This window comes from Lolium rigidum, chromosome 7 (assembly GCF_022539505.1).
Source record: "Lolium rigidum isolate FL_2022 chromosome 7, APGP_CSIRO_Lrig_0.1, whole genome shotgun sequence".
Taxonomy (NCBI): domain Eukaryota; kingdom Viridiplantae; phylum Streptophyta; class Magnoliopsida; order Poales; family Poaceae; genus Lolium; species Lolium rigidum.
Genome location: NC_061514.1, coordinates 273,209,638 through 273,281,726, shown reverse-complemented (window position 1 = coordinate 273,281,726; position 72,089 = coordinate 273,209,638). Strand labels below are relative to the sequence as shown.

Sequence of the window (72,089 nt, the reverse complement as noted above, 5' to 3'; positions counted from 1 at the left end):
AGGTCAATGACTTTGATTGTAATGCTTTATGTGATCTTGGTGCAAGTATTTCTGTTATGCCAAAGAAAATTTATAATATGCTTGACTTGCCACCATTGAAAAATTGTTATTTGGATGTTAATCTTGCTGATCATTCTACAAAGAAACCTTTGGGGAAAGTTGATAATGTTCGCATTACCGTTAACAATAACCTTGTCCCCGTTGATTTTGTTGTCTTGGATATTGAATGCAATGCATCTTGTCCCATTATATTGGGAAGACCTTTTCTTCGAATCTGTTGGTGCTATCATTGATATGAAGGAAGGTAATATTAAATATCAATTTCCTCTCAAGAAAGGTATGGAACACTTCCCTACAAAGAGAATGAAGTTACCTTTTGATTCTATTATTAGAACAAATTATGATGTTGACACTTCGTCTCTTGATAATACTTGATATACACTTTCTGCGCCTAGCTGAAACGCGTTAAAGAAAAACGGTTATGGGAGACAACCCATGTTTTTACTACAGTACCTCTATTTTTATTTTGTGTCTTGGAAGTTGTTTACTACTGTAGCAACCTCTCCTTATCTTAGTTTAGTGTTTTGTTGTGCCAAGTAAAGTCATTGATAGAAAAGTTCATACTAGATTTGGATTACTGCGCAGAAACAGATTTCTTTGTTGTCACGAATCTGGGCAAAATTCTATGTAGGTAACACAGAAAATTATGCCAATTTACATGAGTGATCCTCAGATATGTACGCAACTTTCATTCAATTTGAGAATTTTCATTTGAGCAAGTCTGGTGCCTCAATAAAATTCGTCAATACGAACTGTTCTGTTTTTGACAGATTCTGCCTTTTATTTCGCATTGCCAGTTTTGTTATGTTCGATGGATATTTTGATTCCGTTGACTTTAAGTAGCTTTGTGCAATGTCCAGAAGTGTTAAGAATGATTATGTCACCTCTGAACATGTATATTTTGATTGTGCACTAACCCTCTAATGAGTTGTTCTAAGTTTGGTGTGGAGGAAGTTTTCAAGGATCAAGAGAGGGAGATGATACAACATGATCAAGGAGAGTGAAAGCTCTAAGCTTGGGGATGCCCCGGTGGTTCACCCCTGCATATATCAAGAAGACTCAAGCGTCTAAGCTTGGGGATGCCCAAGGCATCCCCTTCTTCATCGACAACATTATCAGGTTCCTCCCCTAAAACTATATTTTTATTCCATCACATCTTATGTGCTTTGCTTGGAGCGTCGGTTTGTTTTTGTTTTTGTTTTGTTTGAATAAAATGGATCCTAGCATTCTTTGTGTGGGAGAGAGACACGCTCCGCTGTTGCATATAGACATGTATGTCCTTAGGTTCTACTCATAATATTCATGGCGAAGTTTCTTCTTCGTTAAATTGTTATATGGTTGGCATTGGAAAATGATACATGTAGTAATTGCTATAATGTCTTGGATAATGTGATACTTGTCAATTGTTGTTCTCATGTTTAAGCTCTTGCATCATATGCTTTGCACATATTAATGAAGAAATACATAGAGCATGCTAAAATTTGGTTTGCATATTTGGTCTCTCTAAAGTCTAGATAATTTCTAGTATTGAGTTTGAACAACAAGGAAGACGGTGTAGAGTCTTATAATGTTTTCAATATGTCTTTTATGTAAGTTTTGTTGCTACCGCTTCATCCTTGTGTTTGTTTCAAATAGCCTTGCTAGCCTAAACCTTGTATCGAGAGGGAATACTTCTCATGCATCCAACTACTTGAGCCAACCACTATGCCATTTGTGTCCACCATACCTACCTACTACATGGTATTTCTCCGCCATTCCAAAGTAAATTGCTTGAGTGCTACCATTAAATTTCCATTCTTCACCTTTACAATATATAGCTCATGGGACAAATAGCTTAAAAACTAGGGATTTCTATTTTCGTGCCCCTGGCTCCTTAGTTGTGCTCAGTTTTCCCCAGCACCTTAGTTTTTCCTCAGTTTTCCCCAAAACCTTGTCTGAAACCTGCAGAAGGAGCTCGGACGGAAGGAATCCCGCTAGTTGACGTTGGTTGGTGCTGGCAAGTGGGGCCGCTGTTGGTGCCCCGCAGTGGACACGTTTTCACTTATCCAGATCATCGTGGGACCCACAACTTGTCCACGTTAAGTGCGCCGGACCCACAGCTTACCCGGGTGACCGTTGCAAAATGGGAGCCCGAGCCAGCCCCGCGCCCGTGCCCGTGCCATTGCTTCCCCTTTATTTCCCCGCGCCCCATTGTTCTTCTTCTCCGCCGGCCGGCAGCCCTTCTCCGGCAGAGCGGGTGATGTCTAGTTTCTCTTCGACCTCCCGTTCTTCATGGCCGCAGTATGGACCCGTGCCTTTGACAAGATGCCCCGACTGCCCACGCCGGGAGCCTCGCAAGCGGTCGATCACGCAAGACTGGACGAGAACGGCAACCGTGGACGTGAGTTCGTTGCATGCGAGAGCTTGCCATATAGAGAGGGGGATAAGGTTAGATCTCGCTCCAATTTCTCTGTTTTCTCTCGATTTTCTTGTTATTCCTTCGAATTTGGGATTTAGGGTTCACGTTGTTGTTTTCAGATCTTGAAGAAATGCAGGCATTTCGAGTGGATCGATGTGTACGTTCAGAGGCTTCAGTTGCAAGAATCAATTGGCGCTATTGGGGGCGCAATTTGGGAGGGGGGGACTTGCTGTAGAGAATGCGGCGGAGAGAGGAGCCGTTCCGATTATGCCTAATGCTCCCAATGCAGAACTGGTGGAAGTGAAGGGAGAACTGAAGAAAATGAACAAGCTATTAAGGCAGCTGATCGAGTTGAAGAAGCAAGCTAACTCGATGGCTGGTTTTTTGTTGTTGTATAATTACGATCGGATTCTTATCATTGCTCACCGTGCGCTAGAAGTTGTCTACAAGGGATACCTTACAAATCCATTATTCAGTTACATGTACTTGTAGTTGTTTTCAAAGTTAGTGTGTGCATTCACCGAAATTACCAACTATATTCCCTAAAAGAAAAGGAAAGCTAAAGATAGTTGATAATTGTTAGAGGGGTGACAAATAATGCAATCACCGAAATCCGCAAATATGTATGCCTCGTGTTTATACCAAAATTATACCACTTTTAGGCCGTTTCAAAATACCAATACCATATCCCAAACTATATTCCCTAAAAGAAAAGGACAGCTAAAGATAGTTGATAATTGTTAGAGGGATGACAAATGATGCAATCACCGAAATTCGCAAATATGTATGCCTCATGTTTATAAAAAAATTATACCACTTTTAGGCCGTTTCAAAATGGGATCCCTTTCAAAATAGGGTCCCTTCAAAATACCAATACAATATCCCAAACTATATTCCCTAAAAGAAAAGGATAGCTAAAGATAGTTGATAATTGTTAGAGGGGTGACAAATAATGCAATCACCGAAATCCGCAAATATGTATGCCTCATGTTTATAACAAAATTATACCACTTTTAGGCCGTTTCAAAATACCAATACTATATCCCAAACTATATTCCCTAAAAGAACATGACAGCTAAAGATAGTTGATAGCAATCACCGAAATCCGCAAATATGTATGCCTCATGTTTATTACAAAATTATACCACTTTTAGGCCGTTTCAAAATACCAATACTATATCCCAAACTATATTCCCTAAAAGAAAAGGACAGCTAAAGATAGTTGATAATTGTTAGAGGGGTGACAAATAATGCAATCACCGAAATCCGCAAATATGTATGCCTCATGTTTATACCAATACTATATCCCAAACTATATTAAGTGGCAAACTCGTTATTGCACATAAATAGAGGGGTGGGCATTCTCCACCGACAGAGAGAGAGGGGTGGCCACGAAGAGAGAGAGAGAGAGAGAGAGAGAGAGAGAGAGAGAGAGAGGTTGCCACGAAGAGACGGATAGGGGTATACTGCCCGTTAGATCAGTGGATCAACGGTTCGTGGAGTCGATCCGTGTGACAACGGCTCAACCAATCAGGATAAGTTTGGGCTTCTCGGAGCATTTGTGACAATACTTGAGGGCAAAACTGAGTAGTACTAAGAATCCAAGGGCACATAAATAGTAAATAGACTAAGGGATTCAAACAAAAGAATTACAAAATGAAAAATGTGTGTTTTGTACAATATAATTCATATTGGGCTACATCAAATTATTTGCAATTCAAATATACATGAGTGTGACAATTATGGCATCATTTAGACAAACTATGTTTTGGGAAAGATGTTTTGCAAAGGGGTTTGGGTGGAAAACCAATCATCTTCATAGCTACACTAGTGATTCTGAGAAGTGGCAATTTGTGGTAAAAATTGATTTATATATGTTTGTTAAGGTTTTCTAGGTGGCAGGTTGCGTAGGAAGACTCCATGAGTAGTTGCCACTATGTTTTTATTTTTTTGGATTTTTTGCGCATGAAATGACTCAATTAGCTATGTTAATCTCATTTCTTGACTCTCCGTTGACCAGCTACTTGAGGGTAAAACCGAGTATATTGCACTTGCCGGTCTAAGTCCTCGAGGGGAAAACCGAGTACGAGATAAAATTTCTGTATAAGGCCTGAGGTTATAACTGAGTACACCAAACGTCCAAGGGTTAGACTCGTGTAGCGGTGCATGCTGCAGCCGTGCATAGCGGACGCGTGTTGCGGTACACGCCACCTTCGTCTTTATAGAGCCCCTCTTTCTCTCCTTCGACGCACGTTCTCACTGGCTCACTGCAACCGCCTCTCCTGTCCCATCATCTTCTCCACAACCGAAGAAAAACCCCGAAGAAAACCGCCGGCGATGGAGAAGAATGAGATGCCCATTGTCGGCACATCAGCCGCCGCCCCCGTCCGGGCCCCCGTCGCTGCTTCCAACGTAGCAGCCGGCGCATCGGCCGCCGCCCCGTCCGGGCCCCCGTCGCTGCTTCCAACGTAGCGGCCGGCGGATCGGCCGCCGCCCCGTCCGGGCCCCTGTCCCTCGCTTCCAACGTAGCAGCCGGCGGATCGGCCGCCGCCCCCGTCCGAGCCCCTCGTCGCTCGCTTCCAACGTAGCAGCCGGCGCATCGGCCGCCGCCACCGTCCAGTCCCCCGTCGCTTGGGACCCGTACGAACCAGTGCAATACGACGCGCCGGAGAACCCCTACGACACCAGCATTGTCGACAACGAGCTGGAGGTAACCCTTTGTTCCCTTGTTCTTATCTCATTTCAATCATTTTGTGTTAGATCTAGCGTTATTACGGTTCGTCTGTTCCTAGTTCAATCCTTTTGTGTTAGATCTTGCGTTATTACTGTTCGTCTGTTCCTAGTTCGATCCTTTTGTGTTAGATCTTGCGTTATTAGTGTTTGTGATTTGCTTTTGTTTAAGATTTGTGCCGATGTTGATGAATATTTGGGCATAAATTGATTCAGGGTTTGGTTAGTAAACAATTGGTGTGTACAAATTTGTTGTGCATGATCTTTGGTTTGCTGACTCAAATCCTGGATATAAGTGTGTCCAATGTAACTGAGGCTACCTCTTTTTTCGAGCCCATATTATCATGCATGATTTTTGTTCACTCTCGTTCCATCATCGTTGCAATTGACTCCGTTTTTTGCACGATCTTTGGTGCTACGTGACAGGTGCGAGAGCAGCGACGTCGACAGCCGATGACGAGTCCTTCCACACCAAGACTCGTCACGTCCTCGAGAGGCTGCAGTCCGGCCATTACGATGGCCCCTTTGCTCGAGGCATTTACAAGTGCCCCTTCGCAACAGGAAGCTCCGCGCCACCGACTTCAACTCCCTGGTGAACCATGCTGAATCCATTGGCGGATGTGGCGCTAGAGTTGGAAGGACCGTGAACGTGCATGCGTACATGGCCAAACACAAAGCACTTGGGATTCACCTGCGCAACCTCCAAGCGAGTCACACGCGCTACCTGGAGGCGTTGAACGTGCCTACTCGCACTCTTCGTATGTGATCTGCTCTATGTGTAGAGCAGCTTAAATTCATGTAAAATGTAGCTTATGTTGGATCTATCGGTACTACTTTTTGATCTGTCCTGAATATATCTATGCTATGTTGGTTGCTCGTATGCGACTTATCCTATATTTTCTCTCCGGATTTGTGCCCTAGATTTCCTACCTGATTGGGTAAAAACGAAGGCATAAAGAAATGAATGGCGTTAAAAAACGAAGGACAAGCTGCTCTAGATTTGCTACCAATTTGGGCTATCAAATATGAATGAGATCGAGCGAGAGAGAGGAAAAAGGTACATTGAAAACTGCTAATCCGGGCGAAAGAGACGAAACCACTCGTGCTCCCGTCCCGGACCCACACGGCTCCACACGCTACGGCCCCACAAACATGGTCTCGTCCTGTCCCACGCGGTCCCTTCCTACCAACCCCACACGACGCGGTCCCACACGACGCGACCCCACAAACGACACGACCCCACTCGTCAGCACGGAACGGTCAACTTAACGGATTCCTTCCGTCCGAGCTCCTTCTGTGGGTTCAGACAAGGGCTTGGGGAAAACTGAGGAAAAACTAAGGAGCTGGGGAAAACTGAGTACAACTAAGGACCCGAGGGCACGAAAATAGAAATCCCTTGAATTTTTACCAATGAGTTTCTTCTTCCTTTCCGGTTTTGTTCTTTTCGGTTTGTTCTCACACTTGTTTTCGCAAAATTTTGTCTAGGGCTCTTTCCAGAATCGCAGGTGCGCGCCGAGGCCGCAGTCAGCAAGCTTCGGGTCGAACAGGTGGTGGATGCCAATCTCCCTTGGACTGCAAAGGACCACCTCACTGCGTTGTTCTTCGGGATTACTCATATGCGCGCAGTTGACCGTACCCTTGGCTTGCTGCCAAGCGCTGCCACAGCCGTGTACAAGTGCCTCTGGCCTCGTGAAGTTGTTCCGAAAACGGCCGATCTCGTTGCTGAGCGCCTCATCCACGAAGCTAGCCGGCGGCTAAGTGAGTGGCACCACTCCTCCGCTCGTGTTGGAGCTAACATTGCATTACGCTTTGCCTGCTCTTGGTATGAAGGCCTGGATCTGAACGCACTGCACAGCATGCGGGACGACGCTCCTACCAACAAGGATCCAGCGCTGGGTGCCGCTCGCCGTGCCAGGGCTTACGAGATCGCCAGCTATGCCACCACCAGCGACTTCATCCCTCCTCCAGCTAACCTCAAGGAGGTCTTCAGCGACACCGAAGAGGAGGAGGAAGAAGAAGAAACCGGTGAGGGCAACGTTGAGGCCGAGGCGAACGCTCCAGAAGGTCCTGCTGCTGGTGCTCCAGAACCAGCTGCTGCCGCCCCAGAGACGCAAGCCCCTGTGAACCCTGAACCAGCTTCTGAGGACTCCGCTCCTCTCTACCAGACCCCCTGATCTTGTGGTTGCTTTGAAACAATGTTCGTTAAATTCGCCCCCGGTATGCCGGGGTGGAGGATGTAACTCAACACTTAAGTCCTTTTGGTTGTGCTACTCTTATTTAACCGGTAGACCGTTAAACTCATATATTAAGCTGGTATTTACGTTATTGAGATCTCTTTGGTTTGTCTTGGTTTGCTTTGATCTTCCTCGTGAAGATTCCGGATTTGTTTCCGCATCCAATCTGATGCACACTTGGTTCTTTTGCTTTGGCTCTGCCTACCTCTTTTGGTTGTTTGGCGTATGAGACTCAAAGTTCTTTGGTCAAGCAAGCATTCTCTTGAACTTAGAAATAATTCGAAATATTTCACAAAAAACCGGTATAACCGGGGTTGGTTAAACTTTTCTTCAGATTGCTTGTTTTCAGTTTCTTTTCATTTTTCACGTGCTTAGAACCTTCCGGTTTATCTTGCTAGCCATGAATCCGGGTTTCGGACAACAGCAAAGTCGAAGACTCCTTTATGTTTAGCATGTTACTAAACCGGAAAAGAAATTGTCAAACAATCAAACCGGTGTACATAAAAAATAAACATATTACATGCAATTCCGGTAGAGGCAGTCCCCGAGATTCATTCGAGGTGCCGGCGTCTTTTATTCATAGCAAATAAGGTACAAAAAGGAACTCCTTACATAACATCTTCAGGAATAGAAAGGGAACAGCAAAGCTATGTTCCACGGGCGCTTGGTTTCATCTCCGGACCTGCCCTTCTTTCCTTCCTTCCATTCCTGTGCATCGATTAGGTAATAGGCATCATTGTGCAGAGCCTTGCTCACAATGAAAGGTCCTTCCCATGGAGACGAGAGTTTGTGCCGCCCCTCAGTGCGCTGCACTAGGCGTAGTACTAGGTCCCCTTCCCGGAACACTCTTGGATTAACCTTCCGGTTATGACAGCGTCTGAGGTTTTGCTGGTATATGGCCGATCTTGCCAAAGCCAGCTCTCTTTGTTCCTCGAGCAAGTCCACATCATTTTCTCGGGCCTCTTTTACCTCTTCTTCGGTATAGAGCTGAACCCGTGGTGATTCATGGATAATGTTGGTTGGTATGACCGCTTCTGCTTCGTATACCATGAAGAACGGTGTGTATCCGGTAGTCCGGTTTGGCGTGGTTCTTATGCTCCACAGCACAGATGGTAGTTCATCAAGCCAACATCCTGGTGTTTTCTCAAGTGGCTCGATAAGCCTCGGTTTGATACTGGAAAGCACAAGTGCATTGATTCTTTCCACTTGGCCATTGCCTTGTGGGTGTGCCACGGAACACAAATCCAACCGGATATTGTTATCTTCACAGAATGCCTTAAACTCTCCTTGACCAAAGTTTGTTCCGTTGTCAGTTATGATACTATGCAGGTATCCATACCACAAAATCACATCTTTCAAGAACTTCACCGCAGTGTGCCCACCGCACTTTGCAATTGGCTTAACTTCCAGCCACTTGGTAAACTTATCCACCATCACTAGGATGTGGGTCATATTTCCTCTTGCCGTTTTGAATGGGCCAACCATGTCCATGCACCAAACAGCGAATGGCCAGGTTATTGGTGTTGTTTTTAAACCGGATGTTGGGGTATGATTTTTCTTGGCGTACCTCTGGCACCCGTTGCATTTTCGGACTATGTCCTCAGCATCTTACAAAGCAGTGGGCCAGTAGAACCTATGCCGGAACACTTTTGCCACCAGTGCTCTGGATGAAGCATGGTGTCCGCATTCTCCTTGGTGAATTTCCAGGAGCATCTATTTTCCTTCCTCCGGTTCCACACATCTCTGGAGGACACCGTAACGCTTCGCTTGTACATTTCTCCATTGATGATGGTATAGGCCTTGGACCTTCTCTGAATCCTCCTTGATTCTACCTCATCCGTCGGTAAGCCACCGTTGATCAGGAATTCCTTAATAGGTTTAACCCAAGTTGGTGCTTCCCGAACCAGAAAAACTGGCACATCAATCTCCATGTAATCTATCATCATGGTTTCCTCCAGTTTAGATCCCGAAGCCCCCGGGTTAGCTGAAGCAGTCCCCGGGTTTCCTTCGCCAATGTCCATTGGCACAATGTGTGACTCCGGTACAAAAATCGATTCGGACTCCGGCCTTGGTTTGATTGATGGTGTCCTCAAGTGAGCCAAGGCTATTCCGGGAGGAATTTCTTGCCTGGACGAGCCCAGCTTGGAGAGCGCATCCGCAGCTTCATTATCTGCCCGCGGCACATGGTGAAACTCACACCCCTCGAAGAATCCGGCAATCTTTTGCACATGAAACCGGTATGAGGCCATGTTGGCATATTTTGCATCCCAATCTCCGGAGCACTGCTGTACTACTAGATCCGAATCACCGCAGCAAATGATCCGGTGTACACCAATTTATTTTGCAACTTTGAGCCCATGAACTAGAGCTTCGTATTCAGCGACGTTGTTCGATGCCCTGAAGTGTACTTGCAGAACATACCGGAGGTGATCTCCCTTTGGTGAGGTGAGAACCACACCGGCACCCAGATCTTCCTTGAGTTTGGATCCATCAAAGTGCATCTTCCAGTATTCTATTTTTGCTCCGGTGGCTTGTACTGCATCTCCGCCCAATCAACCAGGAAATCTGCCAAAGCTTGTGATTTTATGGCATCCCTTCTCTCGTACGCCGGTATGTAAGGTGACAGCTGAATTGCCCATTTGGCAATCCTGCCGCTAGCGTCTTTGTTGCACATGATGTCCGAAATGGGTGCCTCGCTTACCACTTTCATTGGGTGCTCCTCAAAATAATGCTTGAGTTTTGTAGCGGCCATGAACACGCTGTAAGTCATTTTCTAGAAGTGTGGGTAGTTTTGCTTCGAGAGGGAGAGCACCTCGCTAAGGTAGTATACCGGCCTCTGCACGGTTTTTCCTTCCTCTTCTCTTTCTACCACAACCACAACACTCACAACCCGGTTTGTTGTAGCTATGTAAAGCAGCATGGGTTCCCTTTCCAAAGGCGAAGCCAATACCAGTGCAGTGGCTAGCATCTTTTTCATCCCTTTGAATGCAGCGTCTGCATGAGGGGTCCAGACGAAGGTATCGGATTTTTTCATTAGGGCATAGAGCAGCAAAGCCTTTTCTCCCAACCTGCTTATGAGCCGGCTTAGCGACGCCAAGCTTCCGGTAAACTTTTGCACATATTTGTGACTAGTTGGAGGAGAGAGAAGAGGAGAGAGAATGTAAGTGGGCTCTTATGCAAGAGCTAGTTCTAGCACGTGCTCCTAGGCAAGGTGTGTGAATGAAAGGTGCGCCATCAATTGAAAAAGTAGTACATTGTTATAGCTAACTATTGTACTTGTTGGCTACATATTGACTATAGATAACATGTCATCTTGCTTATAGCCAACAATCGGCTATACTATTGGAATTGCTCTTAGAGCAATTCCAATAGTGTAGCCAACTGCTGGCTATAAGCCAATTGCCATGTCATCTATAGCCAACTTAGAGCCAACATATACAATAGTGAGATATAAAAATGTAGTACTTTATCAATGTATGACCCACCATTCACTCTCACAAAGTGCCTAGGAGCCCGTGCTAGAGCTGGCTCTTGCATAAGAGCCCACTCTCCTTCTCTCTCCTCCTCTCTCTCCTCCAACTAAGCAATAATATACTATTTTAATCCTTATAGCCAGCTGACTAGGACTTATTGTACTTGCTCTTAGACTAGTCACAATGCATAGTATCATATAGTAGTATCATGCATATGATACTACTACATGTTACTATCTCCACAATGCATGGTATCATATACTAGTATCATAGTCTCCATATATTAATTGTTTTGTAGAATCTCAATGCAAATATATGTACAAGATTTACTTAACATTAATTTTTCTAGTAGTATGTGCTATGATACAGTATCTACCTATGATAATAGTATACCATCTCTCTCATCCTTAATTGCACTACCACATCAGCATTTTGCATGCATGGAATGCATGATACTACCTATAATACTTCCATTATGGGTAGTCTTAGAGCATCTCCAGTCGCGTCCCCCAAACCGTCCCCCAAAGCGATTTGGGGCGCGCCGGACAGAAAAAGCGTTCCAGCCGCGTCCCCCAAAGCCCTTTTTTGTCCGGCGCGCCCCTATATGGTGTCCGGCACCCCGAGCCCGTCCCCGTCCCACGGGGACGCACCGGGGACGCCGGACACAACGAAAAGCGAGGCGGGGAGTGGCGGGGCCGACCCGTCGGCGGCACAATTAATTTAAACCTAACCGTCGCCTACCTCGCGACGGAAGTTGTCGGCGCGCAGCCGACGGTGCAGCTTCCCGCAGAGGGCGCAGCCGACGCGTCCCGTCGCGCCTAGCTCCGCGTGCCGGCGTTAATGAGCGCCACCGCTCCTCCGCCTCCTCCGGCCTATAAAAAGGGGCGCCTCTCATCGTCCCTCTCACACACAAACCCTAGCGCCTCTCTCCCAAACCCTAGCCGCCACCATCTCTCAACAAGACTCGACGCTATGTCCGGTAGAGGCGGAGGCCGACCTCGCGGCCGCGGCCGTGGTCGTGGTCGTGGTCGTGGCCGCGGCACGGCCGAACGCTCGCCGTCGCTCCCACGCCGTCGTCTTCATCGTCGAAGATGGACGTGGAGCCGGACGTCCCGTTCGAGTTCGTCCACGTCCTCAAGGGCGACCCGCGCGGCATCCGCAGGCTCGCCGGACTCCTTCGCCGAGTACGTCGGCGGCGTACGCCCGCGCACGATGCATCCGCAGGAGCATTCGTGCGGCCATCGCCGCTGGATCGTCAAGGCGATCTACGACGCGCGCGGCAAGATGTACCTCAACATCGGCCGGGAGAAATTCGCGCGCCACCACGGCCTCGAAGCCGGCTTCATCCTCGTGTTCTCCTACTTCGGCAACGAGGGACATGAGCGTCAAGGTCTTCGACGAGAGGCGCCGCCTCCGGGACTACCACGTCGACAGGGACGACGACGAGCACCGACGAGGAGGACGACCGAATGAGTGTTGTTTCTTCGCAGCCGAATACGTGCACGGAGGTTTCCGCTCGTTCGCCTCATCGGTAGAACCAACAAGGGCACCATCCTCCCGCCGGATTTTCCGGCTTAGGTGATCGAGTGTGCCCTCGAGTGTTCTTTCTTAGCAGCGAACACACGAAACCTTCGATGCACGGCCTAGTTAGGTTTAGTTTCTTTGCAATATTTTATATTTGTGTCCACCATGGTTCAAACTATGTATTAGTTTGTGGAAAACCATGTTCCAAATCGTGTTTTCGTGTAAACCACGTTCCAAATTATGTATTAGTTTGTGGAAATTGAAATAAAAATGCCAGAAAAATTATTTTAAATGTTTGGGGGCGGCGTTTGGGAGACGCGGCTGGGAGCGACGTCCCCAAACGCGGCACGAACGAACACGTCCCCAAACGCTCGATCCGGCGCGGTTGGTGACGGCTCGTGACGCTGACTGGAGATGCTCTTAGTACTTCAGATCGTGTGCCAGCCTACCAGCCTACACGCACCGGTGCCATGTGGCCGCTGTACTGAACGGATCGCGGGAATCGCGGGACTCGGTGGCATGTGGCCTGGCCGGGTCGGCCGATGTAAAGCATTTTCTGGAGTGCCCTTGTAAACTGTGAAGTTTTGACTGTGTTCGACCTCTTGAGTACATCTGAATCTGAAAGTAAACCGTTATCGCGCATACTTAATTACTTATCATCTCTTTCCGACCCTTCTATACATTTATATGCAACCCCCAGCTGCTAGGTGCATCCAGTCTCATCTTCCTGCGCCTCTTTTATGGTTGACAGTTGAGTTCTCGCATAACTTCGAGGTCAGTGCTCCCGTTCTTTGCTGAATACTGTTGGATAGATGAGCCAGCAGCCTTTGGTTTTACAGTTTGTATGCCTTCGTTTGATTGAATTCTATCTTGATGTTTTAAGATCTAGTAATATTTAGGTGGAATACTAATTATTACTCCCCCGATTCATATCGGAGGGAGTAGTTTGATTGGATTGGATCAATATTAACAGATGTACAGAGCTATATAGCGCCACCATATGAACAGATGTACATAGCTGCACAGATGTAGAGATCTAAAATTTAGATTGGATTTGATGTTTTCTGAGCTGCTGTAACTCTTTGTTGATTACTTCTGGAACGATGAACCAGCCATCGAGCATCCCTGTGATATCCTCTTTCGTCCCGTTGGTCTTCTCCTCTGAACCCCATCTCGTCCCCTTCCCCTCCGATCTCTTTCCTGGAAAAGAATACTGACCTGGGTCGTACGCTCCGGATGCTGGACCAATTGACTGACAAGTAGCAAACGAATCTCAAAACGGCGGCCCACTTATCCTAATTTCCATTACCAAATCGCTAAATCCCATTCCCTTATCTATTATCGCACGCATGCTGAAAGATGGAACTTCTGGACGCCGCCGAAATTTGCGTGCTCGCTATATCGAACAACCACCGCCGGTCTCTGGTGTCCCCGGGATTTCACGGACGCGCTCGTCGGCAGATCCACCGGCGCTCACCGCGCTTCCCCGGTGTCCATGGCCACGCTCGTCGGCGGCGTCCACGACCAGGCTTTTCGGTGCCCAGGCGGTGCAACTCCCTCGCTCGCTGCGTCGCGAACCACCGGCGCTATCCTCCTCAACCCGTCGCTCGCGGCACGGCGAGTGGACCGTACTATCTGCTTCCTCAAGTTGGCTGTGGCCAAGATGCTAGTCGATGGTGCTGGATCTTCCTCGCTGCATCTTAGCACACTGGGACTGGACTGCTTAGTTCGCTGGGTGCACAGTCAGAACAGTACAATCAGGCACAATTTTCCTCAATCTTGCATTTAGTCAGGAAGACACAATTTCCGCGCCACACATCGAGCAGGAGAATTCCGGCGGAGAGGAGAGGCCGCAGGCATACGACGACACCACCACGGAGAAGGGAACGGGGTTAGCACTTAGCAGTCGTTAGAGCATGTCTAACACGCTCCGTATTTCGCCGCCCGGTGTAACGCTCGTCGTTAGAGCATGTCTAACACGCTCCGTATTTCGCCGCCCGGTATAACGCTCGCATTTCGTCCCGTATCGAAAAACTGCTAACGGAAGCGCCATTCCGTCTAGCAGACCCCGTATTTCGCTCCGTATTTTCAAAAATAAAAACCTCGGGAAGTTCATTTTCATTGATCATACTACGGATCATACATACATTCCGATCATACTACGGATCATACTACATCTAACCTACATCTACTCGTCAAAGATGACGTAGGGGATGAAGGCGATGGAGGCCGCCTCCTCCTGCGCCTCCCGCGCCTCGAACTCCCGGACGGCGGCGATGGCCGCCGCCTCCTCCTCTGCCTCCGCCCGAGCTTTCTCGGCGGCATCCGCCTCGGATTCGGCCACCGCACACCGGAAGGCCGCCTCCTCCTCTGCCGCCTCCTCTTCCTCCTCGCCGCCTCCGCTTCCTCCGCCGCCGGTGCTGCCGATGGCCACCGCCCATGCCGCCTTGGACGCGCGGTCGCGCTGCCACTCGGAGAGCCACTTCTCGAAGGCTTCGCCGCTCATCGGCTTGAGCGGTGGGTCTTGCCGGTACCACCGCCCACCCGCGGCGTACTCCCGGAGCGAATCCGGCACGTACAACGCGCCGGCGTACCGGCACGCCGCACGGCGGCTCCCGGCGGCGGATCTCTTGCACTTGAGCCGCCACGCCTCCTCCACGGTGTCCGGCGAGCGGGATCGCTTCGATCCGCTCGCCGGCGAGGCGGTACTACGGCGGCGGGAGTCCATGCAGGTGGTGGCGGGTGGAATGCGGCGCGGGGGAGCAGGAGGAGGAGGTGGCGGCGCACGGCGGAGCTAGGGTTGCGAGTGAGGGGTTAACCCCTCACTCGCACCTGCGCCCAGTATAAGTACGGGGCGACGGGGCCGATTTCCTGGGCCTCGTATTCCGCCAAAACGGGCCGGCTCGAATACGGGGCCTGTTAGACGCCCAAAATCGCGCATGCCCCGTATCCCGCCGGAATTTTACGGGGTGGGCGGGTTAGACATGCTCTTAGACTAGCCAAAATGAAAGTATTATAATTAATATCATAGTACATGCCATATTGATAAAAATCGAGTAAATGACAAAAAACTACCACAATTGTGCCGGTCGTGACACAGAACTACCAAATGGGTAGCGTTTGTCACATGACTACCATTTTTGGGGCATGTTCGTGACGAAAAACACTGATTTCGTTATTTAGATGCGTTAAACCGTTTTTTGACTATTCGGGCCCACCTGTCAGGACTACGTGACAGGTGAAAACCTAACTGCTATTTAATTTTGCAAAAACAACCTCAAAGTATATTTTTTTATCACACACAGATCCAATTTCCAAATAGAAGAAAATAAGAAATAGAAATTGCCATATATTATAAAATTAAAACACAAGACAAAGAAAAACTAATGTGGCACAACAACTAATGTGGAGAGATGTGAGAGTGGTATCATAGTATGTAAAACTAGAAAATTTAGTGATAAATACATCATGTACACAGAATATTAAATATGAAGAAACTATGATACCACCTCGTGGTACTATGCATTGTAGATTAGGTATCACAAACTGGCATCATATGCATGATACTAGTGTATGCTAATTTTCATTATGACTAGTTTTAAAAGGATCAGGAGGCTAAGGTGGGCCAGACGGCTTTAAGATTCGTACTACAACGCTAGATGTAGCTTCTTCGTTCAACTTTATCTCTTTTTCTTCTCTCTTGATTTTCTTCTCCAATAAAGACTATCCTGGATTTTCATGGGCCCACCAATTAGTGGCTAGATGGGAGAATTAACATCTCATTTCCTCATGTGCAATGTTCAAAATAACCCTTGGTCATAACCCAACCGGGTAGTAGGCTCTTTAGTAGGCTCTTGCACCTATTTAAGCCATTTGAAAGGTTTTAATATGCATATGCTCACATCACACGAGGAAACCCAACATTTTTGGCCCCCATGCCGATGGAGGCGACTACGGTTCAGCACCGCAAGAGCCGGCACTCCACAGCTCCGGTGATTTTCACTGCACTCTCACGCCGTCATTTCCCATTCGAGGGTCGGGATCGAGAGAGGGTCGATGTCTTTCGATGGCCGGGTCAGGATCCAGTTCGATGGCTACTGATCCCTAGTAAGTGTACCAAATATTGCAAGGAGAAGAACAATACCAAGCATCCCACCGTAGTCCGCCCGCTCGCCGTGTGTGCAATCTCCGTCCCACCGCTAGTGCGTACTTTTTTTTTAGATCAAAGGCAACTTTATTGCCCAGCTTTAACTTAATAAAGCCAAGGTAACACAAAAGGTTTAAGGATTACAACTATGCTGCGGCATACAGCTTCGCCAAAGAGTAGCATAAGGAACTAAAACTCAAAAGGGGTGGAACGAAGGCGGCGCCCGTCGCCGGATCCAGCAAGTCGAGTGGTGAGGCGCAAAGTCCAGCAAGGCCATCAGTCTCTAGGCTTCATGGATGCGTACAGCTCCCTTAGCTCTCGCTCCATCCAGCTTAGGCCTTCGCTTTCCCTCGTCCTTGAACTTGGGCCTCCAAAGCTGCAAGAATATGATAGTTTTAAAAATAATGTCAGCAGGGTGTGAGATCACTTTTCTCTCAATCGTTAACTTGTTGCGCGTCGTCCAAAGGGCCCACGATTGAGCAAGAAAAAGTGCCCAAAGGATATGACGGGTATAACCCGAAAAGCTAGCAAGAATAGCGTGGAATTGTGGGAAATTAGCGGGTCTCCGGCTACACCCTAGTAATCGGCGGAGCACCGCCCAAGCAAATAGAGCGGTGGAGCAGGTGAAGAAAATGTGTGAAGCGTCCTCCGGCTCGCCACACGTGGCACACCCTCCCCGAGACGGGCCATGACGGGTAGCGATTTGCAAGTTGGAGGGAGTTTATCCAAGGCCAGTTGCCATGAGAAAATTTTGATCTTAAGCGGCACCTTGGCCTCCCACATGTCTTTGAAGTGCGCAACCGTCGATCCTTGAGAAAGCTTGAAGTAGAGGGACTTGACTGAGAAGATGCCGGATTTTTCAAGGTGCCAACGAACCCGGTCTTTGCCCCGGCGTAGTTGGATTGTGTCGACCAAAGCACATAACTCCCTCCATTGTCTGTTACCTTCATGGTCTAGGGATCTGCGAAAACGGATGCCTGGTCCCTCCCCTTCCAGGGCCACGGCAACCGAGATCGCCTCGTTATCGCATATAGCAAAGAGGAGCGGGAATTTGTCCATCGGAGGACCGCAGTCGATCCACCAATCGCGCCGTAGGCCGGTGCGAGCCCCATCCCGCACCGTGTGCCTAGCCCCTAACTTAAAAGGTGCTTCACTTTGTGAAGGCTCTTCCGCAACTGAGAGCCTCCATGCCCCGTGCCACCGAAAATGTCGTCCGCGTCCCGGTACTTGGCGTAGATTAACTTGGCCCAAATACCGTCTTCGCCTCGATACATCCTCCACACCCATTTGAGGAGGAGAGCTAGGTTCATTTTCTTGGTATTAAGAAGGCCGAGGCCCCCGACTTCTTTGGGGCGACGTACGGTAGGCCAATTGACCATGTGGTATTTACGCTTCGGGCCCGCCCCTTCCCAATAGAACTTTGAGCGGTGGGAGTCAAATCTTGCATGAATCCCATCCCGCAAGAGAAAGAGCCCCATCGCATACATAGGCGAAGTTGTCAAGACAAAGGCGTTGGCGAGGATGAGCCGTCCCCCGAGGACAACGAATTTCCCGACCAGGGTTCTACTTTGGTGGCAAGCTTTCTCACAAGGAAGAACCACTGTTCAAGCGTCGCCTACGATCCGAGATAGGAAGTCCAAGATAGATGAAGGGAAAAGCCCCCGCTTGCAATTCAGCCTTGTTGGCGATTCCGGTCCGCTCTCCGCCTCGTTGGCCCATGACGATAACTTCACTTTTGTGGTAATTTATCTTTAGCCCGGACATGTCTTCAAAGCACATGAGAAGGAATTTGAGATTCGCCACGTCTTCATCCGTGTTTTGGATAAGAATAAGGGTGTCGTCAGCGTATTGTAGATGCGAGATTCCCCCCGGAATAAGGTGCGGGACGACCCCATGGATATGTCCCGCCCTCCCAGCTGCGTAAAGGATAGCGGAGAGAGCCTCGCCAATGAAGTTGAACAATAGCGGGGATAGTGGGTCCCCTTGCCGCACTCCGCGCTTGTTCCTAAAGAATGGACCAGCCACCCCATTGATAGAAATCGCCGTTTGGCCTCCACCGACCAGCCTGAGTTATACGGTGGATGTACCCTTGCTCGAACCCCTTAGCTCCGAGAACCTCCGCCAGGAAATCCCAATTAACCCTGGTCATAGGCCTTCTCAAAGTCAAGCTTAAGGAGAATTCCCCCGCCTTTTGGATTTCAGCTCGTGGATGATTTCAATGAGCGCTAGGGGACCATCCAGGATGTTTCCGCCTTTATGAAAGCCGTCTCGGTTAGCGCCGATGATTCCGTTGGCCACCGGATCAAGGCGAGCCGCATATGCCTTGGAAACAATCTTGAAGATGACGTTGATGAGAGCAATGGGTCTGAATTGGGTGATTTGGTCCGCGCCCGGGACCTTGGGGATAAGCGAGAGGATCCCGAAATTGAGGCGTGCAATGTCGATGCGCCCCAGCACAAAGTCATTGAGAATGTGTAGGATACCTCGCCTAACCAGGGGCCAGAAGGTCTTGTAGAAAATCACGAGCAGCCGTCCGGCCCGGGGCGTTGTTCGTTTTCATATCCTTGACAATGTCCTCCAGCCTCTTCCTCGGAGAAGGTGATGGCCAATCTATCTTTCTCAGCTTGTGACACCCTTTGTCCACCCGCCCGTGTGTCCGGAGCTAACCCGCAGCTCCTCGCAGCCGTGGTGCCTAGCAGCCTCCCGATAGAAGGCATAGATGTGTTGTTGGATCAATCTCCGGTCCGTGATTGGCCCCTCGCTCGCATTAAGCATAGAGATGTGGCATTTACGCCGGCGCCCATTCGCCACGAAGCATGAAAATAGGCAGTGTTTGCATCCCCATGCGGAGTCCAGCTTGGTTCTCGCCTCTTTGCTTCCAGCATTCCTCCTCTACCCTATAGAGGTGGAGCAGCTTGTTCCTCCAAATGATATCCGGCTGCCCACCCCTCCTCATCCAAACCAGCGGCATCGCCTTGGGCGTCCAACCGGGTGATTTGGGCGAGCAGCGCCGCCTTTGATTCTTTGGAGTCACGTCCCGCATTGTGACTCCGACCTCCGAGATGTTGTCCGAGCCCCGCGCTCATGAAATTCCACCCGGCCTAGGATGTCTCGGCCTCCGACTTTGTTACCGAGATTTGCCCACTCATTATGCACAATCGACCCGAACTCCGGTCGTTCAAGCCATGCCGACTCAAAGAAGAAGCGGTTGTTACGGACAGGGAACCCTTCCCCCGTGTCAAAAACCGGTGGGGTATGATCCGAACCCGGATCGGTTTCGCCGCTAGCGAGCATAAGGGGAAGATAGCTTCGAAATTGGGCGAAACGAACACTCGTCGAGGGCCGAGCGGACCGGGTTAAGCCGGCGGTTAGTCCAAGTGAACCTCGCCCCGGTGCGAGGGATCTCTAAGGCCCCGTAGAAGCAATGTTGTCGTTGAAGAGGTCGATTAACGTCCAGCTTCAGAGTTGGAGTTGTTTTTGTCTTCTCGCCGCCCTAATAAGGTTGAAGTCACCTCCCGGGAGCAGGGTCCGGTTGAAGTGGCGATCTTGGCCGATAATTCTTGAAGGAACTCCCTTGAGCGGCCGTGGTCAGCCGGGCCATACACGCCAATGATATCCATAGTACGGTTCGACACCCTATGTAGAACCGCAACACTAAGGAAAACTCGTCCGCGGCCGATCGCGCCCACCTCAAACATGCCGTCGCGAACACCGATGAGCATCCCACCCGAATGTCCCGAAGCGGGAAGCCAATCCCGAAGAACTTGTCCCCAATTTCAAGGCTCCCGAGCTCTGGCGTCCGAAAAATCCTCGCTTGATGGTTTCTTGGAGCAAGCACAACATCAATCCGGTGAAGGCGCAAGTAATCCTTGAGGAGGGTTCGGCGCCCCTTCCCCGCCGAACCCTCGGATATTCCAAAAGAGGACCCTCATTGGGGCACCTGCTGTTGAGCCCGTGCTCGGCGGGTGAGAGGGCGTGAGCCCATTGGGGTTGGTCTGGCCATCGCTCTAGAACGCTTCGGTCTGATAGGCGCACAAACGGCTTTCTCTGTCCTTGCCGAGGGAGTCCCCCTTGGACTCTCTCGCAAAGGCGCAGTCGAAGCTGCGGCAGGTGAGCTGCCCTTCATCTCTTCCTCATTCTTGCGCTTCAACTCCTCTTCCTCCACCTTTTTCCGTGCGGCGGCAAGTTCTGCTTGTGCAAGCTCCTTTGCTTGAAGAAGGGCCACTAGCTGAGCTCGGAGACTTGTCGACCGATTTGAACAGGATACAGCCTATCTTTGGCCACTTGTAGAAGGTGTTCAACGGAAGAATCTTGGAAAGCAAGAAACTCGTTAAGAGAAGACGTACCTAGAATCGCGGGGCTGGTGGAGAAGTTGCTGCAGTCTTGTCCGTCGAAGGCCTGGACGACGCGTTCTTGTCGGCGGTGTAGCGGATTGCGCGTTCCAGGACCGGGCCGTCTGTGAGGCCCTTTCCACGCGCACTCTTGCGGTCCGCTTGAGCAGGAACAGCCTTGGATCGCGGAGCGCGGGCCACCGGCCGCGCCAAGGGCCGGGATGGGAGAGTCCTCGAGCAGCGCGTTGTCGCACCGTGGGGTGGCGCGAGATAGCAGGGGCCAGGTGAAGCTGTGGGGTGCACACTGTTGAGTTCACGGGCGAGTTCTGGTCCACCATCTCCACTTCGCCGGTCAAGGTCTTCTCGGCCGCTTCGGCCGCTTCCAACATCGCACGCCGTGAGGGCCTCGTCATGGTTGCTTTTGCTCCTCTTCTCACCGTCACGGTTCAGCCTGCTCCTTGGAAGCCTCGCCGTGGAGTACTCTCAAGACCTGCCTCCTCCCCGTCGCCTCGAGATAGAGACATAGCTTTGCCGTGGGTCGGGTCGCTATGATCCGCGACCAAAGGATCTTCGGGTGTGTCGCGGATGATAGAGACGGAGGCTCGTAAGGTGTCGCATCCACCGAGTCGACGGTGTCCGTGGCAGTGGCCGCTCGCCTGCGCCGTGCATGATCTTGGCCATCATCGGGAAGATATCTCCCGTCTCTCGTTAGGTTGGTGCCATACCGGGAGAAGACCGAGGCGGGCAGCCGCACGTTGGAGGAGGGTGCCGTAACTCGCACGGCTGACGCGAGCGTTGCCCGAGCGCACGACTTGCGACTCGGGCCCCCAGCCCCTCCCGCCGGGCCGAGGACACTTCCTTGTCGTTCTTGCGGTGCTCGCCTCGTAGCCGTCCCAACGGTCCTCGTCTCGTTTCTTCATTGTCTTCGTCCTTGTCATCATCTCCCCTCTAGCAGGGGCCGGTGAGGGGCATGAGGTGGTGATTCCGCGGCCGCGAGGTCTTCACGCTCAATTCCGATGCGGTAGCCTTGCATGTTAACGAACAGGGTGATGTAGTCTTGTAGCTGAACTGGAGCTTGGCAACCCACTGACATGCGGATTGGGGCCGAGGGGTGCGCGAGGGAATCCATATCCACTCCAATTGGGCGGCCCAGCTCCCGCGTGCAGAGGAGAAGACGGTCGGCATGTCTCGTAGGAGGGGGACGCCGATCGGGCGGATCCAAGTTTCCACCGTAGTCTCCGACGCCGCCGGGTCCCCAACTTGCATGGTGATGATTGCTTTGAGTTTGCCGGACGGAAGGGTCGGGCCTCCCCCGCGGATGGCGATCCTCAAACTCTCCTTGGACGGGAACACCACAGCGAAGTCCGAAGCACTGATCTGACGGACTTGCCAATCCCAGGTTTCATCAACCAGATCCTTGAACTCCTCTTCCACTTCTTCAGCTGTCAAGCTTCCTTGTTCAATGATCACTGTGGCGGAGTTAGCCGTAGGTTGGTGGAGCTCTTCCTGGGGAACCTCACAGCACATGAAGCCGTACTTCTGGGGCCGATTGGTCGGTCTCGCTCTCACGTTGCCGCTGCAGTGCGGCCTGCTCTTCTCCGTTCATCTGTCGCCACTTGGTAGCCATAGTATTTCCTAGGGTAGCTATAGCTAGACTGAGCTAGAATGTTCGATTCATGGTTTTGCAGATGGAATTTGATGAATTAGTGCTAGGAAGAACCGAAGAACCAGACACTAAATGATGATATAGTAAAAGTTTCCTGACAGGATTTGAACTCTGATCGTTGGGGGTGCGTCACTACGATCCCAACCACTGGACTATGCCTACGTTCTCTTTTGCAGATGGAATTTGGGGATGGATTTCTGGTTCGGTTCGTGGGGAAGAAACAGATAAGATTGCGTGGACTTGTTTGCCGTGAGTACTCAGCCAACTGACATGTTAGTGAGCTGACTTGTGGACCTCATAGTTTTAATCATCTTTATTTGTTTTTGGGTAAAAGAAAATTTGCTGGGTTGGAAGTAAATTTGCTGGGACATAATTCCCTCCACCAAATATCAAGAAAAAAGAATCATAAGATCAAAACTTCGCCAAAAAAAGGATGGGGCTATGGGAGTTTGCCTCCATGCCACATAATAATTTAAGAAAAAATCATTTAGTGGATGGCGATCTGGGGTATCGATCCCAAATTAAGTGGATCACGACTGACGTTTCAAATTGTATACCCCTCATTGAACCTTGTTCCCTGACATGGCGAACCGCGCCCCTCGACCCGGTCAACCCGAATTTTTGGCAACTAAATATAGGTCTGGCACTTCTTAGGGACTGCAAGCGGCTGCGGTAGCTCGCCGGCTGGAAAAGACATGAGCAACAGAGGCTCTAAAATTTAGCCTGTAAAAGTTATTTGTAGCGGGATTGATCCAGATACAGCGCGCGGTATCGACGCGAGTTTCATCGGAGGTTTTATTTTACAGCGCAATTAAGAAGCCAAAAACAATCCTTCACCAGAGCTGTAAAAGAGCTCCACAAATAAGTTTCTTTAACATTCATACAACAAACAAACAAGATCAAACATGCCACAAATAAATCTGAAAAAAAAATCAACTAAATTTCAACATACGTGATGGACTCGTTGAGCCATCGGTTCATGATGCAGGCGCAGAGCAGCGCCACGAAGATGTTGATGGACACCACCGAGGCGAGGTCGAGAGCGCGCCGCCCAGCTGCCGTGCCAGCTGCGACGCCAGCACGCCCATCCCCATCCCGCCGCCGCCTCTCACGTGCTCCGGCGAGCGGCCGTACGAAGAAGACGGGAGCTTTAGAGGAAAATCAATCTAACCCGCGCGAGCCCCTCGGGAAATGGGTTGCGGGGACGGGAATTCGCCGGCCAGACGTCGCCTCCTCCTCGCGGCGGATTCTACCTAATCCGGAAACGAATCGACCGGAGGAAGACAAGCTTTTCCCCTGTTTCTTTCTGCCCGCGCGCTTGCCTCCTGCCCGACCCTCACCTCCTGCCCCACGGATGGAAGTTTGAGTGGCAGTTTGGATTTTCACGCGGTCGAGTTTTTGTGTGCGCCCTGGATCAGGAGCGGCACGTTTACAGCCCACGTACGCCCGCTCTATTTTACAGCGTTTGCTGGAGTCATTTTTTTTTGCCTTCCGCGCTCAAAAATAATGTTTATTATAGTGTGGAGCGTTTTTTAGGCGTCTGTTGGAGATGCCCTGAGGAGGGCGGCATCCGCCGGTCACCAGGCACATGATCCCTCGGCGTCCTCCGACTCCGTTCTGGCTTCCCGGCTCTGGCGCCCTCGCTCGTTCGCGTGTGGCCACGGTGTTGCCGTCTGACCCTCCCGCGTGTTGCCGCCGTGGAGGTCACCTGCGATCGCCGCCCATGATCGCCGTCATGTTAATAGTTCATGATTTGGTGTTGCCATAAATATTGGTTAGCACACAAGAATTACTGTAGACATTTCTGTTTAATTTTTTAGTTTGTTGTGCTGTTGGGAAAATGGAAAAACTAATCCAGTTATCATTTCATGGGGGAAATTAATTTTTGGTTCTTGCAATGCTGAAATTCTCTACAATGGAATTTGTAACAGATATATGGAACATCGTCATCTATTGGAGGATATACTTGCTGGAAGAAGGAATCCGACGAATCTACAACTTCCAATTTTGAAGATCATCACAGACAACTTCTCTAAAGAGCGAGAAATCGGCCATGGTGGATTCGCAAAGGTTTATAAGGTAAGTTTTATTTGAATTAAAATTAGGCATATAGCACTTAAAGATCCTAAGGATAGCAGTGTAGCGATACTTTTTGCCCTCTGGGTGTAGCCCTTATTTGAGCTAATTAAATATGTTAAACAATCGAGTTGTTAGCTCGTATACATCAGGGTTATTACAGCTCTAAAATTTCACCTAATTTTGGTGACATTTATCTCCAAGTCAAATTCTTTGAGTGGTATATTACCTTATTTTATACGTAGCAGCGACAAGTATGTGGTGTTTTGAGTAAAAATACCTATGCGTTCCAAGTGGCTAGTTTGTGCTGCAAAAGTAGGGGCGGAGAGCCTTAAAAGTTTCTTGGCATCTATGCGTGTGGTAGCGTGGTATGAGTTTTGAAAGGATACAGATAAATAGGTTATATAATTATTATTTTTGCAAGTTCATGCTTTGTGGAATATAAGTGAGTCTAATGCAGCTAGGTGAGGCAATCTAGATGATGATTATTTTATCTTGAAATGGAAATGGAGGCTCAACCTCCCCATCAAAGCGATGATACGTCCTTTATTTAAAATTTATTAAACAAGGAATTACATCCCAAAATCCAAAGCCACCACTTAACACCTAGAACCCCGACAAATGGGTGGAATTAGGTGGTGTTAGGCCTCATCCCTAAAAACAGAAAGAACGCCCCACCAACAAATTACCATGGGCATCCCAGCCTAGGCCTAAAACATGAGCTTGCAACCGGTCCAGCAGTACCTTGATGAGCATCTTATGACCTTGCTTTAGAAGCCATCGCCACCATAAAAACTCATGGTCCATCTTCAGGGTAGAGATTCACATAGCCCGTGTGTTGATCGCACCCTGGAATATCCGTCGTGCGCAGCCAGGCATGACTTGACATCTCCTCCTCCTGCCTGTCATGCAGCTGCTTCACAAATGATGCTCCCAAGAGAGAAATGACCACAGTGCCGCCATTGTCCGATCTGGAAGATCAGATCCTTGGGTTTACCCTGGAGCAGCACGAGTGGGGCGACAATCGCTGCACGACGATGCCTTCATCAAGCTAACGACGCAGAAAGCCGCCATCGCCAGCCAAGTCAGCTTGGTTTTCACCGACAACTATATCTCCCTGACTCACCGCTGAGACTAGATGATGGGTCTCGCGATCCGACAACCCAGCCTCAGGCTAACCACCTTTGAAGAAGGAGAATACCACAACATCCAAGCCCAGGGACACCAACCCATGATCCCTCTTGATGCAGAGCAAACTCCAGAGCATGCCGAAGATTGAGCGGCACTCGCATGGCGTCACCCAACGCTGCCAAGCCACACACACCGTCCGTCGTTATCCTGCCATCATCATCATTGGATCTGAGATCGGCCAGCCGCCGTGATCTCCAACCCCTTCTGTGCGAGGGGAGGCCTGGGCGCCGTCGATCTACCTGGGCTTTGCCCTGACGTCTCCACTGGTTGCGGAAAGGGGAGTGGAGGCGGAGGTATGACCGGGGATGGGGAGGCGGGGATGCCTTGGTGCAGCGGCAGATTCGAGCCACCCGCCGAACCAACCGGCGTACGGACTGGCGTAGCCAGTTCACCCACCGAACTGGGCAGCGCCAATGCACCACGATCGGTACAACAACGAGCCCTGGGCTGACCGAGTTGGAAGGCCGGGTTACGGCTGCGGGCCTGTGCAGATCTGTTCGGCAGGCCGAGCCGAAAGCGGAACCTGCGCCGAACTGATCAGCAGCCGGGGGCGAGCGTCCACGTGGTCAAAAAAATGCGTCAGACCTGGCCCATCGGCTCGACGCATAGTGATCGAACTGTTCGCGCAAACACTGCCCAAATATGCGTCTCAGATGCGTCTTCGTGGATGTTGCGGGGTTGCGCCGAGTATCCGCTCACGTCTAGCTGACGTTTTATCGGACCCACCTGGCAGCGACCCTATCACGATGCATCTTATCAGGACGTCGCATACTGGCACCGATGCGTCGCTTAGCAGTCTGCGTCATGTTAATAGAGATGCCTCGCCTAATGAGCGGCCGCCGCCCACGACTACCAATGCCACGCGTGTCGCGCTCCACAGTTGCCTCCGGCGTATATAAAGAGGGGCGCGCGCATCTCATCTCATCCCAAACAAACCCTAGCCGCCACACATCCTCCACCGTAGCGTCGCCTCCACACATCCCTCCACCTTTGCCATGAGCAGCGCTAGACGTGGCCAGCCTACGGTGCCTTCACCTCCCCGGTCTAGAGCTTCGGCGAGGAGAACGATTAAAGCGCGGACAACATCATCGACGCGGCCATGGACGTGAAGTTCATGGCTGATGCGAAGCAGGAAACAGAGGAGGAGCGGGCGCCCATGCGGCGTTCCACGCCAAGCAAAAACGCCACAGGGAGGCAGTGGCCGCAGAGGACGACTCCGAATTTGAGTGGGACTCTGACTCCGACGAGCCTGACCCGGAGGAGAAGGCGGCGGAGCAGAGGCTTTATTCGAGTCCTTCGAGACGTTCAAGAAGGCCGACGATGCCGTCAATGAGACGTTGCGGCAGCGGCTGCTAGAGGACGCGGCAGCCCACCGAGCTCTGGCGGCCGCACCGCAGACGGATCGGCGGGCGACAGAGAAGCTAATGAGGAGGGATGGAGGCAACGACGGGGCCGAGCCGTCGGGCGACAAGTAGTCTAGCGCTTGTTCCTCCTTTATTTCGTAAATAAAAAATTATGGAAAAATAATATATATCGCCCCGCTGGAAGCACACCCAGACGAACAGAAGCACGGTTAAAAAACGATCATTTTCATGTCGGCGAGGCCATGCAAACGGACGTGCGCGACCATCAGCGTCCGATATGGATCGCTCCATTGGAAGATGCCCTCGGTACATCACTTTGGCATACACCGACGCATAGGCTGACAACCCACAGATTGATCAGCAGGGAGCCAAGCGGAGCCAGTTTGCACGCCGGTTTCACCGAGGCATCCCAAAAGAAATTTTCTCATAAAAACTACTCTCTTCTTACTTTTTTCTGACCGTAATTTGGTGGTAGGATGTGTTATTTAGATAAAGGCAACATCCCCAACTAGCTCGTCGAGAGCACCATCTTAATGGTGCGGTGTTTTCTATTGATCCAAACATAAATAAAGAGGAATATAACCAAAACACTAGCACTTACCTTTAATAGTGAATGGGGGTCTAACCACCTTAAACCATCACTTGTGAACTAAAAACATGTATACTCACTAGAAGGTAACATTAGTTCACACTATAGCTCCAATGTCATCATTAGCCAAAATAACAGTTAAGAGTAAAATATACCCTTACAGTATGGTATAAGTGGGTTGAATCTGTCTACTATCTCTTTCTCTCTTTTAGATGGAAGGCTCGATGAGCCCAAATTTGAGTTAATGAAGCCATCAAATGGCTAGACGTACAACAATACAAAAATAGAAAAACAAAAATTAGGGATAATAGCTAGACATACAAGCTTAGATTGTGAGAAGCTAAAGACTAAGAGGAGAGAAGAACAAGAAAAGCATGGCAAGGCTTTGAACTACAAGTTCTAGACAAAAAGCTCGAGACTTCAGCTAAACATCGGTGCCATGACCTGAATCTTCAAGCAGCGAGATGCCACTCGAAGGAACTGCACGAGACGAAATTAGCTCCCCCGAGCATCCTAGCTTGCAAAAGACCATCACCACCTAGGGAACCCCCTAACAACACTAGTGAGAAGATGAAACTCCAGAGTTCAAAGGAGGGAGCTTCATGACAACGCCTTAAGGAAGGGTAACGACGCTTGGGAGCATCATCGTTGTTGGCACAGGGCAGCGTCATGCAATGCTTCCATGGAAGCTACAACACCCACCCCAAGGGAAAACCTATGTCGTTGCAGCTATAGACAAGATAGCCACTGGTTGGTGAAAATCACCGATATACCCTGTGGCACGACACCAAGTCCGACTACCTCCCAAGGATTAGGAGGGGCCACCCAAACTTGGGGCACACCGCTTATATAGAGCCGAGCAAAACTTGATGCAAGTCAATAGAGCAGTAGATAGCGCCCATGGGACAACAACAACCAACAGGATGAGTGTCATGGCCACGCCTCCAAGGAGATGAACTTTCGTGGACGTCGTCGTCACCTGCAATGGTTGAAGCCTTGCGTTGCTTTCGCAAACACCACATCAAACTCGCCGACGTCCTTGCGAGCCAAATTACCTAGCGGAAACCAACTGAATCCTACCAATGTTGGTCATCGTCGGAGAGAGCATGATACATACACACCGCTCCCAAGCTTGGCAGATCTAGCCGGGGGAATCGAATCCCATCGATGTGGCCCCACCAACCACATACCCCTAGCAAGCCCCAGATCTAGGATCTAGCACTATCGCAGAAAGGAGTAGGGTGGGGAGGGAGGGGTCTGCCACCGGTAGCCCCAGCATATCATGCATGCCATGGTCAACACCCCAACCACAAGCTCCAGATTTGACATCATCCCTGAGCTCCCCACGCAGGCTAGCTCTGAGCGACAACGTGGGAGAAGCGGACCAGAGCACTGGAGTCGACCGGAACCAGAACTTGAGAAGGAGAGGCAAACCTCGACCATGAGAGAGGACAGAGAGTTAGCAGCCAAGCCTACATGGATCAACATCGAGAGGAGCCCCGCCACCGCCATCAGTCGCACAGTCTTTGCCTGGCGGCATCCTCCGGCGATGGTGGGAAGGGGGACATGGGTTAGGATAGATGGTGGCTATGGTTGGGGTCGTCATGTTGGGACTTGGGAGAGGTGATGGTGTTTAGCCGTGGCGGCCATGACCATATCCGTGTTTGCGTGTGAAGTCGGTGTCAAAGGAGGGTCTGGCAGCGACGTGCTAGCCGCTGAACGGCTCCGGCCTGTGTTGTCGCGTCCCCTCCCACACCACGATGGGAGACACACACAAGATGGCGATGCGCCCAGGCCAGAGAGGGCATGCTGCACACTAGTAATGAGGACAAGGGCAACAACGGAAAAGCATCCGTACTCCTTGTCGTGCGCGGCGCTCCCCTCCCTGTTCCACGCATCCTCACGCCACACTTAGCTCTGCCATGACCTGCTCCACAGCTTGCCCGTACACGCTATGTGCTCCTAACGAAGAGAGGACACCGCAGTTTGGAGGCAGTTCACCGGGTCGCTACCGCGACTCCCCAGGCACATGGACCACCTCTTTTAAGGGCATCTCCAGCGGCGCAACGCAAACGGATGCTGTGACCGGAAATGCGTCTAGATCCTGCTCCAGCGGGGCGACGCAAAGTGACCGGGCCGTCCGCGAAGACTCAAACCTGGCCCAAATATGCGCCAGGTTTGCGTCTCCGCGGACGCTTCGCGGTCGCGGAAAGTGTCCGCGTTGGGTGCTCCAGCTCCCTCTAATCTTTTGGACCCGTCAAAGTTCATGGTCCAAATACTCGATAAATCCGGAGGTCCCGTGTTTTGTAGCTCCATCCACTCTGCGACAAAATCTGGCAGAATCTATGACTTTATTGCTTTTTCGTTTCGCATAAGTGATGTCTCGAGGGGAGAGTTCTATGCCCCAAAGGGAGACACACCCCGTGGCTTCTGGGTTTTCAAGATGTTGGAGAGAGGTGCCTCATTGACAACTACTATCGGGTGTGCCGAAAAGTAATATCGCAATTTTCTTATCGTTGTTAACACGCCATATGCCAACTTCTGATATTGCGGGTAACGTTGCTTTGAGGGCGACAAAACTTCACTGATGAAGTATACCAGCTGCTAAACCCCATGGATTTTACCTCCTTCTTCTCTTTTCACCACGAGGACCGTGCTGACCACCTGAGGTGTGGCCGCAATATATAATAAGAGAGGTTCTTTGTCTTTTGGAGCCACCAATATTGGGGGTTTCGAGATTGTGCGCTTGAGGTCCTCAAAAGCTCTGTCTGCTTCTTCGTTCCACTCGAACTTTTCCCCTTGCTTGATCAGCGCGTAAAACGACAACGCTTTTTCTCCCAGCCCGGCGACGAATCTGCTTAAAGCTGCGACTCGTCCAGTATTTCCTTGAGCTTGGTTGGCTTCCTCATCGTTATGATAGCTTGAGTTTTCTCCGGGTTATCCTCGATTCCTCTTGCTGACACCAGAAACCCGAGAAGCTCTCCTGCAGGGACACCGAAAGAGCATTTTGTCGGGTTCAGCTTGAGGCAGAACTTGTCGAGGTTGTCAAAGGTTTCCTTGAGATCATCAATCAAGGATAATCCTTGCTTTGTTGTTATGACGACATCGTCGATGTATACTTGAACATTTTTGCCAATCTGTGTGGCGAGACATTTCTGCATCATTCGTTGATATGTTGCTCCCGTGTTTTCCAACCCAAAAGGCATTGTTCTGTAACAAAACACGCCATAAGGGGTTATGAAAGCTGTTTTGACTTCATCTTCTTTTAATCGGATCTGGTTGTTAGCAGAATACGCATCCAGGAAGGAAAGACGTTCGCAACCCGCCGTGGAGTCGATAATTTGATCGATCCTCGGGAGGGGAAAGTGATCCTTTGGACAATGTTTATTGAGACACGTGAAGTCGACGCACATGCGAAGGACCTCCGTGTTTTTCTTCGGGACCAACACTGGGTTAGCTACCCATGTGGCTTCGGTGTGTAGTTCCTTGATAAATCCTGCCTCCCTGAGTCGATTAATCTCAGATAGCATAGCTTTTCGGTTTGGCTCAGAGAAACGCCGCAAAGGTTGTCGAATCGGCCTGGCTCGTGGATCCAGATTAAGGGGGTGCTCGGCAAGTTCCCTGGGTACTCCTACCATGTCAGCTGGACACCATGCGAAGATTTCCCAGCGCTCACGGAGGAACTCGATGAGCGCACTTCCTATGCGCTATCCATGTTTGTTGCGATAGCCGTCGTCTTAGGATCCGTCGGGTGGATCTGCACTTCTTTTGAGTTCTTGGAGGTGTCGAAAGTTTGCTCCTCAAGCGTCCTTCCTCCGTCAGGCAACACATCATAATCAGTTGTTAGCCTTGACGCCATGTATTCTGCCTGCATCCCGAAGGTTTCTGACACCCTGTGAAATTCCTTGTCGCACTTATCTGCCAAAGCAAAACTTCCCTTCACCATGATTGGGCCCTTGGGTCCGGGTAGGCTCCATAGCAAGTATGTATAATGTGGTACTGCCATGAATCTAGCATAAGCTGGTCGTCCCAGTAGGGCATGATATTGCGATGGAAAATCCACGACTTCGAATTTCAGCTTCTCTCTTCTGTAATTTTCTCGGGTTCAAAAACTGAACGTAAAGATTGATCTTTCCCAGTGGATAACTAGGTTTTTCGGGTGTGATGCCATGGAAACGCATGTCGGTTGGTGTCAAATTTGCCAGAGATATGTTCATTTTCCTCAATGTATCTGCGTACATGAGGTTTATGCTGCTCCCTCCATCTATGAACACACGTGATACGTCGAATCCTGCGATTACTGCTGGAAGGATCATCGCTGATTTCCCTGGTCGTGCAACTTGAGGTGGATGGTCTGCTTGAGTGAACCCAATGTCCTGTCCCGACCAATTCAGATACTCGATTGTTGGTGGAGGCATCTTTTCTACCATGAACACTTGTCGCGAAATCACCTTCTGGGCCCTATTCGAGGGCATGCCCTTCTGAATCATCGCCACCGCTCCGTTTTTATCGATGTAGGGACCGTTGATTGGGTTTGCCGCGCTTGCAACTGATGTCAATTTTCATCGGTAATTGCGGGTGGAGGTAGAAGGTGAATCTCACTCCTTGGCCCTTACGGGTTCCCCCTATTTGCTGCCTGTGCATTGGCATGTCCTGCGTACCGGTGCAACGCTTGGAAAGTTCGACAGTCCTTCTGAAGGTGGCCTAACTGTCGTTTTCCCTCATTGTCGAGATAAAAATGCATCTGACATGGTCCATTAAAGAGATCGTCGGGTGATATATTGTATGGCCCCTGTAACCTTGGTCGATTATTTTGTCTGCTAGAACTTGGTGCGTCGCGCTGCTCGTTGCTTCTCTGATAATCCTCCCGAATATTTCCACCACTGTTTCCTCGGAAACCGGTCGCCACTTGGCCAGGATTGTCGTAGTCTGCGTACGGGCGAGAATATCGTCGCCTATTTTGATTATTATTTCTGTTGCGGTCCTCTTCGGGTGACCTGTGCCGTTTATTATGCACATCATCTTCTCCATCTTCTCCATCTGCACATCATCTTTTCGGGTTGGATCTGCCCAAGTCCTCGATGAAGTCTTTTCGCTGAATTCCCGCGACAAACGCATCTATCGATCTTTCATCGGATACGTTTTCAGCAGAATTCTTTATGATATTCCAACGCTAGATGTATGTCCTCATTGGTTCACCATACTTTTGTTTGCAGGCCCTTAGGTGCTCTATGGATGCGGGCTTTTTACACGTGGAACGAAAATTCTTTATGAACAACTCCTCAAAAGTTTCCCAGCTGTCGATGGATCCTGCTGGTAGCTTTTTTATCCATGATCTTGCGGCTCCACTGAGATGTACTTGAACGCTCTGCATAGCTGTTGCTGTTGATCCGCCCAGCAGCTTTACTGTCTCCAGGAAATTAATTATCCAATCTTCGGGATCTTGCAGGCCATCGAACTTTTTATAACCGTCTGGCAACTTAAAGCTAGAAGGGACCCGTGTTCTGCGAACTCGTCGAGTAAAGCAGGGGAGTCCACACATATCCTCTTCCTCGACTTCTGGCGAATATCGCCTGGATCTATTTTCCTATGCACTGCCGACTCTATCTTGAGCTTATGTATTCCTCGCCACGTCTGCTCGTGGGGGGTCTCGTGCCACCGTGGTGGGTCAAGGACTATTTCGTCTTGGAGCACTTTCGGGTTGTGGTGTACTAGGTCCTGCGAACGTTGTTCCCATGACTTCAACTCCTGTTATGGCCATCTGATACAGTGCTTCTCTCGGGTCTCCAGCCAGTGGTTTTGACGCTAGTATAAAGGCTTGAGCCGCCATATACCCAGCTTCCGATGTTTTGGGGATAATGTTCCCTCTTGTGTTGATTGACATAAAGGACATGTCGAGGTTCTAGATCAGGTGCTCCCGCTCATGCTCGGGTATATGTTGCAGGCGAGATCTTCCTCTATCGCGCGCTGCTCTGTGTTTGTCATCCGAAGTCCTTGATTGTCGACTCAAATCAGCTCTTCACCTGCTCGATGCAGAAGCTGCGGCTTTCCTTTGCTCAAGTACCAACTTTTCTTTTTCTATTTCTCGTCTGGCCCGAGCGAGTCTATATTGATACGGTTGCATCTCTTCTAATGTGGCAGTGGTGGTAATTGGCTACGCGCCGCTCATGGCTCTCGACGCTTTATCCCAAGCTGCTTGCGGAAGCACTACTGCAGAAAAGGCTATCAGTGACAGGCTCAGAAGGCCCATTAGTGACAGGCACGGCGCCTGTCTGACAGGCAAAGTGCCTGTCACTAGTATATGTATACTAGTGATAGGCAAAAGAGATGCATGTCACTGGTTGCGATTGCCGATAATAAAAAAAAAGAGTTTTCCACGAATATTCCAGATAGCACAATATTATGGTATAAAATTAAATATATTTTCCACAAATATTTCATATAGCACAATAAGATGTTGTACAATGATACATTCACATCACCTAATATGACATAATATTTTTACAACTGACACAATGGTATAAGAACCTGCAATCTAGACAACAAAGAGTAGTTTGTTATGTAGCAATCAGCTTGAACTCCAAAGAACGGCACCACCACGCACATGTGTTGTTCATATGCATAGCTGCAAGTTCCTTTCTCTGATTTACATTTCCACCAACTTGTTGAGGTGCAAATTCTTTCATTCCGTCTTCTTTGTAGGGACCTAAATGGCGCAGGACACTGATGATGTGCTTAACCTGATACAAACAAAGAAATCATGTTCATATAAAAAAACTCATGTTGTATTTACCAAATAAGCGAAAGGCTAGAATTCACATGTCTCTGATTTAGCATAGTGGCATAGTGTGAGGATTATCTTACTTCAGCTACGCTGCTATACAATCAATGACAAGGAAAAAATGGAATTTAATCATTACAGATTGCACAGCTCAATGTCTTAACAACTAATTAAAATTTTACAATAGATTGGTGAAGAGAATCCCGTAAAGAAATTTCTATTTATTCTTTGGATAAGTAAATAAAAAAACTTCTCCAAAACATGTTTTTGGTCAGTTTATCATTGGCAGCCAAGGAAATAAAAGTCATAAAGTACAGAAGAACATTAGTTTAAGATTAATTGATCCAGTTATAAACCTGTGTTCCTTATGCTAGTCTCGCGGCCATGGAAGGTAAAAAACAGAAAATAGCGAATGTTAGTATGTGCTTAAAATGACAGGAACCTTTTATTTCCCATTGTAAACTTGTGGTCCTTATGCCTCTCCTCACCAATCCATGGCCACGGGTTCATAGAATACAACGCAACCATGAGAGAATCAGAGAAGTACAAACATTGTTCTCAAGTGCATCAACCTAGGAATCAAGCACATGGTGAGAGTTTGGTGTCTAGAACAGAAATGCTAACTAGAACATTGGGCACTCAAATGTGAACTACGGATTCAGAAATGGAGATAGAGAAAAAGTATTGGTAAAAATGATTTAATAAATCATGAAAGAAAATGTTGCCTGATACATAAATTGCGACTTTTGAAGTGGTAGGCATACCATTTGAATTACTCAATGTAATCCTTGGGAAGGAACCAAGGAAAATGATGCAAAGCCAACATATATTTTACACGGTACTAACATTCAAGTTATGGAGCAAAGGAATTACTTTTAATTTACAGGAGATGAAAAATAAAGGTACTTCTATTAGTTAAACTGTCATGATCAGAGTGTTACAGGAGACGAAAACTAAAAATCCTACCAGGTGAATGAGAACACATACTTCATCGCAGGCCTTGGGAGATTTGCCGTCGAGTCTCCTTGCTGGAGAAGGAGCGGCAGTGTTAGCACATATCCATACAAAATTAATAGTGGGGAATGAATTATCAGAAACATATACAGGTGATAGTTTCAAGCGGATGTAAGTGGCAGAACCTGATTTGTTGTTCCTTTGTTCCACGGGGTGTCAGATGGTACAATCACGCTGGTTGCCTCAATGGATCCAATATGCAAGGAGAAATAGCGGATGAAGAACACAATGGCTCAAATCCACACAACACCACTCAGATGGTGGGAGAAGCATGTCGGCTGGAGGCAGAGCGCCGGCGGATGCCCTGTACGGCAAGCTCGAGGTCGGCTCGATCCAGGCCGACGAGACGGGGTTGCCCACAGCCTATCCTGTCACCATGTAACGGAACTGGGGCGGCGCGGGGGGCGGGGAGGCGGCGGCTGTATAGCGGAGGAACCCTATCGAGATGAGAAAAGAACGCCTCGCGAGAGTGCTATGCGGGGGTGTTCGCCCAGAGGAAGAACCGCTTCGGTCGTGGCTGAACCGCTATGCGGGGGTGCTAGCAGGCACATACCTGGCCTCGTTAAAAAAAAAAGCAGGCACATAGCTGCCTAACTGTGTTACGTGCAATCTGCATTTGCACGTAGACTCGAATTCAATACTTCCTGATACCTAGCTGGCTAGACGCTGCTAGTCACATACCTGCATCTAATTCCGGCTGCGCGTTCGGTTAATATGGTTAGTTCGGTTCGGTTAATTCGGTTATACGATAAATACATTTTCAATACTTCGGTTAATACGGTTACGTATTAAAATACGGTACGGTTTCGGTAATAACCATTAAAGTTCGGTTCGGTTTCGGTAATAACCAAATTAACCAAAGTTGACGTGAATTTTAAAATAAAAACTAACTTTTATGGTCATATATTTCATTTTTTTATTTTGTATGATGATACTAAAGATTTTGGAAAAGAGGGAAACAAGAAATAAAGAAATTTCGGACAAATAATAATATATATGTATTTTGTATGACCATACTAAAGGTTTTGCAAAAGAGGGATAGAAAAAACAAAAAAAAAATTGACCAAGATGAGGCATGCTGTATGTAGGTCGTAGGATTTGAACGGGAACAAACCAACACGCTACAGGAACTAACGTGTAATTAACTCACTTTACATGCTATATTAACGATCGGAGCGAAGTTATTCTGGCCTAGAGTGCACGATTCTATGCTAGGCTAGACGTTCGGTTTCTTTCGGTTTAACCACGGTTTTTCGGTTAAAAACCGAATTAACCGAAGTTCTTTCGGTTTGATGTTTTGCTAACTGAAACCTAATCATAAAACCATAAAAACTGAAATTTGGTTTCGGTTAGGTTTTTTTCGGTTCGGTTTTCATTTTCGGTTCGGTTATGTGCAGTCGGACACCTAATACAGTGGAGAACTATCGGAGAGGAAATAAAAGAAAACGAAGGAAACTTGGCTTCGCAGGTAGAAAAATGGCCTTTAGTCACGGTTCGCAACTGCCATTAGTCGCGGTTGCGCAACCGCGACCAATTAAGCGCGACTGAAGCCCCCCTTAGTCGCGGTTGCTTACGAACCGCGACTAAAGGCCCGTCCAGTGGGCGGCTAGCGTGCGCCTGGGCGAAGCACCTTTAGTCGCGGTTGGTGTCCCCAACCGGGACTAAAGGCTATTTCGTTAAAAAAAATCAATTCATTTGGGTTTCAAATTTTTTTTCACTCCGTTTTTTCTTCTTCAGAATTTCTATTATTTCAGTTATTTGCGTAGCTTAGTCTCTATCTCTAACTACACTTATCTCTAGTCAAATTACTTACTCGTGGTCAAACTTCCCGCTCGGTCACCCATCCTCCCACTACTCCACCTCTAGCACGCTTAACTTCCGAGTTCCATTCCGTCTCGCATCCAAGTGCTACGCGCACATGTATGTGATACTAGTATCATATCAATCCTATTAACATGTTGGTCGATGTCACATTTTTTTATTGTTTAAATTTCAAATAAATTTTTTTATAAACAAAAATAATGATATAATAATAATCGTGAATAAATAAATAAACATTAACTTTTTAATTTTTAATTTTTTTAATTTTTTAAATATTTTTTTTGCCAAAACCTAAAAATTTGAAAATCTAAAATTTGGGTAAAAGTAATAGTAATCTTGCAATTATTAATTTTATTTTAAAAAAATATAAAAAATATAAAATCCATAATTTATAGCACAAACTAAAATGTTCCTGCTTTCATATTTTCATTTGGAATTTTGAGAATCTAAAAATTGGCTAATCGTAGGTGTTTAGATTTTTTTGATATATTATACGGTTTTTTCCGACGTCGTATGCAAAAGTTATTGCGGTTTTACCATTTTTTAAATTTTTTTTGCAAAAAAAGTGAAAATTCGAATTTCTTAATTTCTCCAAATAGTAGGTTGCATAACATACAAGAATCTGAAAACAATATTTTTTTTGAATTTTCTATCATTTTCTTTTGTATTTTACAAACCAAAAAAGGCGATCCACGGGGGGTGTGTGTGTGTGTGTGTGGAGGGTGCGTGGGAGTAAAAAAACTCGGAAAAACCTTTAGTCCCGGTTGGGGATACCAACCGGGACTAAAGGGGTACCCTTTAGTCGCGGTTGGTGTCCCCAACCGGGACTAAAGGATTTTCCGCCGGCCGCATTCCTCCATAGACCTTTAGTCCCGGTTGGTGTTACCAACCGCGACTAAAGGGGTACCCTTTCGTCGCGGATGGAGCATTAGTCACGGGTCGCCTCCCGAACCGCGACTAAAGCACCCTTTAGTCGCGGTTCGAATATTTCCGGGACTAATGGGGGTGGACGGAAGCCTCTTTTTCTACTAGTGCTTCATGCATCTACTCTGTATCAAAATCTTTGTTTCTTCCTTTATATCAAGCTTGTGTCGTCAAGAATTTTGTGGATTCACGGTTTTGTGTGGTACTTTTATCGTTTCCCGTGATATTATTTTAAGATGAGCCACGTCTGATACGCTCCTCCTCAAAATGTTAGCCAACTTAATAAAATAAAAAGTGTATGTCCAGTGACAGGTATTTATAAATGCTTGTCGCTAACACATTTGCCATTTTAGCTGGTCTTCTCAAAAACTGCTAGTGACAGGCTGTTTTATGCGCCTGTCACTAGTGTTTTGTACTGGTGACAGGCTGTCGACGTCAGAAACCCACTGGCGGGTAGAGATGGGCAACACCGTAGAGCCGGGAACAACTAGGGCTGCGGCTGGCCCTAGTCCCTCTGAGCGACGGCCCGCAAAGCCTCCTGGTCGCACGCACCGATGTTTATCACAAGGGCGTGTCACCTGACCTATACCTGGTCAGGAAGGTGTGGATGATGCCTCGCTTAGTTTCTGCGGGGCACACACGTAAACGTTAAATACGAGCCTCGATCGGCTCTCGGGTTATCCTGTGAATCGGCTCAAAGAGCCGATCCACCCATGATTCGGACGAGGTGTCCGAATATATGGTGGTCCTGCTTGATCAAGGTAAAGCTAATGAGATCTACGACGATGTGGGGTTTTCACCGCATAATCGGATCGTCCTACTCCGAGTTGGGCCTCGCGGCCACGCACGGTGATCGTAAGCCGATCCTAAACAAGGCCTAAAAACCAACACGAGGTTGATCCTCGGAACATCCTGCTTAGGGCCAACGAACGACACCCTACGTGCCGCTGGATCCTCCCCCTTCGTAAGGCCTAACTATTGCGGATATTAAACTAATCCTTGTAGAACAAGGAGCAATCGTAACGGATCGGATCTACTAAACTATGATCAAGCGGGGTGCCGCCCCTACACCTAAGATAGGTGTAAGGGCGGCTAGACATGCAAGGGTTGCACTACGAAAGCATATAACATGAAGAACAATGCTAACCCTAACATGTCTAAGATAACTACGTTGCTCGCCATCAAAAAGGCTTCAGTACGAGCAACGCTTGAACAACGTAGGCAGGCTTGTGCTGCCTAGATCGCAAGATGCGATCTAGGTAGCATGACGCTTACCGGTAGAAACCCTCGAGACGAAGGAGTTTGCGATGCGCCGAGATTTGTTTGTGTTTGAACGTTGGTTGTTGTTTATTTCATAAACCCTAGGTACATATTTATAGTCCAGGGGACTTTCTAATGTGGGCGTGCACCAAACCGTGCACGAGTAAGATTCTAACTTCTAAACTAAGATGCGATCTAATATGTTACAGATACACGGGCAATTAAGCCCAACTTGGTAAAAGGCCGATTCACATATTCCTTCTATATATATTTCTTCAAACCCATCTTGATCGCGGCCCACCTCTGACTCGGTCAAATTCTGGTGATAACACATGCCCCCCTGGTTTTGGAAATGACATTTCCAAAATCATTATGTTCTTTCCTCGTCGGGTCATGTCGTGGCAGAGCAGAGCTACCGCGAGAATCTTCCATCATTACGCCTCGCCTCCGGGCTTCTCTCGTATGAATCGTCAATTTCAGCCTCACGCCCTCGAGAACCGTATGGCATTAAATCTCCACTACACTCTCTTTATTTATTCAGTGCCAAACGGTTCACCACTCCATCGCCTTGCTCGCTCTCGTTCACCAAACCAAAAAACCCTTCTCTCCTGCAGCCATGTCTTCCTCTTCCTCCTCCGCTTCGGGCACCTCTCTCCAACCGTTGCTCGAAGAGCAAAGAAGAGGACGATCTCCGCTCCGGGGAGCACCCCATCTCCTCGGACAAGGAGAAGAAGGGAGGATAAGCGGAGAAGACCAAGGCCTCCCCTCCGCCGGGCTCCCGCCGAAGAAACGCTCCCGCATGTGGGCGGACGGCGAGGACTACGATGACGACGAGGAAGAAGATGAGGAGGAGGAAGATGATTCCTCCGCCTCCATTGGGTATCCTCCAACGAAGCGCTTCGCGGGCGGGGCGGATAGCGAGGACGATGATGATGACGAGGAGGAGGAGGAGGCTCCGGTGGACGGGCTGGGGCAGCGGCGCCGAGGAGCTTCCGGGAGCAGCGCCGACGACCTCGACGACGGCGACGATGAGGACGAGCGACGACTAGTAGAATAGGACTAGCGGTAGCGATGCACTAGGCACTAGATCCCTCTTTTGAGAGCCATCGGCTCTTCTTGTAAAGCTGCTCCTTTGAATTAATGAGAACTGTTCTTCCAATTTCTCCTTTCATTAATCCAATTTCCATCCTTCCGCTTGCCACACCAAGACCGATAGTGACGAATCGGGCAATCATTGATTTTCTCAATCGTGGCGTTTTGCAGCCCCGCAGCCGATGACTATTCATCGGCTAATTTGAGGAACCAATCTCCTCTTTTCTTGCAGCACCAGCACGGTCCAAACCTCGTACCAGACGACGGCTTTTCCTTCCATGATGCAATAACAACCGAGGTAACTCCAATCGGCTCTTAAGAACAAGGCATCCATAGGCCTGTTGCCCCCCGAGTCTCAGCCAAAACAGAGACGAGGATACGCGAATTAGCTGTATGGACCTGGGCTTGATCGTGTGTGGGGAATTTCCTTATGCAGAGCCAGCCGATTTGCACATAAATCGGCTTCTCAAAGCGAAGAGCCTTCAAGGCGAGCTGCCCCCGAGCTTCTTCGGTTCTTCCCGCAACTTGCCGGCTAGATCGGCTCTTTTCTTTTGGCGGATTTCATGCAATCCATCCTTGACCTGATCTGCACGTCTAGGCTGCTCCTGGCATTGTTCTTGAAGAGAGGATCTGAGCCTCCAAACTACTCCATTGAGGAGTTCCTTCATAAAAAATCTCCCTTTGTGCTTCCTCTTGACCCTCTGATCGTAACAGTTATTCCTCTTGAGTCGATGGCCATGCATCGGCTTTCACATCCTTAAGTCGATGTCTGCTGCATCGGCTGTGCTCGAAAATTTTCGAATTTTTTTTTTACGGCCGACTAGTGCATCGGCCCCCATATTCCAATACCCATCACCAAAGGATGAGACGATGAGACGCTTTCATTGCATATCCTCGTGTTCTATCCACACAGGTGCCCCCGAGCCGATTCCGTCAAGAGAATTGATGGTATCGGCTACGTTGGATAACATGTTGAACCCGAGCGAGAATGGTGTGTGAGGATAATTTTGGCCGATTGCTGGAATCGGCCTCCACGTTGCTTGCTCGGTGAAGGTTTTGTAAGTTCCTTTCATAAATTTTTGGGGCCGATCACAAGGATCAGCCTCGCCATGTTTGCTCCTTGACGGGCTCTTGCTACTCGTTCAGGCCGGAAGACGGAACCAGCCCAATTTCGACTTTATCATGTTGGTGCGCTTGTTGTCGTCCACCTTGGATGTATCGTGTAACCGTGGAGCACCGAGCTTCGTCGGCGGAACTAGCACCATGTTTGTGCCGGCCGATGTTTTATCATCGGCTTTCCTTTGCTTGGGGCGCCACTCCATTTTTCGTGGACGTCCCTCTTCATCCGGGGTTCGCCGAACCTTCGCAGCCGGATCGAGGCCTTGCCTTCCTCAATGTATGCAAGTATAACCTCTCGGCTTCTTCCGGGCCGCGCAATCGCTGAACCCTGCGTTTGCGGGAACGGCTGAGTCCGTCGGGGCACCACCTTGGCCGGTGGTACTGTCTTCTTCTTCTTCTCCCTCGTCTTCGAATCTTCGAGATCTTCCAACCGAGGGACTCGGCTCGTTTGCTCTGTGGCGGGAGAGGTCCCAAGTGCTCGAACACGGACACGTTGGCTGCCTCCTTCTTTTTTCGGTTGCATTACGGGCAATTGCCGATTGTTGGCAATCGGCTCATTCTCGAATCCCGGCGGTGCTTGAAGAAGGGACAATCCCAGTGCCTGTCCTCGTCGTCTTTCTCCCTTGCCTTTCCCTTGGCGCAACGCTCGTGCTCCTCCTCATCGCGATTATGCCGACGACGTCTTCTAGCCAGGCGATCGCTTTCATCATCATCGCCGGACCGTCGGCGTTGGTCGTACTGACTCACATACTTGTTGAGGAGGTGATCAGAGAGAGGTCGTTGATATCTTATGTTCTTCACTTCTCCCTCTGTTACGTAGCGCTTGCCGTCTTGGCGGAGCCGATCGCGTGGAGCGGCTTCCTCTGTTTCTTCGTTATGAGAGCAGCTGCCCTCATCTCCATCCTTGCCAACGTGGTGTCCAAGATCTACCATGTTGATATTGCACGGGAAACCCGGTCGGCACCCCGCATGGCAAGCATACTCCACCATGTTTACGGCGGGGAAGGGGTGTGTGTCGACCTTCATGGCGTGCTTGGTTGAAAATTAGACGCCCGTTCTCTATCGCCGCTTGGATGTGCTGACGCCACACCCTGCGGTCGTTGGTGGCATGGGAGAGCGAGTTATGCCATTTGCGGTATGGCTTTCCATTCAGCTCTTGCGCCGTGGGGAATTTGAGACCTTCGGGTATCTTCAAGCGCTTTTCCTTGAGTAGGAGGTCGAAGATTTTCTCGGTCTTGGTCACGTCAAAATCAAACCCCACAGGCGGGCCTCGGTGGCTTTACCCATTTGCGGGACACGGGGTTCCTCCCCGAGTCCACTCGGCCACTTGCTACTTCTTGGTCTCCCGCGGGAACTTCGTCTTCCTCTGCATCGACCGGGGCCACTGCACGCTTGAACTTGTCTTGGTACGAGTCCGGGTGGCGCTTGTTCATATGCTCGAAAGTTTCGAACCATGTGCGCCGGCGAGGATAATCTGCTTGGGAGGCCGTGTCCTTGAGCTGTGTTGCAAGGCCCGCTACGCCAACTCGACGCTTCCTTCTCATTTATACGAACCGAAAAGCATCGGTTCCTAAGATTCCTCGAAGCGGCTGGATGTATTCTGTCACGGTTTCTCCGCGCTTCGACGTAGTTGTGCTAGATCGGCAATGCTAGACTCGGAAGCTTCGAATGGTACTTGCTCATGGAAGCTGCTCTTCCAAGCTGCTTCCGGGTTTGGATGGAGTTCGGTGGTAGCGATGTGTACCACCCGAAAGCCGATCCTGTGAGGGACTGCGAGAAGAACCTCACGCGCAACTCATCCGACGCCGAGATCGTGCCCGAGCTGTGCCAAATATCGGCTCACATGCTCGATGGAGCTGGACCCGTCCGATCCACCGAACTTTGTGAAGTCCGGGAGCCGATATTTAGGTGGCGGCGGGATCGGTTCGTAGCTGTTGGGGTACGGCTTGGTGTAGCCGAACGCCTTCCTTTTCGGCATCATGCCGAGCCGATCTTTCGAATTGCACAAATCTGATCCGGCGAGATGGGCCGAAGGTGTCGAACCACCGAAGATTCGCCGGGGTGGCATACTTAACCAGCCATGCTTGTTTTTCGGTTCTAAGCCAAGCTGCGGGAGCTGGGCTTTGGAGGTTTGTCGGGGCGGCGTACTTAGCCGGCCACGAGCGCTTCTCGGGATCGGCTCTCGACGTTCCTCCTGCCGTTCCGGAGGCCGCCGTTATTGCAGCCTGGTTCGAGAGTGCCAAGGCGTTGCCGTCGCGCACGTATGCGCACGCGTATCCGTGCGGGACCTCCTTAGGTGGCTCGGGCGGGAATTGGTAGTCACTAGGATCACCACCAATCTTGTAGACGACGTATGCCGATGAGTTCGGCGGTTCCGGTGCTACCCATGCGAACGGCTGGGGCTGGAGCGGCATCTCTCCTTTGAAAGTCCCCGGAGCCGGTCCCGACGGGAGTACCGGTGACTCATGATTTCCTGGACGACGCGCGGGCGACACGCTCCAAGGTGTTCACCGAGCTCTCGAGTGGCGGTGCGGCGAATGAGCCACCATGTAGTTGATCTCCTGCCGCGGCGACACGGTGCGTTCTTCGACGGGGCGGACAGGTCCACTCCATCGAGCGCGCCTTCGGTGTGAAACCCTTCCACCTGACGCCATGGGAGCGGGTTCGGTGGAAGGAGCCGATAAGTTCGGCTTCGAGGGTTGCCTTGATCTCGTCATGCTTCTTCTTGAGCTCATCAGGCAAATCCGCGTACGTGACCGGAGTGTCTTCCGCCATCTCGGATGTAGATGGCGATGTTGTGGATGTCGAAGGGCGTCCCACCGGGCGTGCCAGAATGTGTTGACGTCAGAAACCCACTGGCGGGTAGAGACGGGCAACACCGTAGAGCCGGGAACAACTAGGGCTGCGGCTGGCCCTAGTCCCTCTGAGCGACGGCCCGCAAAGCCTCCTGGTCGCACGCACCGATGTTTATCACAAGGGCGTGCCACCCGACCTATACCCAGTCGGGAAGGTGTGGATGATGCCTCGCTTAGTTTCTGCGGGGCACACACGTAAACGTTAAATACGAGCCTCGATCGGCTCTCGGGTTATCCTGTGAATCGGCTCAAAGAGCCGATCCACCCATGATTCGGACGAGGTGTCCGAATATATGGTGGTCCTGCTTGATCAAGGTAAAGCTAATGAGATCTACGACGATGTGGGGTTTTCACCGCATAATCGGATCGTCCTACTCCGGAGTTGGGCCTCGCGGCCACGCACGGTGATCGTAAGCCGATCCTAAACAAGGCCTAAAAACCAACACGAGGTTGATCCTCGGAACATCCTGCTTAGGGCCAACGAACGACACCCTACGTGCCGCTGGATCCTCCCCCTTCGTAAGGCCTAACTATTGCGGATATTAAACTAATCCTTGTAGAACAAGGAGCAATCGTAACGGATCAGATCTACTGAACTATGATCAAGCGGGGTGCCGCCCCTACACCTAAGATAGGTGTAAGGGCGGCTAGACATGCAAGGGTTGCACTACGAAAGCATATAACATGAAGAACAATGCTAACCCTAACATGTCTAAGATAACTACGTTGCTCGCCATCAAAAAGGCTTCAGTACGAGCAACGCTTGAACAACGTAGGCAGGCTTGTGCTGCCTAGATCGCAAGATGCGATCTAGGCGGCATGACGCTACCGGTAGAAACCCTCGAGACGAAGGAGTTGGCGATGCGCCGAGATTTGTTTGTGTTTGAACGTTGGTTGTTGTTTATTCCATAAACCCTAGGTACATATTTATAGTCCAGGGGACTTTCTAATGTGGGCGTGCACCAAACCGTGCACGAGTAAGATTCTAACTTCTAAACTAAGATGCGATCTAATATGTTACAGATACACGGGCAATTAAGCCCAACTTGGTAAAAGGCCGATTCACATATTCCTTCTATATATATTTCTTCAAACCCATCTTGATCGCGGCCCACCTCTGACTCGGTCAAATTCTGGTGATAACACAGGCTTATACGAGCCCGTCACTAGTGCTTGTACTAGTGACAGGTATAATTTTGCCTGTCACTAAACGTCTAGCGGCTATAAGCGTTTCTGCAGTAGTGAAGTTGCAACTTCCGGCGAGGTGGGGTCCAGATGTATTTGTTTCCCAATCCTCGTGCAAGATCCTCTGGATCGATGTATGAATTTTCCAAATCATCGAAAGCCTCTGATGTTTCCTTCTCTGGGCGACTCGTCTCCCCGATTACATAAACTTGATGATATGTTGCGGGTTTGTTCCTCCTGAAGTTGGTGGTACCATCGCGCGGATCGGCGAGGAACCCTCGAACGGAGGTAGATCTGTCGATGAAGTCGAAAGTGTCGATGCTCAACGAGTCACTGCTCAGATCTGAATATGCAGGCGACCTAAAGGACATGTTGCCGAATATATCAGCGAGTTTTCCGCTTGAAGCGGGCTTGACGAAGCGTGGCGGCGAGATCTCCTCGTCGCCTGTCTCGAACGATGATGATGATCCCGAGAAATCGGAATCGACCGCCGACGAACCCGATGAAGCTGGTGTCGCAAGACGATGCGATCCTTCCTTCCCGACGCGGAAGTGGAAACTTCCGAACGTCATCTCCATTGGCTCTTCCAGGTATACATATGCATCCACACGGGCGGGAGGGTGAGGAACAAAATCAACGAGACCAGTTTCGATCTGTTTACCTCCATCCATCGCGTTGCTTGCTACCGACGACGTTGATGATGGTGTCGAAGATGTTGACGATGCCATCGAGATCAGCTCCTTGTCGCCTCTAGTTCCCACAGCCGGCGCCAATTGACAATGTATTAACTTGTCAATGCCTACAAGTTGTAGACTTGGGTTTCGAGGAAGTAGAGGGCAAGTAGATCTCGAAGGTTTCAGCCGAAAAGGTGCTCGACTGCTAAAAACTAGGGTTGGGTTTAACAATGAGATTGATCCTTTCTTTGTCCCTCGACTCCCCCTTATATAGGAGGCGGAGCCGAGGGTTTCGTATTACACAAGTTACAATTGCCGGAAGGCTCTTTGAGTCCGTCCCGTAGAATTGCAAGTCTCTATCCCTAATCTATCTCTACTTGACATAGTCGACGCCTTTATGGGCTTCCGGGCTTCATAAACTTCGGGTGATGGGCTTTCAGTAAACCCCGGGTACTATCTTCGGCAGGCCCATCCGGGATACCTATGTCACCGCCGGAGGGGTCGCCATTGTCGCCCGCGCCTCCGCAAGCTCCGCCCTGGCGTCGGCAAGCTCGGCCATGGCGTTGGCGATCTCCGCCCTGGTCGCCGCGAGGCGCCCTTCGGTGCGCTCTGCCGCCTCTGCCACCGCCTCCTCCGCCGCTGCCGCCTCCAGGTCCAGCTGCTGGACCTCAACGCCCGCGGCGACTACCTCCTCCTCCTCCTCCGGGTGGAGGTGGTGGCACATCTGAACAACGTGCTCCCAACTAAGGTTCTGCCCGGCCATGGATGGATGGTAGGGTTTAGCTTGAGGTGTGCCCGTCGCCCCCACCGGTGTCCACATATATAGCCAGGGCGGGGCGGGAAACGGCGTTGGCGCGCAGGTCGTTTCCCGTGCGCGCGAAACGTCGGCGAAACTTGCCAATGTACTGGGCACGCGCTGGAACAATCATCGTCGCGCGGGAACAGTTAATCGCCGGCGGCAGTCCTTGACAGGACGTAAAACGCCATTAGCGAGCTTGACGCTGTCCCCGCTAAAAAAATACGTCCGCACCGCTGGAGGTACCCCCGATGCAAACGGTCGCCCCGGGCCACATGGCGTCCACGGGCCGACGCAAACGGACATTTCGGACGTCCGAAATGCGTCGGCCCGCTGGAGATGCCCTAAGCACGGCACGCCAGGAGGCGGCGGAGCCCCGTGGTGGCCACCCTATGCAGGCGGCTTACCCTTGCTAAGACGACGTGACGACGGTAGTTTTCTGATGGGCTCGGATGGGGAGAGAGACGACTTCCAATAATAATTTTTGGGATTACTTTATTTTTAATGGTTAGTACTGACTGGGTGAGCTTTGACTGGTGGCCCCACTTGTCATGGACAGTGGCTAGCTGGTCATGTATGTATAAAGGGTGCTAGTAAGTTTGGTCATGTATGTATATTTTTAGTGTAGGATGACCTAAGTGATTTTGGTTGATAAGTTCAAGTACTAACGATTGATTTTACTCCATTCTTAAACAGGGTGTACTCCCAAATGGAAATCTCGCTGTGAAGAGGATTGACAACAAACATACAATTGACGAGAAGCTATTTTATTGTGAAGTTAATAGTCTTTTGACGATTAGCCATCCAAATATAGTCCGGTTTCTTGGCTTCTGTGCTAGTACAGACCAGATAGCCGTAAAAGTGGTCGGAAAAAGACACCATATTTATGCCGAAATAAGAGAAAGATTACTCTGCTTCGAGTATATCGGCAACGGAAACTTGCGAAAGCATATTACAGGTATGTGGTTCTTTTAAAAAATATTGTAACTAAATAATTAGCTTTACTTATTTATCTTACTTTCTATCACTTGTACTACTTTTAAATTAACAATCCACCATCAATAAGGGATAGATTGCAACATTTAAAAAGGTATTTATCAATCAGCATGCACAAATCAAGTGTCTGAAATTTTTTGTGCTACCTTACTGCTCCTATTTCTTTCTGTAGATGAACTGAGGGGACTTAATTGGAGTACACGTTACCGCATCATAAAAGGAATTTGTGATGGTCTACATTATCTGCACGTAGAAAAGCGTATATTTCATATGGATCTGAAACCTGCCAACATTCTACTAAATAGTGATATGGTGCCAAAGATTACAGACTTTGGTCTATCAAGATTTGATGACAAGTCACAAACAATGGCTGCAGACCGTTGTGGAACAGTGTAAGCTATCTAAAGAACAAACCGTGTTTACTTGTATATTCTGCCATAATTCATCAAACTATCTCTTGTCCAGAGGATATTGCGCTCCGGAATTCCTACTTCATGGCAAGATGTCATTTAAATCGGACATATATAGTCTGGGCATTATAATCACTGAATTGGTGACAGGAGAGAAGAGTATTCCTGATAACAACAAAAATAATGTAAGGATGATTTTATCTCACCACATGATGGTTCCTTTTTAAAGTTATTATGTTTTTTCCTTCGTATACTGTTACGTTTTTCGAGTATTCTTAATTAATTTATATACGTGGAAAACAAGAAAAAAACTATATATGTGATGTGTCACATTAAACTGGACAGTTCATACCATCTTGGGCAGACCATGGGAATTGTTTAGTGGCTAAGTGATGAATATCTGTGGAGATCTGCTTGCATATGCATGGAATGCGTTACCTATATAAGTGTGGCTGACACCTCCAGTTTTTGTAGATCTTATTGTTATAGTACTTGACAGGAGAAACTGCCATGAATGGGAATAGCTACCCACGGTTTCAAATATAGAATGACAAAATACTAGATAAACCTCTTTCGTGGAGGTACTATTGTATATATCTATATAGAATAGAAATCTAAAATTCGGATTGAAATTGTTGTGTATTTGGTGACGTTGCTGACAGTTAATAGGAACAAACATAATATATGAAGTTCTAGTAGTCCTTTAACCTTTGTTTCTACTTGGCATTTGTGTAAAAATAGAACAACCACGACTAGAAGCTGCCTTCACTCAAAGTCCATGTACATGCCGTGATAAAGCTCATCTATGATCTTTGTTTAAAATAGCGGGCTATAGCCTATAGCCGCAGAGATTTCTGAAGAAAAGGCTATAGCCGGGCTATAGCGGGTTAAGACCTTATATCCGATTTGCTAAATAACAGGGAAAAATTCAATATTACGACATCATATAAATTGTATATATGATCAATAATTCATATATAACATAGTAACATTGTGACATAAGAGATGCGCATAACCAAAATTCACATATAAGATTTTCATGTCCCTGCCACATGACAAATGAGCCCTCTTGGGTCGTGTGACCATATAAAGGCACGTGTGTGCGGTTTAGATATTAGGTTAAGTATCTGGGCATTGTCTACATCCGGTTTTGTGAAATGACAGGTACTTAGAAGATGGAGGCACAGATGGAGAAAAACAGGAATAATGGGAACTCCACTGGATTACCAGCAAATAACTAAATGCATCGATATAGGGCTTCTCTGCCAGGACAATGACCCTTGCAACCGGCCATCTATATGCGAGATAGTGCATGATATCAACGAAATGGAGCGCACTAATTCACAAATCAGGGATGACAATGAATCTACAGCTGGTCAGGTAAGCTTTCTTCATCTTCCATAGCAGAATTAACTTTATTTATTCTGATGGCATTATTATGTTCTCATCATCTCATGGTATCCCAAATGTGGCTTTAATCATCACAAAAAATTCTATCGTTCTATTAGAACTTATAATAAACCAGATATATAAAAACATTTAGTACGTCATTGATTAAAATCATAAAAAGGTACGATCCTTCAAATTCTTAAGCATCATGGACCTAAATAGAAACGGGGTAGTAGCTAGTGGTATCTTTCTATGGATGAAGGAAGAAAACTAACATAACCTCCCTCCCTCCCGTGGCGCTCCCCAGGGCGCCGCCGGGGGGCCAAGCCCAACCACCGCACCCTCCTCCCTCGAGCAGGCTCCCTCCCGCTGCTACCGCCGGCATCTGCCGCGGCGGCCCCTAGCGCCGAAGGTGCTGGGGTGGAGGAGCGGCGAAGGTTCTTCGGTGCGGCTGGGGCGGCATCGGCGACTTTCGGTGTTGGCAGAGGTTGGGGCGGCGTCCCCAGCCTGGCGGTGGAGGCGCTACTCGCTGGATGGTGGTGGCTTCGTTGCGGGTCTAGGTCCCCCACCTAGGCCCGTCGTCCTGTGGCGACGCGGAGGGGCGTAGGGCGGTGGATTGGTCGGTGCAGGGTTGTGGAGAAGGCGCTACGGCAGCGGCGGTCCTCGGTGGTTGCTGCCGCCGACGGCCTCAGTGCAGCCGGTGGCGGTGCGACCAGGGCCTGATCGCGGCTGTGTAGCCTGCTGGTTCCCGCACCCCAGGGTCGTTCGTCTTGCCGGATCTTCGGTCTGACAGGCGGCGAGGATGGCCGTTTGCGTGGGGGCTCGGCCTGTGTAAAGGCGGTGGTCCTAGGGTTCCTCACGCGCCAAGATGAAGACCTTCTGGAGGTTGATCTTCTTCATCGAGCCGGAGTGATGAGTTCCGGAAGACTCCACCGGCGAATGGAACAGTGCATATTATGTCTGGAGTTCGCTAGATCGGGTGGTATTCGGTCGCGCGCACCCATGCTTTTATTCCTACCGTTTGGTTCTGAAGGGAGCGACGCGAATCTCCTTTTCTGTGTTGACATCAAATGAGTATGGATCCATGATGAAAGTCGGAAGAAGAGAATTTCATGAAGGCCGGATGGGAGGACTAGCTAAGGGAGGTTCAAGTCACCGCGCTGTTGAGGGACTTGCTTGGTGTTCCGGGTTTCACAGCAGCGGTATGAAAGCGGGGGCGACAACACAGGTGAAATTCAGAGTCCTACCTTTTAGGGTGAAAATCCAAGGTCTGGCCTTAACTGGTTGTGCCTGGCAATGACCTTGTTAGAGGCATTGTTTTGAGAGTGTGGACTATCTTCAGGGTGAAAACCTAAGATCTTTGATCGGGCGACGATGGTGTTAGAGCATTGTTTCCTTCTTAAAGGCGTCGTTTTTTGGAGAGTCTATTTTTCAGGTGTTGTCTTGGTGGCGGATGTATTGCTATTGTTAGGGTCGAGATACTGTAGCGGGACTTTTTTTTCTTAGTTTTCTTCTCTATTTTTTGGCTGTGTGCATCCGTAGTGCTATTAGAGTGGTGCGTTGTTGTAGAGGCTGGGTGTAATTGGTATCTTTTAATATTAATATATTCCCTTTATCGAACAAATCTTTCTATGGATGAAAGGAAGTGCAGACCCAGCCACAACGAGTCATCCGCTTGTGAACTGTCCTACGGTGTTTAGAGCATGTCTAACAGGCCCCTTAAAACCCGCCCACCCCGTAAAATTCCGGCGGGATACAGGGTGAGGGCGGTTTGGGCCGTCTAGCAGGCCCAGTATTCGGGCCGGCCCGTTTCGGCCGAATACGGGCCCCAGCAAATCCGCACCGCCGCCCCCTACTTATACCGGGCGAAGCTGCGAGTGAGGGGTTCTACCCTCACTCGCAACCCTAGCTCCGCCGTGCGCCGCCGCCTCCCCGCAAAGCTCCGGCGAGCAATCCCCCAATGCACGCCTCCCCATTCTAGCCGTAGGTCGCCATGTCGGGTCGCCGAAGCCGTTCCGCGTGTCCGGCGAGCGGATCGAAGCGATCCCGCTCGCCGGACACTGTCGAGGAGGTGTGGCGGTGCCAATGCAAGCGCTCCGCCTCGGGGAGTCGCCGTGCGGCGTGCCGGTATGCCGACGCGCTTTACGTGCCGCCGTCGTTCCGTGAGTTCTCCGCGGGCGGGCGGTGGTACCAACAAGATCCGCCGCTCAAGACGATGAGCGGCGTATACTTCGAGAATTGGCGCGCCGAGTGGGAGAGAGACCGCGCTTCGAAGGCGGCATGGGCGGCGCGCATCGGCAGCACCAGCGGCGGAGGAAGCGGAGGAGATCTGCGAGCTGGCGAGGAGGAAGCGGAGGAGGCAGAGGAGGAGGCCCTGTTCCTGCAGGTGGTGGCCGTATCCGAGAAGGATGTCGTCGAAGCTGCTCGGCCGGAGGAAGAGGAGGCGGCGGCGGCCATCGCCGCCGTCAGGGAATTCGAGGCGCGGGAGGCTACCGCCAGGGAATTCGAGGGGCGGGCGGCTGCCGCCAGGGGGCCGCTCATCCGGTTCGTCATCTTTGACGAGTAGATAGGATCGCACAATGTAGGATCTCGCAATGTATGTATGATCCGTAGTATGATCAATGATGATGAACTATCGATAAATTTCCCGGGGTTTTAATTTTAACAGATACGGGGCGAAATATGAGGTCTGCTAGATGGAATGGTTCTTCCGTGAGCAATTTTTTATACGGAGCGAAATACTCGCGTTATACGGGGAGAGAAATACGATCGGAGTCCTCGACCTCACGAATTTTGGGCCGCTGAGCTTCGCTGGCGCCGTGGCTTGCATGGATGGATGCCACTCTCCCTTGGCTGGGCACCCGTCTCCATGGCACGTCAGTGGACAGGGAGCTTTTTTGAGCATCGACTGCGATCACCTTGGGAGATGGCAACAAGTGCTTTCTTTTTTGGCACAACTCGTGGTGCCATGGATCTATTCGTGATACGCACAAGGAAAAGTTGCACGGTTAGGGCATCTCCAGCCGCGCGCCGGAAACGCGTCCGTTTTGCGTCCGCGTGGACCGGAATGCGTTTGGCATCACCTTCAGCGGGGCGACGCAAAGTGACCGGACACGTCATGAGCGACTACACGCTGCCGTTCGACTCAGAGAGCGAGGGCAAGTCGCCCGGATTTCTGCATTGGTGGGAATCCCCTGTGACGCCAAGCGATCTGGGCTCCACGTCCAGCGACCCTGCCTCCATGCCGAGTGAGGAGGAGGAGGACGGAGGCGGCAATGCCAGCGACGCCAAGGACGAGGAGGAGGGCCAGGAGGAGGAGGAGGACTCCGACACCAAGTTCGCCCGGTTGGAGGCGCAGGAGGCGGCGGACGATAAGGCGGCGGCAAGGAAGAAGTCCAGGGCGCTGGCGCGGGCGACGCGTCGTCGTCGACGACGACGACGAAGACGCCATTTCTTCCAGTTTTAACTCCTCGACGGGCGCATCGTCCTCCAGTTCCGACGAGGAGGTGACAAACAAGAGGCGTAGGAGTTTCGACGACGAGGCAGGGCCTTCTAACAAGAAGGCCAAAAAATAGTTTTAGTTTATATGTTTTTAAATTTGTTCTTCTTTGTATGTTAAATATGTTTGAATATAGTCGATTGAAGTATGCGGTTAATTGTTTAGGCTATAATCTATTCGATTGGATCAACATGACATCATTGAGTACTACTTTTTCACCGTTTAAACTTGATCATTCAACAAAATTGAAAAGAAGTAGCACACAAAAAAAACACTTGCATGTCCAAAATGCGTCGGACCGCTGAAGGTAGCCCCGACACAAACGGACATTTCGCCCTCGCGGTCATTTTAGCGTCCGCCAGGCGACGCAAATGGACACCAGCGGACAATTTAGGCGTCCGAAATGCGTCGCGCCGCTGGAGATGCCTTTACGAAAGATATGGAAGGAGGTAATTGGATCCGCACGCTGCAAAATATAGCCATGACAGGGGACCTTGAGAGCTTCGTGCAGCTTTGGACCATCATGGAAAAAATGCGCAGCTTCTCCCGCAACCGGATTCCATTACGTGGAGATGGATGGGGTCGGGGTTCTACACGGCGGCGTCAGCATATACTAGATGCCAATTCATCGGAGTTACGATTAATCATGACTTGGAGTTTGTTTCCAGTCATCATTGGTTAGCTAGCGTGTGCGTCGAGTGAGTTAGTTTGATTAGTGCTTGTGTTGGAGTCAGTTATTCCATACGTGTGCGTCAGCTGATGGAGGCGGAAGAAGCGGAGCGTCATGGGCACTTTGGCTCTTTAGAAACAAGATGACCATCGAATCCAAATTAATGAAACATCCCGCTAATATTATCTTTAAAACGATGTTGTTTCTACAGCTGTGGAAGCCCCTGGCAAAGCCACTGAATCGGCACTGGATAGAGCACACGATCACCGAGCTCAAGCTTCTTCACGATGCAACCGCTCCAAAAAGGAATGAGCAAGCCACCTGAGTTGCTTTTGAGTGGCCTTGATGTGTCAGCCGATCGTCCTGGTAGTGTTGGTTATCTTAGCTAGCCGCAACATGTAAGGTTAACTCTATGTGTGTCGAACCTGAGGGCTTTATTAATTTAAAGTCGGGCAGTTCATGCCTTTTATGTAAAAAAATCCGCTACGTGAGTACCTGTAACCGCGATACACCGACACCGACAGGGCAGCCATCGACTGCTCGTTGCGCTCTATTTCAGAGAGTCTGAGACATGGAAACGCAAGCGGCATGGTAGCGACTCCAGCTGCGGCGGGAGTTCCACCACGATGGACGGTGTCTCGTCCGTTCTAGGAGTGGTCGCGCGGCCAGCACCACCAAACTACCAACTTGGGCAGGGCCACCACATGGATGCGGGACGGGAAGCAGTAGCAGATCCGCGACGGCGCTGATGGCTACCGGTACCAGCCGCATGCCACAACTAGGTCAGTTTTTCTCCGTAATTCTCGATGTGGTGTGCCCAAGCTTCAAAAACCTCCAAGGTCAAAAGCAACCAGACAGCTTCGATGGGAGCCGGGAGTACGAATCACCATTATCGAGGACGTAGTAGCCAAGATAAATATTGCAGAATAATCCTCCTCGCAACAACCATGAAAAAAGATCCATTAATGATCTGGTGAAGCAAGATGTGAAGAACCATACCTACAGAAAATTTAATTTTCATGCACCATCATTGACACCGGTAAGGAGATCTCATCGTTGAGCGAAGGATCGACAATCACTTATTGTAGATGCTACAATCTCCATTGACGTGGAGGCGAAAAAGAAGATGCTACCAAAATCCTAATATAATCTATTGAAAAGTCTACTTTTATTAAGAACTCCATGCATAGATCGGGTTCCTGACCCCTCTCGATGCCGGCAAGGTCGACCGGAGCAGGGAGGACCGACATATGGAGGAGGCGGAGGGACGACTAGGTTTTTGGAAGAGGCGGTGGGTGTCTTTCCTACATTTTCTCATACGGCGCTGCCACTTGATGTAGTGTGCCTAGTCAAGTAGATTGCATAGAGGGGGGGGGGGGGGGGGTCCTAGCCGCCGCCGGTGACGACCAGGCTTTGACTGGCCATGCCCCATGGTGGTGGCGAGGGGTGGGGGGTGTGGGTGCAGACTGCAGAGAGGGCCAGTCAAGTAGGATCTAGTCCCCCCGGCAGCGGCCAAGAGGAGGAGGGGGAGAAGATTTTGTTTCCGCCCTTTAATTTCTTTGTTAACTTCTAATTCCATCCTAGTATAGTGAAATATGATATATATGGTAAGCGAATTGATGAGCTAAACTCGATATATTTCATTGAGGTTATCGAAACTAACATGCAGTTTCAGTAGGTACACATGTAAAAGAACATCTGTAATGATCATGCCCTTACTGCTTCAAGCAATGTTCGACCTACACTTATTTATATTTTTTAGCCGAATATCTATCCTCGCCTACACTTATTTTTGATTGTCTATAAGATTTGTGGAAGAGAAAATCTCCAATTGGATCTATGAAGTTGCCCCGTATGTGCGCTTTGGTAACACGAACTTGCAAATCGTGAATTGTGGGATAAGAAGTTGCCCTGCGCGAGCGTTTTGATCATTATGTTAAAGCCAATGTTAGTTTGCTGATGTGGCAAACTAACTTTTTGGCAAATTGCCCCCTGAAAAGGTCGACCGGACTCGGTAGGGGTCAAACCTCTATGCTTTTTAGTGCTAGTCCCTGGATCGACTCGCTAGCACACACAGTTCAAGAGGTAATATCAAGAAACAAAGGTCATAATCTATTACATCGCATGATCTAGAAATAAAATAGTTCGATACAACTTGCATAGCCGAAGGGCTAGCTCAAACACAAATATAGTTCAGCAGTCGGAAATCAAATAATCATAAGGAGTCCCATTCAGTGCCACGGGCGAAACATGCCGAATGGAGACTCGCGACCCTAACATTGTAACTCACTTGTCTTCAGAAAAGTCTGCAATAGATAAAGTTACATCCAAAAATATTTGGTTAATACTTTAAATGTATTGGCAAGTTCACGAGAGGGTGAAAGACCTATCAACTACATGCATATTCTGCAAGGTGGGGTTCAAGCTTAATTTGCGGAAAGCAAGTTTTGTCCTATCTTTTCAAATAAGTTTTTCAACATTTCTAAAAGAATCTTTCGGACATTTGGATAGACATCCAAAGTACTCCTAACCCATGTTCAACCCATCAAATTTTAAGTTAAGAAATTGGGATGAGGAGATCTTCCAAACAGTTCCAGGACTAGTTGCTCATATATGTCCGTAACCGGGGACACGGCTAAGTACTTAGTTTAACACCCTCGAGAGGTGGTACACCTTACCCACGTGAATCACTTAGTCCCTTCCACCATGAAACTCATTTTGCTCAAATGGTCGGGTGCAGACTAAGACAAGACCTTTCAGAAGTAATTCCCAAACCATAACGGACGCGCTCCCAAATAAACCACCCTTTGTACGTTGGTTGGGTTCAAATAACATACTTAGTCAGGATAGAACCCATGTGACACGTGGTTGTACCAGAAGCTAGCAAACTAGAAACCTATCCAACCTCGATAGTTCCTAGGTGCTTTCCGCCGGTGTGCATAAGATAGGAGCAGGCTCATAGAAATGCCCCCCATAGAAATGGTGGTGCGGCAAATAGAAATGGCCCTATAGAAATCGTCCTGATTGTCACTCAACCAAAAAATATCAATGTCATTCATCCAGGTGATTCATTAATTAAGTTGTTTTGCCACATCCAAATCATAATTCTTCTCTTATATTACATAACGATGATAGGAATTCCCTCTCACGTCACTATGCAACATAGCTAAGCAAATCTACCTACGTTGGCGACAACAGCATCAAGTCATGGAAGTTGATATGGCTATTCTACCTGGGTGTCATAGCAAAACAATACTATATTAAAACACATACACATGCATTCGAAGAAAACATCTAAGTGCAAGAAAGCATTAGGTATTCGTGAACAAAGTGAATTTGCTTTGGTTGAGATTGCCGGTTTCACAATTCTCACAACAACAGCGGGTACACTCTGGGCAATCTAGACGATCACACGAAAATGCAATCAACATACATTCACAAACCACACACATGCAATGTATGATATGAATGCCATTGATGCAAAAGGTTTGTTTTCTGTTCAGATTGTTTAGGAAAATCATTTCTCTGTCCAAGATCAATTTGTAAGATATTTGGTCCAAAGGAGTAATTAAAAGAGGTGTGCATAGTTTTCTATATGGTTAAATAAGGGCATTTGACAAATAAATGAAATTAACATTTTATACACAAGGCAATAGCATACCAGAGGCATCTCTGCAAGCTAGATGATTTTACAAAACTAATGCAAAATGAATTACTCAATTTGAGAATATAGATTTTATTTTATATCCAAAATACGCAGACTAGGAATTTAAATTTGAAAAACAAAACTAATTCTGTAAGTTGAAATTATACTGCTCCATAGAGTTCCCCGTGTTTCAAGGATTCCATAGACATCAAGTTTGTAATTTTTGGAGCTACAGAGCTCGATCTGGCTATGATTTTTACAATGTGCGGGCTATACAAATTTCTGTTTAACAAAATTAGGGTGTGACACTAGACACGTGGCTCTTTACTATTGGCTGATACCTATGTCACGTGGATAGACATTATCAGCCGTCGGATCTAAGTTGAGATCAACGTCCAAGATCTAATCGCGGGTCAGAGATTCACTGGGAAGAAGTTGAGTCGCGGCGTACGCGTTGCGCTGACTAGGCACCGACGTGGCGGATGACATGGCGGCTGCGATGGTGAGGACGGTGGCGGCTCGGCTTGGCTCCGGCGATGTTCGGTGGCGACGATCCCGACGGTCTTTCGGCCGGGACAGTGGCATACAGAACGTAGAGCGTCGATGTGGTTTGGGAGGTGTCGGCGACGCCGAGCTGCTCTCCCTGGAACGTCGCCGAGGAGCGACCAAAGGTGGTTTGGCGACGGCGAGCTCTGGCGACAAATCTGCCGAGCCTAGCGGCGTTGTTTAGGTCCAGGAGAGGGGCAAAAGGAAGAGCGGGGTGGGGGCTTTGAAGGGGGAGGCCTCGGCCGTTGGGGGCGTTGGCGGAGTGAGGGAAGTGGGCAGGGCGTGGGCGTGCGCGGAGAGAGTGGAGGGAGCGGGGCAGAGGTTGGGAAAGGACCCGACAAGTTGGCCCCTGTCGGTGAGAACGGAGAAAAGTTAGGGAGATGGGGCGCGCGTGGGCTGGCTTCCCTGGCTGGTGAAAGGATCGGTGGCGCGACTAGAGAGGGGGGGGGTGAATGGTCGCTACTCAATTTTTATGTTTTTTTCATTTTTACGCACGATGTTGAAGTAAAGGCGGCAACTTTAGCAACTACGGCGAACCTAGTATGATGCTATGCAATGTAACAAGTAAAGGAATCGACAAGCGGGTCAAGAGAGAGGGAGCGGGACAATCGGGGTAGCGGAGAGGAGACGCGATGTGTTTACCGCAGTTCATCCCACAAGAGGGAGTGTGGACCACTAAGGTCGAACGGCCACACAGGTCTCACCTTCTTCCTCGAGAAAACCCCACGAAGGACCTTTCCCTTCTCCACTAAGGAGGCCGGTCGGGGCGGCGATTCCTTCACAAGGTTTTGGCAAGCTCCAGAACACCGGAGGCTCCCAACACACTATGGGGCTAGCACAACTCCAAGCTAGCCTCCATAGGAGCTCATCTCCAACAAATCCCACAATAGGAACCCTAACATCAAGATCCACAAAGGACTAGGTGCAACTGGTGAAATCTTTCTCGGTGGAACTATAGATTGGGGTCTCCTCCACCACTCCTCAAAGTTTGGGCATGATTGGTTGGATGGGCAGGGAGATCCTCAAGGTTTTGAGCTCAGCAACAGTGGAGGAGAGAGAGAAGACTTGGTCAAGCTGGGGAAGAAGGCTCCCTTTTATAGGGGCCTCCAAATCCAATCGTTACTCCCAGTTCCCGCATGACCGGTACTACCGCTCTGGGTCTGGAATCAGCATGTAGTGCTGACACGTGGGCTCAACCCGTTCTACCGCTGCAGGTACCGTCAAGGTACCGGCAGGGACTCTGGGAGCCCCGGACTCCTGCCCGGTACTTATGCGGTACCTGGGCGGAAGTTCCGTCGTGTTTGGCATGACCGGTACCGAGCCGGTACCTAGTCGGAAGTACCACTTAGAGCGGTACTACCGGTCAAGGTACCGACATGCCTACTGCAAGCTTTTCCACTTCGTGCGATGACAACAACGGTACTTTGACCGGTACCAAGGGCGATAGCGGTACTACCGCTTTTGGTACCGGTGCTACTGGGCATGCTGGAACTACATTCTTCTCTTTTCCTCTCCAACCACGCCCCCTCGCGACACACACACAAAACCAGAAAACCTATCAACTACTCTTGAGTCTTCCGATCCTGAGGTCTTCAGCGAGGACACCGTGCACCGTCAAATATTTCAAAGAAACTATGCACACGGTGAAATACATTCGAGTGTTGTTATCAAACACACAAAACACCATGGAGAGATCCTGCAATTTCAATCTCCCCTTTTTTGGTGTTGGATGACAACACAAGAATTTGCAATATAGCACAAGATATTATGATAGGATTCTAGATTTGCAAAATATAGACGGGGCTCCCCCTAGATGTGTGCATAGTTTGAATATAAATTTGAATACAAATGCACAATATCCTTGGAAAATAACTCCCCTAGATTTTACAAATCAAGCACATATGCAACAAGGATATATGACATTGTATATATAGCATAGGCACAACTTTAGGCAACACAAAACGATACACGGAGTTTGAGTGCATGAGTCATACCTTTGCCTTGAGAAACCCCAAATTCCAACAATTATGCCTCCAAATAGATGGTATAGCCGATAGAGATGAATACTGAAGTCCAACATAGGCATACCATAATAGGTCTTATTACAAACCGGGAGATCCACGAAAGAATAGAGTATCAAGCACGAATAAAGTTCACGATAACTAGGGATAAGATGTGATGCCAAGGCCGAAAAGACCAAAATAAAGCACCAAGCCCTTGGCATCCCCATGCAAACTCCCGTTCCTAATAGAACAACTTCTCCCCCTTTGACATCGGAACACCAAAAAGGGAGAAGAGGAATGCTAACGGCCCAAGGAGATCACTCGTCGTCGCCATCCTCGTCATCCTCCTCCTCATCGTCCTCGTCCTTATCATCATAATCCTCCTACTCATCACCTTCACCTTCGTCTTCATCATCCTCATCATCTTCAACTTGTCCTTTGCCATGAGGTGGAGAAGGGCGGTTCCAATTCCTCTCGGGGATCGAGTCTTCGGAGCTTGTCCACTTGTGATTGGACTTCCACTCCTCGGGAGGGGTGATGATGTCCCTGGAGCCATCGGAGACGAGGATGTTCATGTGGACCATCATGGCCTTTTGGCGCTGGCGGATGTTCTTGTTTTGCACATGGGCATCATACATCCGGTCTTGGAGGTCTTCCTTCAAGCAAAAGGACTTCTTGAGGCATGCGGTGAGCTTGGCAAACCACCCCTTGGTCTTCGTGGATTGATGCACGTAGTCGGAGTCATCGCTATCGGCCTCCTCATCTTCTCTATCCTTGGGGGCACTAGGGCCAAACCTTGGCTTAGAGTAAGTCTTAATGACGGGGCTTCGCACAAGGTGGGTAGTGAGGCGCCCACATTGAGTGAGGAGGTCGCCACATTTGGCATGTTCCCACTTGATGCATATCAATCGCATGATGTATGGAGAAAATTGGGGAAGCTTGCGGAGGAAGGCACAATCGCGCATTTCATGCCAAATGTAGTCCCTGCAATCCAATTACTTGTCGCTGCCTTGGTTTTGTTGAGTGAGCACGAGGAGGTTGACAACAAAACCGTGGACTTCATCTTGATTGCTCTTCTTGGGGTTGACATTGTTGCGGTAGATGCGGTTCATGATTTCAAAAGTGGGGAGGAGGTCATAAGCACTTCCGCAAACCGCTCGCCGGGCGATGTAGAGGTTGAACATCTTTTCCTTGGTCATGGGCTTGGGGTGAAGATGAACCCGGAAGGAGTTGAGGTTTTTTGAGCAAGTTGGTAACCAAGTCTGTTTGCAAACTCTTCCCAAGTGGATTTCATGACATGCTCCTTGGTCATCCAAGTGAGAGAGCAGTCTCCATTCTCATCCACTTCAAACACCACCGTGGCATATAATTGACATATGATTTCCTTAGAGTATGGGTGGTTGAAGGTCATCAATGGAACGAGCCCAAGTTCTTCAATATGGCCTTCGCTTCTCCAAAGTATTCGGGGTCCGAGTCTCGCTTGTCCATGCTTATTGACCGTTGTGGGCAACAAGCAAACTCCGTGGCACCATAAATCTCGGTGTAGATCCTCTCTCGGTTTTGGTGATAGAAGTAGGCATTGGGGCACAAGCGAGTATTCTTCTCCACCAAATATGGATTGACCTTTCAAACATCCAAAAATTTGTTCTTGGACAACTTATCCATAGGTTTGATGGGTCCCGTGGTGGTCTTGTTCTTGGTTGCGGCTGATCTTTGACGCTTGGTAGTGCGAGGGAGATGACCACATCTTCTTCATCACGCGGACGGTGAGAGACGAGAGGATTTCTTGTCTTTGGAGCATGGGGCTTTGAACCTGTGAATAGCAGAGATTGTAGAGGGAATGAGGGTTAAGTGCACAAGCCCCGGAGTTGCAAAGCATATGACACTAACAAGCAACAAGTGGGAAATTTTGCGAGAAGCGGTAGTACCTATACCAGGTCCGGTAGTACCGGTTCAGACCGGTAGTGACGGTAAAAAATGACCGGTACTATCGCTCGGGCACAACACTTCCAGATCTGGTGATGGTCCATGGCATTGAGGCACAAACTTCACAAGATGTTGCTAGCTAGTATCACTACATATGGAAAAGCTTCCTAGGATGAATATCCACCAAGAAGTCCAACAAACCCTATCCTATTCTTCTAGGGAATCCAAAAAAACCCTAGAGAGGGAGGTTTGAGTTCATACCGGAGGCCATGGCGGAGAAGAGGGTGGGGAAGCTTCTCCACGAAGAAGATTTCGCCGGGGATGGCCGAAGAAGGAGATCAGGGCCTATCTCCTCGGAGTTCTTGACCTTGGGGCGCAGAGGTTGACTTGAGGTGGGTGGGGGGGAAAGTGATGGATTGGAAAGATCCAGCCCGACTCGGTACCTTAAGTCAAACTCGGAAGCGGTAGTACCTATCGCAAAAACGGTAGTACCGCTTCCCGGAACCTAACCGGTATCTCAGGCGGTAGTACCGCTCCAGGGAAAAATTATGACTGTCATTAGAACACTGCACATGGGCGGTAGTACCGGCCTGACCACCGGCAGTACCATTCGCCAAATTTCAAAAACCCCAGATTTTTGTCTAGATTTGTGCTTTTAGACGGAATGGCTCAATAAGGTAGGGAATGGCTTGGGATTAGACGATGGAACTGGTAATGTACTATGCAACCAAGTTTGCAAGAGTTCAACAAGAAAAGCCGAACTTGGGTGAATCTCCCAAAAAGAAACACAAGAAAAAGAGGAGAAAATTCAAACAAAAAAGAAAGCAAAAGAAACTCAAAGAAAATCAAGAGAAACCAAAGAGAACACAAATTCCTCAAGGAGGAGGTTGGTGGCCTAGGCCACCGTGTAAGAGTATAATAGCGTGAGGTCGCGTAGATGTATCTACGACTCACAAGTAAGACTTAACATGAAACTCATTAGTCACTTGATTGACAAATAGAGTATGTATTTTATTGCTTTATGCATTATGGGGGGAGGGTGTGGCACCCCCAGGATCAGGGTTAGACAAATACCAGATCTTTGTCTGACATAAGCCTAACCTAGAGCTCGAGAGACTATAGTGAGAGAATCGGTAACACAACAGTGACTCTACGACTCAAGAAGTAATACAAGCTCATAACTGAGCGAAGAACCAAAGCATTACAAGCAGAGGTCACTGACCTGGCATACATCAATGAACAGAAGCAAAGTTATGCTATTAGACATAGCAAGATAGCAAAAGGACTAAGAGGCAAGGAGCATAACGGCGACGTCCCAACCCATAGATTCCAGGCTGCCACCTGGGAACCCCAAGCTACTCGTCGATGTCGACTAGAAACCACCATCTGTTGGAACGACTTTGTCTGAAACAAAAGCAAGCAAAGCTGAGTACAGGGACTCAGCAAGACTTAGTACAACCTTTTAGCAAAGCGGGTATGCGGGCTTTCTGTAGAGCTTTGATGCATGTAGTTGACACGTCCGTTGGGAACCCCAAGAGGAAGGTGTGATGCGCACAGTAGCAAGTTTTCCCTGAGAAAGAAACCAAGGTTTATCGAACCAGGAGGAGCCAAGAAGCACGTTGAAGGTTGTTGGCGGAGGAGTGTAGTGCGGCGCAACACCGGGGATTCGGCGCCAACGTGGAACTGCACAACACAATCACGGAACTTTGCCCCAACGTAACAACGAGGTTGTCAATCTCACTGAAGCTTGCTTGTAACAAAGGATTAGATGTATAGTGTGGATGATGATGGTTGTTTGCGAAGAACGATAAAGAACAATTGCGGCGGTTTGTATTTTAGATGTAAAGAATAGGGCCAGGGGTCCACGAGATCACTAGCGATGTCTCTCCCATAAGATAGCGAGATGTTGGGTGAACAAATTACGGTTGGGAAATTGACAAATAAAGAAGGCATAACAATGCACATACATATATCATGATGAGTACTATGAGATTTAATCGGGGCATTACGACAAAGTACATAGACCGCTATCCGACATGCATCTATGCCTAAAAAGTCCACTTTCGGGTTATCATCAGAACCCCTTCCGGTATTAAGTTGTAAACAACACACAATTGCATTAAGTATGGTGCGTAATGTAATCAACACAAATATCCTTAGACAAAGCATCGATGTTTTATCCCTAGTGGCAACGACACATCCACAACCTTAGAACTTTACATCCATTGTCCCAGATTTAATGGAGGCATGAACCCACTATCGAGCATAAATACCCCCTCTTGGAGTCACAAGTATCAACTTGGCCGAGCCTCTACTAGCAACGGAGAGCATGCAAGAACATAAATAACATATATGATAGATTGATAATCAACTTGACATAGTATTCAATCTTCATCGGATCCCAACAAACACAACATGAAGGATTACAAATAGATGATCTTGATCATGATAGGCAGCTCACAAGATCTAACATGATAGCGCAATGAGGAGAAGACGACCATCTAGCTACTGCTATGGACCCATAGTCCAGGGGTGAACTACTCACACATCGATCCGGAGGCGATCATGGCGATGAAGAGACCTCCGGGAGATGATTCCCCTCTCCGGCGGGGTGCGGAGGCGATCTCTCGAATCCCCAGAGATGGGATTGGCGGCGGCGGCGTCTCTGGAAGGTTTTCCGTATCGTGGCTCTCGGTACTGGGGATTTCGCGACGAAGGCTTTAAGTAGGCGGAAGGGCGGAGTCGGGAGAGTCACGGGGGCCCCACACGCTAGGGCCGCGCGGGCCCCCCCTTAGGCCGCGCCGCCCTAGTGTGGCGGCGCCCGTGGCCCCACTTCGTCTCCCCTCCGGTCTTCCGGAAGCTTCGTGGAAAAATAGGCCTCACGGACGTTGATTTCGTCCAATTCCGAGAATATTTCCTTACTAGGATTTACTGAAACCAAAAACAACAGAAAACGACAAGCGGCTCTTCGGCATCTCGTCAATAGGTTAGTGCCGGAAAATGCATAATAATGACATATAATGTGTATAAAACATGTGAGTATCATCATAAAAGTAGCATGGAACATAAGAAATTATAGATACGTTTGGGACGTATCAAGCATCCCCAAGCTTAGTTCCTACTCGCCCTCGAGTAGGTAAACGATAACAAAGATAATTTACGAAGTGACATGCTATCATAATCTTGATCATACTATTGTAAAGCATATGAGATGAATGCAGCGATTCGAAGCAATGATGAAGATAATGAGTAAACAAATGAATCATATAGCAAAGACTTTTTATGAATAATACTTTCAAGACAAGCATCAATAAGACTTGCATAAGAGTTACTCATAAAGCAATAAATTCAAAGTAAAGGCATCGAAGCAACATAAATGAAGATAAAGTTTCAGCGGTTGCTTTCAACTTCAACATGTATATCTCATGGATAATTGTCAACACAAAGCAATATAACAAGTGCAATAAGTAAACATGTAAGAATCAATGCACACAATTGATACAAGTGTTTGCTTCTGGGATAGAAAGAATAGGCAAACTGACTCAACAATAATGTAAAAGATAGGCCCTTCACAGAGGGAAGCATTGATTACTATTTGTGCTAGAGCTTTTCATTTTGAAAACAAGAAACAATTTTGTCAACGGTAGTAATAAAGCATATGAGTTATGTATAAGACATCTTATAAGTTGCAAGCCTCATGCATAGTATACTAATAGTGCTCGCACCTTGTCCTAATTAGTTTGGGTTAACACGGATTATCATTGCATAGCATATGTTTCAACCAAGTGTCACAAAGGGGTACCTCTATGCTCGCTTTGTACAAAGGTCTAAGGAGAAAGCTCGCATTGGATTTCTCGCTTTTGATTATTCTCAACTTAGACATCCATACCGGGACAACATAGACAACGAGATAATGGACTCCTCTTTAATGCATAAGCATTCAACAACGATTATTATTCTCATAAGAGATTGAGGATTAGCTGTGCACACTGAAACTTCCACCATGAATCATGGCTTTAGTTAGCGGCCCAATGTTCTTCTCTAACAGTATGCATACTCAAACCATTTGATTGTGAAAACCTCTCTTACTTCAGACAAGACGAACATGCATAGCAACTCACATGATATTCAACAAAGGTAAAAGTTGATGGCGTCCCCAGAAAACATGGTTAGCGCTCAATAAGCAACTTACTAAGAAATAAGACACATAAGTACATATTCTTCACCACGATAGTTTTTAAGCTATTTGTCCCATGAGCTATATATTGTAAAGGTAAAGAATAGAAATTTTAAAGGTAGCACTCAAGTAATGTACTTTGGAATGGCGGAGAAATACCATGTGGTAGGTAGGTATGGTGGACACAAATGGCATGGTTATTGGCTCAAGGATTTGGATGCACGAGAAGAATTCCTCTCAATACAAGGCTAGGCTAGCAAGGTTGTTTGAAGCAAACTCAAGTATAAAAGGTGCAGCAAAGCTCACATATGAACATATTGTAAACATTATAAGACTTTATATTGTCTCCTTGTTGTTCAAACACCTCAACCAGAAAATATCTAGACTCTAGAGATCAATCATGCAAACCAAATTTTAACAAGCTCTCTGTAGTTATTCATTAATAAGTACAAGGTACATGATGCAAGAGCTTAAACAAGATCTATATGAGCACAACAATTGCCAAGTATCACATTATTCAAGACATTAAACCATTTACCACATGCGGCATTTTCCGTTTCCAACCATATAACAATGAATGAAGTAGTTCAAATTTCGCAATGAACATTAAAGATAAATCTAAGAACATATGTGTTCATACGAAACAGCGGAGCGTGTCTCTCTCCCAAACAAAGAATGCTAGGATCCGATTTATTCAAACAAAAACAAAAATAAAAACAAACAGACGCTCCAAGTAAAGCAAATAAGATGTGACGGAATAAAAATATAGTTTCACTAGAGGAACTCGATAAGTTGTCGATAAAGAAGGGATGCCACAGGCATCCCCAAGCTTAGACGCTTGAGTCTTCTTAAAATATGCGAGGATGAACCACGGGGGCATCCCCAAGCTTTGACTTTTCACTCTTCTTGATCATATTATATCATCCTCCTCTCTTGACCCTTGAAAACTTCCTCCACACCAAACTCGAAACAAACTCATTAGAGGGTCAGTGCATAATTCATATATTCAGAGGTGACATAATCATTCTTAACACTTCCGGACATTTCTCAAAGCTACTGAAAGTTAATGGAACAAAGAAATCCATCTAACATAGCAAAACGAGGCAATGCGAAATAAAAGGCAGAATCTGTCAAAACAGAACGGTTCAGTAAAGACGAATTTTAAAGTGGCACCGAGACTTGCTCAGATGAAAATGCCCAAATTTAATGAAAGTTGCGTACATATCTGAGGATCACGCACGTAAATTGGCAGATTTTTTGATTTTTCTGCAGGGACTACTGCCCAAATTCGTGACAGCAAGAAATCTGTTCCTGCGCAGTAATCCAAATCTAGTATTGACTTTACTATCAAGGACTTTACTTGGCACAACAATGGAATAAAATAAAGATAAGGAGAGGTTGCTACAGTAGTAAACAACTTCTAAGACTCAAATATAAAATAAAGTGCAGAAGTAAAATAATGGGTTGTCTCCCATAAGCGCTTTTCTTTAACGTCTTTCAGCTAGGCGCAGAAAGTGTGTATCAAGTATTATCAAGAGATGAAGCATTACCTCGGGCATTGCACCCACCTTTCTTATTCTTTTTCTTACTCTTTGATTAAGGAATACATGTCTACCTCCCGGTGTAGAGGTGAATTTTAGGGTGCCTTCTCCCACATTTATGACTGCTCCCAATAGTTTCAGCAGGGATCTTCCGAGTGTGATTTGTCCTGTTCCTACACATTCAATAACAAGATAATCGAGTGGATACTTGTTCTTCCAAGAATGGTTGTATGCACACCCTCGGCTATTCCCTTAGGAATTATAACGAGTTATCAATAAGAGTTATTCCTTCTCCCCTTCAACGAGTCCCCAAAGTGTCAAAGATTCATAAATACTCTTGGGCATAAGGCAAAATTCGAGACATAATATCACAATTGGCATGAAAAGTTTCACCACCAATAACAACTTTAATAGTAGGGTCCCATGTTGAAGGTTCGAGTTCACTAAAACTTGATCAAGACGGTTACGAACATAACTATAATTTTCTTTCAACCAAGATGCACTTGTCTCAAGAGTGTTTAATCTATTATAGATGCTAATAAGAGCTGAATCAAGGTTATTAGCTGAACTATGTGATGCAACTAATTTTTTTATGGCATTAAAAGCTTGATCACCGTCGCAATGAAGGAAATCTCCTCCCACTACAGTATCCAAGGCATATCTATAGCGAATCATAAGCCCAAAATAAAAGTTACGAAGGAGCAAACTTAGAGTCATTTGAGGTTCAGCTTTACGATAAGAATCAAAAATTCTGGACCAAGCATCTTTAAAACTCTCCTCATCCCCTTGTTTAAAAGTGAAGACTAATTACTCAGGTGAAGAAGTAACAGGTGCAGAGCTAGACATGATAACAGAAGTAAAAATGCAAGTAACTAATTTTTTTTTGTGTTTTTAATATGGAGAGCAAGACAGTAAATAAAGTAAAACTAGCAACTAATTTTTTTGTGTTTTGTTTAAGTGCAGCAAACAAAGTAGTAAATAAAGTAAAGCAAAGCAAGACAAAAACAAAGTAAAGAGATTGGAAGTGGAGACTCCCCTTGCAGCGTGTCTTAATCTCCCCGGCAACGGCGCCAGAAAAATTGCTGTTGACGTGGGAGTTGAAAATCTTTGTGGTGTAATTTTCCTTCGTTCCCCGGCAACGGCGCCAGAAAAATTGCTTGATGCGTGTAGTTGACACGTCCGTTAGGAACCCCAAGAGGAAGGTGTGATGCGCACAGTAGCAAGTTTTTCCTCAGAAAGAAACCAAGGTTTATCGAACCAGGAGGAGCCAAGAAGCACGTTGAAGGTTGTTGGCGGAGGAGTGTAGTGCGGCGCAACACCAGGGATTCCGGCGCCAACGTGGAACTCGCACAACACAATCACGAGAACTTTGCCCCAACGTAACGGCGAGGTTGTCAATCTCACCGACTTGCTTGTAACAAAGGATTAGATGTATAGTGTGGATGATGATGGTTGTTTGCGAAGAACGAGTAAAGAACAATTGCGGCAGTTTGTATTTTAGATGTAAAGAATAGGACCGGGGTCCACGGATCACTAGCGGTGTCTCTCCCATAAGATAGCGAGATGTTGGGTGAACAAATTACGGTTGGGCAATTGACAAATAAAGAAGGCATAAAAATGCACATACATATATCATGATGAGTACTATGAGATTTAATCGGGGCATTACGACAAAGTACATAGACCGCTATCCAGACATGCATCTATGCCTAAAAAGTCCACTTTCAGGTTATCATCCGAACCCCTTCCAGTATTAAGTTGTAAACAATAGACAATTGCATTAAGTATGGTGCGTAATGTAATCAACACAAATATCCTTATACAAAGCATCGATGTTTTATCCCTAGTGGCAATAGCACATACACAACCTTAGAACTTTCTGTCACTGTCCCAGATTTAATGGAGGCATGAACCCACTATCGAGCATAAATATCCCCTCTTGGAGTCACAAGTATCAACTTGGCCAGAGCCTCTACTAGCAACGGAGAGCATGCAAGAACATAAATAACATATATGATAGATTGGTAATCAACTTGACATAGTATTCAATATTCATCGGATCCCAACAAACACAACATGAAGGATTACAAATAGATGATCTTGATCATGATAGGCAGCTCACAAGATCTATCATGATAGCGTAATGAGGAGAAGACGACCATCTAGCTACTGCTATGGACCCATAGTACAGGGGTGAACTACTCACACATCGATCCGGAGGCGATCATGGCGATGAAGAGACCTCCGGGAGATGATTCCCCTCTCCGGCAGGGTACCGGAGGCGATCTCCTGAATCCTCCGAGATGGGATTGGCGGCGGCGTCTCTGGAAGGTTTTCCGTATCGTGGCTCTCGGTACTGGGGGTTTCGCGACGAAGGCTTTAAGTAGGCGGAAGGGCGGAGTCGGGAGAGTCACGGGGGCACCACACGCTAGGGCCGCGCGGGCCCCCTTAGGCCGCGCCGCCCTAGTGTGGCGGCGCCCCGTGGCCCCACTTCGTCTCCCCTCCGGTCTTCTTGAAGCTTCGTGGAAAAATAGGCCCCTGGGCGTTGATTTCGTCCAATTCCGAGAATATTTCCTTACTAGGATTTCTGAAACCAAAAACGACGGAAAACGACAATCGGCTCTTCGGCATCTCGTCAATAGGTTAGTGCCGTAAAATGCATAATAATGACATATAATGTGTATAAAACATGTGAGTATCATCATAAAAGTATCATGGAACATAAGAAATTATAGATACGTTTGGGACGTATCAAGCTTCTTTTGCGTAAAGCCAGTTTTCCTTTGTAAGACAAGAAAGAGGAGAAGCTCGACTACTCAGAATCTTTAAAAGGGGATAAGAGAGCGACATCTCTAGCTCTACTGATCATAATATTGTATCCACCAATCTTCATCCTCTCGAACCACTATCCTCGAATCACCCCCTCAACACCCGGAGAAGGTATCCGTAAACACACATTGTTTGCCAAGTTTTACGATTAGGTTCATGTTGTCTATGATCTCCACGTCTGTTCCCAAGTCGTCCGTAACCGTGGACACGGCTTTTCGAAAAGATTTAACCCTGCAGGGGTGCACAACTTTACCCACACGTGCCAACCGACTCTTAATGCCAAGCTATTAGCTCTCTTCCTTGGAAAGCTGGCAGAGGGTGGTCGACCACGACCTTTACCTTGCTGTCGCCGAGACCATGAGTCACGCGCTAAGGATTATTCCGCCGTAACGGGTCGAGTCCCGAAGTCGGTCCTCAACGATGCGAGTCGAGGTGGGTTTCCCCAGGTACTCTAACCCCAGCCACCACGGCCACGCTACCTACCTGTATGCTATGCACCTTTTCACAAACATTTTCGATGCATATGTCCAAATAACGCGTAAACTATGTGACTCATGGAATCTACTAGGCAAGTTAGTGGGTCAAGAGGGTACCATAATAGGGCCTCGAGTGGTTGTACGCTCAGTCTTGGTTCAAGAGGCGAGAGCTCGGTTCCTAGAGTCGGCAGAAATGAAACAACCCACCACATCCCAATGTGGCCTCTCGTCTGAGCCTTTAATCATGTTTATCAACATCTCTATACTTACCACATCAACCTGTCATGCTAGTTTCATTCATTGTAAGGCTCCAGTCCGAAGACCGGAGTGGTAGCGTAACAAACTAAGCATGGCTAAGCATAAAGATATAAAGGCTCTAACGATGCACACATGCCAAACCTAGTTATGCTAGGAGCGGTGGATCATGGATTTGAGGCTACAAGGGTGAAACATGCAATAGATAGGATAACTCTACCTGTCGATAAAAAGACATTTGAATCGCATGCAATATGAAGTAACCAGAATGAAAGCATTTGTAAAACTTATATGAACCAGGCTAGGGCTTGCCTTTGTCCCTGACAAACTGAAGTGCATCTTCGATAATCTTGTAGTTGACTTGTTTGTTGGTGGGCAAATATTAACCTTCGGTGTTGTCGATCTTCATCGTCTCAGACTCG

General features: G+C 48.5%; 1 protein-coding gene across 1 annotated transcript; it reads left to right on the top strand.

Annotated features, from left to right (window-relative positions):
• Positions 1–13,121: 13,121 nt before the first annotated feature.
• On the top strand, positions 13,122–54,691 carry LOC124679308 (cysteine-rich receptor-like protein kinase 29). Its single transcript, XM_047215089.1, has 7 exons — positions 13,122–13,193; positions 24,495–24,642; positions 48,001–48,262; positions 48,473–48,692; positions 48,766–48,895; positions 49,875–50,090; positions 54,480–54,691. Exons 2-7 carry the CDS (start codon positions 24,499–24,501, stop codon positions 54,591–54,593), a joined length of 1,086 nt encoding a protein of 361 aa, XP_047071045.1. The 5' UTR covers positions 13,122–13,193; positions 24,495–24,498; the 3' UTR covers positions 54,594–54,691.
• The last annotated feature ends 17,398 nt before the right edge of the window (positions 54,692–72,089 follow it).

What these genes read in the sequence shown, in the direction of transcription:
- LOC124679308 (XM_047215089.1), top strand. Translation starts at nt 24,499, where the DNA reads ATGGAACATCGTCATCTATTGGAGGATATACTTGCTGGAAGAAGGAAT. An exon ending in GATTCGCAAAGGTTTATAAG is followed by an intron (nt 24,643 to 48,000) that starts GTAAGTTTTATT and finishes ATTCTTAAACAG; the next exon opens with GGTGTACTCCCAAATGGAAA. An exon ending in GCAGACCGTTGTGGAACAGT is followed by an intron (nt 48,693 to 48,765) that starts GTAAGCTATCTA and finishes TCTCTTGTCCAG; the next exon opens with AGGATATTGCGCTCCGGAAT.